This window comes from Tachysurus vachellii, chromosome 6 (assembly GCF_030014155.1).
Source record: "Tachysurus vachellii isolate PV-2020 chromosome 6, HZAU_Pvac_v1, whole genome shotgun sequence".
NCBI lineage: Eukaryota > Metazoa > Chordata > Actinopteri > Siluriformes > Bagridae > Tachysurus > Tachysurus vachellii.
Genome location: NC_083465.1, coordinates 25,592,221 through 25,664,309, shown reverse-complemented (window position 1 = coordinate 25,664,309; position 72,089 = coordinate 25,592,221). Strand labels below are relative to the sequence as shown.

Here is a 72,089-nt window from a genome sequence, read left to right as displayed (position 1 = left end):
CTTAGGGTATGATACCACATTCATTTGTTGGGTGTTCTTTCATATCATGTTTTTGAAATTCACTTTGTAATGTCATTAATAATTCCTTGGTTTCATTACATATTTGTCAGAATAGAAAAATGCATTTTTATTTTTAAAAAGATAACATTATCATCATAATTTTTAACATTTTTAAGAAAAATGATAAATTGCTTTTAAAGGTTGAATTTTTGGTTCTCTTTCAAGGGAGCTCAGTGCTGCATCATGGATTGATGTTTGATGCTATGAAAATGCCTCTTCTGTGACCTATTTTGATTAACTTTCTGCATTTGGTTTGGAGGAATTAGATGTGGGCATGTGCGGGTGCCTCAACAGAGCAGCGCCATCAGTTTGCCATATTTGAGGATCTGCTTGATGTTGTGACCAAGCTTAATTTAGATAATGGTTTTGAAGGATTATCATGCCGACCTACTAAAAGAAATTGATAAAGGCAAGGGATCAGACCCTGTGGCAAGAGAGGAAATTTGGCATCTTTCTGATTTAGAAGATTTAGCCTTCTCATGGATGCCCCAATTTTATCTACTGGCCTGTTTGTTCACGGGGGCCTTAGATAATGTTTTTCTTTATGCCTCATTTATCAAGCAAGAAAAGGCGTTACCTACTATGCCTAAGTCAATACAAGGCTCAAAAAAGTCTAGGACCGCTCAGACCACTGGTGTAAATCCTCCCACTTTTGGTGTTCACAACAGAGCTCATGTGGTTGCCAAGCAGTGCCTTTTTTATTGCTTTACAGATGCTATGGTTTTGCCTATGAGGTAAATGTAATGGCCTAGCCTTTACAATCAGGGAAACTCCACTAGGGAGTATAGCATCTGTCAGGGCTTTAGCCAGGCCTGGACCCTTAAGCAAAGTTTGTGCTGCAGCAGGCTGATTCTCTCCACAAACATTTATTAGGTTTTAAAGTTTAGCACACAGAAAGGTTTCCAAACATGTTTCAGAAACTGGTCTTACAGAGGCATTCCAATAGCATCATGCCATGATGCAGCATCTCATTCCCTTCTCACAGAACAGAGTTACGCATGTAATCTGAGATGTTTTACTACCTAGCAGCCAAAAAAAGAACATTTAAAATGTTTCATGTAACATTATTGTAACTCTTTTCAGGTTTGGGTAGGAAATGAGGAAGCTAGAGAAAGGCTTGGAAGAACTCAAAAGGAACTTTATGCTTCATCTTGTGATTTGAATTTTTAAAGGTTTTCTCTCAAGGGGTCCCTCTCTCTCCATTTTATCCTCAACAAAAATCATTAGGTTAATTCCTTGCAGGTGTGCAATTCACCTGCTCTGGCTCTACCCTCCATTCACAAACTGAAGCTCAACCATGCCCTCACTTCCACAATCACTAAGCAGAGATTGATCAATCACTCATTCATTCAGTCAGGCTAGTATTTAGTCAGTCACTCAGTCTGTAAACCAGTAATTTACCAGTAAGTCACTCAGGTAGTCAGTCACTCAGTCAGATGCTCACTTATTCAGAAAGTCACCATGTCATTCAGTCATTTAATCAATCAGTCATTCAGTTAAAACCTGTCCCCTATATAATTCCTGTTCAATTTAAATCTCAAATTAAATACAAGCATCTTTTTTATTCCAGCTTGCCCTCACTGGATCTCCACAGGGGAGTGAGATTTTTGTTTTCACCGATGCTGCTGCAAAAGATATAAATTTGAAAAGTACTGTGCAAGCACTAATTGAGACAACAAAATCTAAAGTGAGTGCATGCAAATGTTCATATACACACAAGGCAATTACTGATACTGTTTTTAATTTGTTTTAATCTAAGTTAACTAACATATACAAACCAATTAGACATATAAATACATACTAGATAAAGTTGGCAAAAACTGATAAAATCTTTTTTTCCCCATTCTGAAGGTAAACTTCATGCTAACCAATGCTTTTAGTTCTCGTCGCAGAAGGAGTGCCGCATCCATATATGGCCAACAGCAAGTCTCCACTCGGGTTTTATATCAACTTAACCAGGTCTACCATGACCTGTCTCAGGCCTCTGGGGGCCAGGCTATTGAGGTTACCAAAGGAACCTTGCCCCAGGCTACTAACATTATTGCAGTTACCTCCAGATCTACACTGGTAAAAAAAAAAGAAAAAAATATATATACAAACAAATATGGAACCAGTTACATTTTAGTTGAACTGTAATGGTCACTAGGATGCCAGTTGTACTAGCATCCCATTTATGTTATATTCCAAACTCAGAAAGTTCTGTTTCCAGTTTAATTGTAAATAGGGCATGGAATGTCTAAAGGATGGAACAGTTACATTGCTGCATTGTCAAAAAAAAAATTCTGCTTTCAGTTATTGTAATATACATTTCTTTAGTTTAAGTGTCCCAAAACAGGAACAAATCAGCCATATTAATGATCAACCAATGATACTTTAGTAAATAAGACAAAACAGCTTAAATGGTACAGCATAACTATATAGTAAGGTTAGTTATTCATTGTGTAAGCAGTGATGGTCAAAATATTTAGATGTTTTGTCAATTTAAGTCTTTTACTACTTTTACTACTTTTTCCATTACCACTGAAAGCACAAAGGCAGAAACACACTAGAAAAATCAACAGCTCAGTATGGCAGCAAAAATGGCTTGGTAGCAGGGGAGCTGTGGGTGGCAATCTTATAGACACATGCTACACTGAACAAAACTATAAATGCAACACTCGTTTTTTTGCCCCCATTTTTCATGAGCTGAACTCAAAGATCTAAGATTTTTCTATGTACACAAAAGGTCTATTTCTCTTAAATATTGTTCACAACCCCGTCTAAATCTGTGTTACTGAGCACTTCTCCTTTGCCAAGATAATCCATCCACCTCATAGGTGTGGCATATCAAAAGGCTACTATAAAATTTGCAGTTTAAAGTTTAGAGTCAATGAAAACTCTAAAAGCTCTGGTTTGTTAAGAACAAAAACCTGTATCCTCAACCTCATGTTATATGTAAAACTGGGCAACACTAAATAATAGAAATACTACAACCTATTTTGGTATTTGCCAAGTCCTGCAATGTATTATGTGAATAATGATTCACTTTTCTGCTTGTTCAGGTCACTCTACTCCAGGCTGTAAGAAACCCGGCCAAAGCTGAAAACTTCTCAGCATTTGTGGATACTTCCATGCAAAACATGACAATTTATATCACAGGCAACTCTCCACAGTACACCATCACAAGTCCCTCAGGTGTGTAAAACGTTATATTAACTACATAATAATCCTATTCTGAGATAGCACTATACCTAGAAACAAATGAGAGGTAAATATTTTTTTTTCTATTTTTAATGATGTTGTTATCTAACCCAGGAGTCTCACAGAACAGTACTGAACTAAATGGCATGTTGGGGCTTATTCAGAAAGTTGGCAACTTCTACACAGTGCAACCAAATATCTCAAACCAGACTGGACTGTGGCTCTTTAGTATTAACTCAACACAGCCATACACCATCAAAGTTGTTGGTAAGATATTTTTGCAGCTCTCTCCTATTCAGATTTGTATAAATAAATGATTAATATAAAAAGTCTATTAATGTTTATGAAATTGTTAAGTGTGTATTTACTTTTTTTCTCTCCAGGTCAAAGTGAAGTTGACTTCCTCTTTGACTTTGTAGAACTTTCCCAAGGTCTTCATCCAAGCTATGCTGTATTAAACAGCCGGCCTGCCACAAGTAAGTGGACAACCCTTCATAATCATAAACATAATAAAATGTTTTGGTCAAAAAAAATTAAATTCTTTCAGTATGTTTCTGCTATTTTGTTTTTCTTTATTTAGATAACAATGTCACCCTGTTGGTGACCATGGTCAGTGAGGACAATGTAAGGCCTACAGAGGTGTCTCTGGTCGAAGTCTCAAGTTCAAATTCTTTAGATGGGACATTAGAAGAGGTAGCTAGTGGGCAGTACTTGGTGACCTTCAACAGCATCCCAGCAGGAAAGTTCAATATCCGTGTGGTTGGACTGATCAGCAACTCTAGATCTGCAGATAACACCTTTCAGAGACAGTCAGCAACTCAGATCAAAGCATCAACTGTGACTATTACTGTAAGTAAAATAAAAACATTTTCTTAAAATACTACTACTACTGAAAATAATAATAATAATAATAATAATAATAATAATAATAATAATAATAATAATAATAATAAAGTCAGGGAACAGGATGTCTTTACATGTTAAAATTCAGACCCAAATGCTAGGATAACATAAAAAGAGATTTATTAAGAAAATAACAAAACTGTGAACACATGGAAAACTTTATGGGGCTGGGCAACTGAAATAAGGAAACAGGAACCAGGAAATATGACGTACAAAAAAACAACAAAAGATAAACACAACAAAAACACAAGAAATCAGCAAAAAACTTGAGACACAAGGAACAGGTGTGCAGAGGCATTAACGGATTAAGGGCTAACGTGATACACAAAACAAAAACAAAACCACATGGCACAAGGCAAAACAAAAAAGCCTGCTAGAACGTCCCTTCTTTTGTTTATACAGGAAACTGTCTAAGCCATACATGATGATAATAATAATAAGAAGAAGAAGAAGAAGAAGAAGAAGAAGAAGAAGAAGAATTAAATATATTAATCAACATTTGCAAAATAAAACTTTGAGATCAACACAGCAGTTTTCTCCAGTAAATAATCAAATTTAATCAAGTTTCAGAAATATTGTCTATACAAGCTTTTACATTTCTTCATTTTCAGAAATAACATTTTTTATTTCTTTATTTATATGGTTAATTTATTTGCCTTTTTACTACTGGCTCTTACATCTTCTCGTTTTAAGGAGGATAAGAAAAGTATTTTTTCCAGTCAATACATTTAAAGCATTTAGCAGACACTCTTATCCAGAGTGATTTACATTTTTATTTTGCTTTATACACCTGAGCAATTGAGGGTTAAGGGCCTTGCTCAGGGGCCCTGCTGTGGCAACATGGTGGACCTGGGGTTTGAACCAATGATCTACCGATCAGTAGTCGAACACCTTAATCTTAAATCATATGAATTAAGTACAGAATATATTGCATTGTTTTCTGTTCACATCATTTCCTGCTTATAAAAATTACTCACATACAAAGTTTGAAATAGTATTTTTTTCTGTATTTACTTACATTTATTTTTCTCGACTTGCCTTCAGACTCAACCTGTTGGTACAATGGAACCAGGAAAACAATATACTTTCCCATTTGCAGTTGCAACCAATGGTTCTGGAGGAAGCTTTAATATAATAGTCAGCAATGAACGCAATTTTGACACTCACTTTAACACATCCATAACAATTGAGAGTGGGGTCAGTGCTAATGACTCAATAACTCTGACTGTCCCTGAAAACACTCCCTCTGGAACTGATGTCACTGTGACAATTGCAGCTGAAGCAGCTGATGGAAGTGACTCCAACTACGCTGTGCTACGTATTGCTGTCATTGCTCCGGTAATTACTAATATTACAATTATATTCCTGGATGCTGTCAAAGGAATGATCAATGTCTAATAAACATTAATTTTTATGACCTTAAAATTTATGATATTGATATCATAAGCATATCACACAGACACAGGTGTACTCCAACTATACTGTGATACATATTGCTTTTGTTGCTTTGGTTATTATGTACATTACATTTAATATTCCAAGACATTGTCAAAAGAAATTATCAGTGCCTAGATTCTTTTGTTGAAAAGAATTACATTTTCAAATTATGGTTTTAATGCTGACAGGCCATTACATTATGCCTCAGCACCACTGGAATTCATTCAACAAATTAATTTCCAGAAACATTATCATGTGTTGTGGAAGTTCCGAGGTTAGAGAGATTTAAAGAATAAAGTATAACACTGGTAGACACGAGCAAGAGTAAAAAGGTTACACAATTTATTGTGCTCAGCTGCGCAGCAGGACCCAACACTCCACATGTCCACATTGTTTATGGACAACTCGTCCCCAGTCCCTTGTCATAATCTTAACAAAACCTACTGATGATGATGTCAGTCTCTGGTCGTGCGTACACAGGGTACAAGCATAGAAGGACAAAGCTTTATGAACATCTTAAGATTAATTTCCACCACACATGTTTCTTTGGTGATCTGGGAAAAGCTGCTTAATTGCCAAAAATTAAAAGAATAATAAAGAATTAAAAGAATAATAATTTTTTTCTGCCTTTACAGTTCTGCCACTTAGATTTCAAAGTACCTGCTTAAAGCTGTCTAAGCCTTGCTATATGCTATAGCAAAACGTATATGATCCCAGTCAACACTTTCAGTAATACTGGAAACTGTAATATTGGAAACAAAACATTTCTCTATTTTACTTGTGGTTGGGATTCATTCCATAGAGAATATTAATTGAAGGAAAGTCTGTAGTCTGAGCATTAATAACACAAAATGTCTAAATGTCTGAACTGAAACTAATTCTGAAATGCTGTGTCTTTCTTAAAGATAACAGATTTTACACCTCCTGTGTGCGAGGCTGTAAGTGCATATGCTAACTGCTCAGGCAACTGCAGCCTCTCCTCATGGTACCTCACTGCCAACGTGACTGATGGAAATGGATCAAGTGTTCCAACTGTGAGAATCCTTCAGGGAAACGGCAACCTCACCACCACTACTGTGCTCAGTGACACAGGAGTGAATGTCACTATGGTCATCTACAATGCCTCTTGTTGTTCCCTAGATCTGGAACTGGTTGCTGTGGATGAAGCTGGAAATGTTGCCACATGCTTTAAATCTGTAACGGCTACAGAACAAAGCACCAGCACTGCACCCCCTACAACCAACACCACCAACATCACCATAAATACTGCTACAGCATCCACAGCTCGTCCCAGCAACCAAACCAGCACTAATAGTGCTGAATGTTTGTTTTTGCCAGTCTTCCTTTGGCTAAATGTAGGAGCATCTGTTTACCAATTCATGCAGTTTTAAGAAATCAAAGAAATTTAGATAAAAGATCTAAATAATTTGCAGTTATACCTGTTTGGACATGGTTTATGTTTTTCTTTTGCTATATCTTATTATAAATCAGTATGTAACAGGGAGGAAATCTTGCTTTATTCACTCAATTTATTTATTTAGCTCATTGCTATTGCATGTATACAGGGTTATTATGTTTGGTACTGTATAGTTCTGGTATAGCTTACATCTTTCTTGCTTGCAGTTGAATAATTCTATTTTAATGCTTAATTTTAAGTGCATTTATTTTTAAGTAACCTGAATTACATTCTATAACTGCATGTACAGGTAAATAATGAGGAAGTTTTATTTAACTCCTATAAGGTGATTTGATGGAGTGCATAGAACATTCATTATTTTTATTTACTACAGCCTATGTTTTTACAGTACTGTCAACATTTTCTTTGTCTTGTATTTTTTTTTCTTCATTTGATTTGCTTTAAGCTAAATAAAAATGACTCTGAATGCAGTTTTGTTCATTTGTAATAATTAAACTTAAATTCTTTTATGTCATTCTAAATTCATTTTATCTATGTAAAGGAAGATGTAGACAGGTTCAGCTAGAAGCAGCAGCCTTTATTATAGTGCACATACATTACAGCATATGAAATACTTTGTTGGGCTAAGAGCTCAGGGGCAGATATGATACAGATATAAGGGTTGTGGGTTCCTTGCCAAAAGACTTAACAATGGCAGCTTGGTGGTGCTATAGCTTGAACCCCAACCTTCCATTCAATTTCTGATTTTCCAAACATATACTGCTGCTGTGGGGGGACACGGTGGCTTAGTGGTTAGCATGTTCGCCTCACACCTCCAGGGTTGGGGGTTCGATTCCCGCCTCCGCCTTGTGTGTGTGGAGTTTGCATGTTCTCCCCGTGCCTCGGGGGTTTCCTCTGGGTACTCCAGTTTCCTCCCCCGGTTCAAAGACATGCATGGTAGGTTGATTGGCATCTCTGGAAAAATTGTCCGTAGTGTGTGAATGTGTGAGTGAATGAGAGTGTGTGTGCCCTGCGATGGGTTGGCACTCCATTAAGGGTGTATCCTGCCTTGATGCCCAATGACGCTTGAGATAGACACAGGCTCCCCGTGGCCCGAGAAGTTCTGATAAGCGGTAGAAAATGAATGAATGAATGAATACTGTTGTGGAATTTTTTTTTTTTGTAATTTTTTGTATTAAAACTTAGAAGTAGTTTTATTCTGTAAACTGCTGACAACATTTCTTTTAAATTCCAAACAAACATATTGTCATTGTTCCCTTCTGAGGGAACTCGACACAGCTTCAAGGCTGTTGTTTTGGGAATGTCAATACCCACGCCACTACACACCGGTCGATGACTGTGATATCAATAGCCCTGTAGGGCCTGGGACCCTGGAGTTGGGTCTAGGTCCAGGTTATAGAACCTGATAAATGTGTGTGAAGAGGACAAGCCTTCTGCAGCTCAAATGTCTTCGAGAGGAACACCCCTGCTCAGGGCACTGGATTAAGTGATAACCCTAGTGAAGCTCTGAGGCTTAGACGTGAAGAAACACCGTGCACCTCATTGTACGCAGTGCGCTGCTTGGAGACCAGATTACCCATGTTCTGGCTTCTAAAGCAGACAAACAGTTTGGAAAACGTATGCCATAAGCTTGAGCAGTGGACAAGGCCATTCACGTTCTCAAGGCCATTACTGGGCAAAGCAGGTGCAGCCTCCCCTGTTCCTCGAATCAAGGACAGGAGGCCTGTAGGGATGACTGGACAAACGGTCATCCAGGGCACCTTGGTGACATATCCCACATAGACCTGGACATGCCAGGGGCAAATTTTAGGCAGATTTGGTCGACTGACAAGGCCGCAGATCCCCCACTTTTTTGAGGGAGGCCAAGGTTAAGAGCAAAGCCATCTTCAGGGTCAGAAACTTTATAGACGTTGACATCATAGGTTCAAATGAGGCTTCCAGCAGCCCCTTAAGGACCACTGAAAGGTCCTAGGAAGAAAGGTGTGGTCTGCAGAAAGATCTCAGCAGCCTGGCACAACACAGAAAATAGGAGACCAGGGGGTGCCTACCCAAGGAGTCCCCAAGGGCTGGTTCATGGTTTGCAGCAATGTCAGCCACGTACACCCTTACAGTACACCTGAAAACCCTTATGAACTTGATTGGATGTCTGCAGGGATAAAAGCCTGCACCGTTGAGCCAGAGCTGGAATGGCTTCATGTGAAGCAGACCCATCAAGATAACTTTGGCTGCTGCCAAATGAGGCCAAGCACTCTCTGAGGCTCAGTGAAATAGATGCTTTTGCCTAGCCGAATAGCTTTTACTGCTGACAATATGAAAGCCGATATAGCGGGAGACAGACGTGCCTGCATCGCGGTGGAATCTTTTGTTTATTGGTTCTGCTGTTCTCTGAGTCTGTGAAAGGCTTACAAAACAAAAGGCAATTGGCCATCAGCCCTGGCATACTCATTTTCTGCTTTACTATTGAATTTTGCTTTAATTATGGGCTTTCCATTTGATTCAATTGGCTTAAACCTTTCCAGAGGTGGGTCAAGCATCCAAATCGGCCAAGGGGATCTCGAGCAAACGATGTTTGGAAAAAAAAACAACTATAATTAAATCTCATTCAAATGTCCTGGACATGTAAATGGCACAATTATCTACAGAATTTAATTTGCATTATTGCTTTTTGAATATTCAAAACGGTTGGAAAAAGGAATGTTTTTTAAACTGACAGCTCACCCAAATAGTGAACAGGAATAACTTATATCAGCTGAAAGGTGTGTAAACATGTAAACATTTATTATGGATTAGTTTTGTTTATTTGGTCCAAAGTTATTTGAATTTATAAAATTTTATTTGAAAACATGCAGCCAGAAGTAAGCTTCCTAATTACAGAGTAACTTTGGATGTTTTTCTCTATTACATCATGTGCAACTGTAAAAGACCTTGGTGTGATTATTAATAACCAGTCTCTCATTTAAAGGTCACATAAATAATATCACAAGGGTAGCTTTCTTTCAGCTCAGAAATATTGCTAAGATAAGAAATATGATGTCATTACATGATGCAAAAACATGTTACATGTAGTTCATACATTTGTTACCTCTTGGTTGAATTGTTGTAATGCTTTACTGTCTGGATGTCCAAGTAGTAGGACAAACAAGCTCCAGTTAGTCCAGAACGCAGTGAACACATCACCACTATCCTATCTTCATTGCATTGGCTCCCAGTCAAATTTCTCATTGATTATAAAATACTATTACTAACCTATTAAGCACTAAATGGTCGCGCACCACAGTACCTGAGAGATCTTTTGTTTTTTTATGATCTGTCATGCCTACTTTGATCAAAAGGTGCAGGCCATTTGGAAGTACCCCAAGTACAAAAGGCTACAGCAGGGGGCAGAACCTTTTCTTACAGAGCCCCACCATTATGGGACAGCCTTCCAATTAGTGTATGGGACTCAGACACTGTCTCAGTGTTTATGTCCAGGCTAAAAACACATTTGTTTAGTCTATTTTTTTATGAATAGCTTTTCTTAGGTAAAGGAGCAGATCAGGAGGGTTCATGGGCATAGAGTGGTTGGTGAACCCTCGCAAGTTGATCAGGCACCTCCTCACAGTTTTTCCATCCGGCCTGTTTTAGTGGGGGAAGTCTTGAAGGAACTGACCGCCCTGGACCCCAATAAAGCAGCTGGGTCAGATGATCTTGCTGCTCTTTTTATTAAAATTGCTGCCCCCGTCATTGTGGCTCCATTAACAGCCCTCATTAACCTCTCCCTCTATACAGCCGAGATTCCACCTGCTTGGAAAGAAGCGGTTGTGCTTCTTCTGTATAAGGGCGGTGATCAGGCTGACCTGAATAATTACAGGCCAATTTCCATCTTGCCATGTGTGTCTAAAATTCTGGAAAACCTTGTCAATAAACAGCTAATCAATTATCTTAATGTGAACGGTATCATCTCTGGGGCACAATCTGGCTTCCGATCAGGGTATGGTTGTGTTACAGCTACCACTAAAGTGCTCAATGACATTACATCTGCATTAGATAATAAACAAAACTGTGCTGCTATATTCATTGATCATGCAAAAGCTTTTGACTCTGTGGACCACAAAACACTTATCCACAGACTCAGCAGCATTGGTGTCACTGATCACTCACTGGTTTGGTTCTCAAATTATCTTTCTCACCGGGTTCAACGTGTAAGATTTGAAAACCTTTACTCCCATTCTCTCTCGGTCACCAGGGGTGTCCCCCTAAGGCTCCATTCTTGGTCCCACACTTTTCTCAATTTATATTAATAACATTCCCCAGGCAGTTGGTAAATCACTCATTCATTTATATGCCAATGATACAATCCTTTATGCCATACTGTAGGTCCCTCCTCTGATGCTGTTCAAGCTACCCTGCAACATAGCTTTTGCCAACTACAGCAGTCTTTTACACAACTCAATCTCACTCTCAATACCTCCAAAACAAAAAGCATGTGGTTTTGCCGTCGGGGTACCACTCCTCCTCCTGCCCTTAACATCACCACCTGCAAGGGGGCTATTCTAGAACAAGTCACTGCTTATAATTACTTGGGCATCTGGTTGGAAACTTCACTTTCTTTCTCTATTCACATATCAAAGCTGCAATCTAAGGTCAAAGCCAAGCTTGTTTTCTTTTACAGAAACCGCTCTTCCTTCACCACTTCTGCCAAACTTATTCTTATTCAAATGACCATTCTACCCATGTTAGATTATGGAGACACTATATATAGGGTTGCATGCAAGTCCACCCTATCAAAACTTGGTGCTCTTTACCATTCTGCTATCAGGTTTGCCATAAATGCTCCTTTCATTATACACCATTGTGTTTTATATTCATCTGTAAACTGGCCCTCCCTTCACAATCGCCTTAAAATTTACTGGTTCACCTTCATTTATAAGACCCTTCTCGGCCACTCACCTCCTTACTTAGGTCACTTGCTGCAGCTAAAGCCTGTCACATATAACACCCGATCCTCACTTCATTTTCAATTAAGCATTCCTAAAACCAACTCTGCGTTTGGTCTTGCATCTTTTCAATCTGCTGCCGCTCGCGACTGGAATGCTTTGCAAAATACTCTCAAACTGGATAAATTAATTCCAATTTCATCCTTTAAAAATATTATATCATATTTGTTCACGGATATATGCAGTTGCTTCTCTATATAATTTTGTTTTAAAATGTATTTATGTAATTGTTAACCTGTATGTATTTTTAATGTTTTGTATTTATTTTAGCCCTACTTCCCTTTACCTTAAGTGGTTATTCCACTTGTCAGGCTGCCATTGTAAATAAGAACCTGTTCTTAATGAATTGTCTGTAAAAATAAAGGTTAAACAAACAAACAAAGGTTTGCAGACTGTGGAGTGGTGGGATGCTTTACATACCAGGAAGCCCTTATGTTTGTGTCACCTTCTGGCTTTTAGTTATGCCTTCATAGCTAGTCTTGCCAGAGTCCTTGTCTGCACTTTGCACATACTTTACATTGTCTGTCAACTGATTACAATCATACCTAGCAATTTTGTTTTATCTCTCTCTCTCTCTCTCTCTCTCTCTCTCTCTCTCTCTCTCTGTTGAGCTATATATGCCACTCCCAAGCTCCCAGTATCCCGAGTTCCTAGCCTGATCGTCTCTTCTTACGGAGCTACTTCATCAATCACCCTGCCAGGGATTGATCTGCATGGGACTCATGGGATTGTTGTGGATGCGACTGTCATGCCTTTGTAAACCATTGTAGAAATGACATTATTTACATTTACATTATTTTCTGTCCAGTGTCACCCAAATGAGGATGGGTTCCCTTCTGAGTGTGGTTCCTCTCAAGGTTTCTTCCTCATATCATCTCAGGGAGTTTTTCCTTGCCACCGTCACCACTGGCTTGCTCATTAGGGATAGATATATAGTATTTTTTTATTTTAAACTAATATTTTCTAAATTAATTTTAAACTTTAAATGTATGTATTAGTTCATTTATTTTTATTTACTTTTTTCTCATTATTATTATATTTATTTCTTTTTTTTCTTCTGTTTCTGTTCTGTAAAGTTGCTTTGAGACAATGTGAATTGTTAAAAGCATTATACAAATAAATTGAACTAAATTTAATTGAATTGTCAGCTTTGGCATGATGCACATTACTGTATTTATTGTATGGTTGTGGGGAGATTCCAAAAAAAAACTTAAATAGCTATATTTTGATGGAATGAACACATGTAGTAACATACTGTATAAACCAATTAAATTAAGTTTTATAATTTGGTAGCTGATAAAACTCAAATACAGTGGTGTGGCAACATTCCTCTACAAAAACCTCTCTATACTACCTCTGATACACAATAGATAAATGTAGAATTTTAGATATTCTCATTTTAATTTGATCATGTTGTTTAGAAGCAAGAGGCTCAAAAATAGGCAGAGGGTGGAAGGGGTTAAGGTATGACCTATATAACAATGTTGATCATGCTTCTTAATATATTTAGTTAAGAAATATAGATAGAAATATAAAGAACGTATGTAAACAAATGAAATGCATTACATTTAACTTAAAAACATTAAAAGGCTCAAAAATCCATATACTTATGTATGTTCCTTATCACTAACAGCATTTTGCCTGATCTTCATCCAGTGCAATTGCTGGACAATTCTTTAATGTAAACCAGACAGATAATCCAAAAACTGTAGACAAATTCATAATTAAAAACAAGTAATAATCAGAGGCAAAACACAGGTAAAGCAGAGAAAGAATTAATGGTGAAAAATAGAGCACAACAATCAAAAGGCTCGGTAATGTCACATACAACAGTAAACTGAGAAAAATACTTCACAATACATCATTTAGCCAAGAGAATAATGTATTGCTAATAACTGAGATGAAGATTATACTGAATGATTTACTGAAAAAGAACCTGGTTTAACTGGAAGTGGGTGTTGGTCTACAGGCATGTCTCTGCTGGGGTGTTTACCAGTAAATCTTGTGAGCACTACAGGTGCACTTTCAGTTTTGTTTAAGTGTGCTATTGTATATTATGTATTTGAAAAGAAGTGATTTTTACATTTTACATTGCATTTTGGTGTATGAATATAGAAATGTATAAAAAGGCTGCATTCCAGGAATCAAACTTAACAGGGTCATTAAATGGCACCAGGATGTATTCTGAACTTTGAACTGCAGTGTTTTTTTGTTACTGTACTTTTCCTGACCTCATCAATGTCATCAGACAAGTTGCTAGTGGTGTTGATAACAAAAGCACTGAAGTCTGGCTGAGACCTTACATTCTGAGTGATAAGAACAAGAAAAGTGACGCACATAACTGTCACTACTCAGCAGATAAACCAGGGTGTATCCTACCTTGATGCCCGATGACGCCTGAGATAGGAACAGGCTCCCCGTGACCCGAGAAGTTCGGATAAGCGGTAGAAAATGAATGAATGAATGAATGAATGAATGAATGAATGAATGAATGAATGAATTTACATAAACATGAGATAATAATATAAATAGGCAAATGCTGATAAAACCTCCATTCATTGCCAATCTGTGGGTGACTCATGCTAACTAATACCATTAGTTCTTTGGGCCTGGTTTAAAAGACAGGATGAAATGGAGCCGGTGAAAAACAGGGACAACCTGCTGTGCATTCAGCTTGGTAAATATGTGAAGTTCTTGTCGTCCTTAATAATGAGGAATGAATGCTTCACCCCCTCCAGTCTCCACTCCTCCAAAGCCAATTTAATGACAATATGAATATTTGCATAGGGTGTTGCACCTTTGGGATAGCACAGAATGGGCCTGTGGCAGTCTATCCTTGTGTCTGGAAAAGACCAATATCCCAGTAAATGCATGGGTTCTAGAGGGGTCTCTAGTGGTTCAGGGCAAACCAGCTTGAATAATATTGAATTGAATATTATGAATTGAATTGAATATATGGGGATTGAATTGAAAATAACTTGTAGTTTTTATGAATTAGTATTCACCCCTTGCTGTGAAACCTCTAAATTAGTTCCTTTTGAATATACATACGGGAAGTGCATGTTTAAGAGCTTGTGTTTACACCACATGTAAAATACTCCTATTGTGAATATAGTGGAATCAAAGTAAATGAAAGAGCAATACAAAGAACATGAACAAGCGTGTGCAATGAACAGATTATTGTGCAAAAACTATTTACAACACACATTGCGAAATTAATTGCTTGAAATTTTTGCATTTAATGTCAAATAAATAAATAAATAAATAAATAAATAAGACACAAATAGACATTGATTCATTACATATGCACAAGACATAAATATGCATTACAATTAAAACTATGTAAAAATGGTATTTTAAAGGGAATCATTAAATTGTAAGGGAATTTTCTCTTTAAATGCAGATACAGATAGAGTTATGAATTAGCAGAGAATTAGGAATTGTGTGGGAAAAGCAACAAATTTGTATTTTTTTATTTTTTTATATTGTATTAAATATAAGAATAAATATAATATTTTTTTATTTAAAATTGTATTTTTTATATTTTATTAGTTTATATTTCTTGTGTATTTGGGTCATAAAAACAAGAATGTATGTATTAAGGTTAATTATTGAGTTATATTATATCAAAGTCAGAGACTTTGTTTTTATCTAGTTTTTTCTTTGTTTGTTTGTTTGTTGGTTGGTTTTCTTTGTTTGTTTGTTTTTAAAAAAAAAGGGGAACTCTGCTGCTAAATGAGTGTACATGAGTAACATAGCCGTTATGTTAAGGTTCATAACAATTATGAAACCTATTGGTTGGTGTTATGACCTTCAGTCATTTGTTTTATTTCTGCCCTCTTATGTCTTCTCTTTGCACTTGACATTTGTTTTCAGGAAGGCGGTTCCTGGAGTTAATACGATGAAGGCTCCGTTTTTTTTTTTTTTGTTTTTTTTTTGTTTTTTGAGGCCTTTTTCGTGCCATTGTGATTACTTTGTTTGCGTTGAGCTTCCACATTGCTCATTCGTATAGTATCCTCTAAGTGTTAATCCATTTCGTTTATTGTTGATTGTCACATCAGAGAGAAAGATTGTAAGTTTGTGTTCAGAGTGTGTTGAGTCTGTGAGTTCTGTTTTGTTTATTATTTCAAGTGATAGATTTGTTTGTGCTTGACCCATGCATGATATTGACTATGATTCTGATTTGTTTCTGATAACTTGTAAACTGATAATTCTGATAATTTTACAATAAACTTTTATTCCACACGTAGCAACATATTTTGACAAGGTACGACGCCATTTATTTTGAATATCTTTATTATATTGTTGTTGTGGGGGCACGGTGGCTTAGTGGTTAGCACGTTCGCCTCACACCTCCAGGGTCGGGGTTCGATTCCCGCCTCCACCTTGTGTGTGTGGAGTTTGCATGTTCTCCCCGTGCCTCGGGGGTTTCCTCCGGGTGCTCCGGTTTCCTCCCCTGGTCCAAAGACATGCATGGTAGGTTGATTGGCATCTCTGGAAAATTGTCCCTAGTGTGTGATTGCGTGAGTGAATGAGTGTGTGTGTACCCTGCGATGGGTTGGCACTCCGTCCAGGGTGTATCCTGCCTTGATGCCCCATGATGCCTGAGATAGGCACAGGCTCCCCGTGACCCGAGGTAGTTCGGATAAGCGGTAGAAGATGAATGAATATTGTTGTTGTTGTTTTTTTGAGAGGGAGTTAGGTAAGTAATGATTTGTATTTTATTTTCTTTCATTTTGGTCTAAGCAAGAGAGAGGTATTTTGAGGAAGATTGTTTTGTTTATTATTTTGTGCTTGTCCTCCTCTGAAACCTAAATCCTTGTCTACTAGTGAATAAAAGATTGTGAATTGTAATCTCTCTGAATCAAGACCCTCATTCGCCCATTCTGTTGACTGACCCCTAGATGGTCGTAACAGTTGGTAAATACTGATCAAATAATGTGATTTTCCTGTGACATCATGTAGGTTGTTTATAGGATGGAGCAGTCCAATCCAAGACATTGTGTAAACCATACATTGAGCTCAATTTCAGTCTATTATTACCCCCAAAATCCAAACTAATCAAACAATACCATCAACTTACTTGTTGTCATATAATTTTGATGTCTTAATATTTTAGCTTTGGATAATTGTTAGTAAATGAAAAGTACTTGGACTTGTATTTAATTACTTTATTTAATATAGTTTTTTGATTGGTATTATTTTTGCTAATTCTTTTGTTAACTTATTGGTTTATTTTGTTGTTTAATTGGTAAATTTATCTTTGGCATAATAAGTTTCCTGCAGTTTGACCGTTTGCTCCATCATGCATGGCTGCAAGGTGTGATCAGCCAGTAGAGGGCGCAGGAGCACAAAGGACAGTGCCAGCAGAAGGGCAGGATGGGGAGGTGAAGAAGAGGGCAAATGGTGAAAATAATTACAGGGAAATCTATCCCCAGGGAAAGACTATCATTTGTCATTCACAAACATTTGCAAATAAATTTAAAAACATAATGCATTCTTTCATAAATTTTACATCAAATTTTAAATAAATTATATAGCTTTTATGCTGAAAGGGTAAGATTTTTGGCCTGTCCCTAAATATTACTGTTCATTCAGCAAGGTTTTGAATTTTTTTAAATTTAAGGCAAAATAATACAATCACTCCCGCCTCCGCCTTGTGTGTGTGGAGTTTGCATGTTCTTCCCGTACCTCGGGGGTTTCCTCCGGGTACTCCGGGTTCCTCCCCGGTACAAAGACATGCATGGTAGGTTGATTGGCATCTCTGGAAAATTGTCCGTAGTGTGTGATTGCGTGAGTGAATGAGAGTGTGTGTGTGCCCTGCGATGGGTTGGCACTCTGTCCAGGGTGTATTCTGCCTTGATGCCCAATGACGCCTGAGATGAGGCTCCCTGTGACCCGAGGTAGTTCGGATAAGCGGTAGAAAATGAATGAATGAATGAATAATACATTGTTAAGTAATGTTTTTGGCATAAGTATACAGTATGGTTTCATTCATTCATTCATTCATTTTCTACCGCTTACCCGAACTACATCGGGTCACGGGGAGCCTGTGTCTACAGTATCTCAGGGCATCAAGGCAGGATACACCCTGGACAGAGTGCCAACCCATCACAGGGCACACACACACTCTCATTCACTGCCTGAGAGGACTCGGGAGTTCCCCGTGAGCCACCTCAATGCCAGAATCATGAGCAATTGGAGGTATGGAAGGTGAGGTCATGTTATTCGTAATAAGTTATTTGTTTTGTTCAGATAGAGACTAAGACAAAACAGGCTTTCTGACACAGAGACTGTCAACATTAAACTAAGATAGTCATGGGCAACAGAAAATCTAAAAGCAAATTCAGTAAAAACACAGAGCGTGTCACTGGACCTAATGTGAATTTTATGAGAAATAATTATGGTCCTGATTCTGTATCACAACTAATGTGGTGAGTGATGGAATGTGTCTTCCCTTCCCTGAAAAGTTTGCTGTGAAGTTAAAGAGATTCGGCAAAGAGTTTCGCCCCACCTCACTGAACTGTGGCGACTACTCCACTAAATTAGGGGCTGATATCGCACAAATCAAGTGCAACTGGCCGGATGCACTGACTGCAAAAATAAATATGATTAAAATCGCATTGATTTACAAATTCAGAATAAGCCTAATTAGCACCCCATACATATTAAAATTATGTACAAGTCAAACAGTTGAATGTCCCGGCATTAAGTGGGACCCCAGACCTCTTCTGTAGATGTATGAGTGGAAACTCAGCACCTCTTCTGTGAATTCAGTGAATCAAGCTCTCATAGATAAGGCCAGCATTGTTACTAACCCTACATGTACACGATACATTGGCTCACATACACACTGGACCAGATGAACATTATGAACAACAGTGGTTTAAGAAACATGTGTTGCTGTTAAAGAATTTGTATTTGAATGTTCACAGATGTACTGTAGAAGTGAGTCTCTCTAGAATACATGTAAGGCCAGGGAAGGCCCACCCATTCACTATAGAGAATTCACACCCCCATGTGTCTCTATCAAAAGGTGAAAAAGAGAAGTGGGTAGATTTAGGAGAGTGGACCAGTTCAGAACCCATGGTATTGTACAGTGAATAAACTAAAGCCTATTGTAATGTCTTTGTGCTGTATAGCCTTGGCTGACAGAACATTTGAAATAACACCACAAGCAAACCCAGATGTGCTAAAAGCAATGTGGCAGTTTCAGGGCTCTCAAGTGTCACGCATTGAGCGTGACAGTCACTCATTTCGGTCTTTTGTCACGCACTCCTGCCACACATTGTATTTCTCACGCAGAAAACTTACTATTTATCATATATTTATTATGCCACAGCGTCAAAAATGTATCTGTCCGCACCGCTCCCTCTATGGAACTGGACAGGAATCAAGGTCGTCTCCCCTGGAGTTCTTAGTTGAGCCTGCCACTTATCGGCCAATCAAAAAAAGAGGCTACACAATAGCCAATCAGAAAATAGCACTATTGTATCTGGTTAAGATTTAACGCAACAACCAATGAAAAAAAAACTTATCCTGGAATTGTTCAGCGTCACAGAGAAAACTCGTTCACCCACAGAGCTGCGAGGATCTCTTTGAGCAAAGAGTCACACTTACACTCTTGCACCGGTACAAGTAACCCCCAAATTTGATTACAGGCCTTGTAAATTGCTGTATCCTTAATTTCAGTTTGTGTTTTATATTAATGGAAATTCACATTGTGAATCTACAACCATTTATAATGAAGCATGGAAATTGCAAATTGTAAAATAGCAGGGGAAATTCCTGAGACAGCTGATATTAGAACAAGGCAAAAGCATAGAAGAAAACAGAGTTGCAGATATACAAAACAATCCAAAGTTTAACACAAAGAAACAATTGATGTCATTTTTTGACATGTGTTCCTATTGTAGGACCTTTATACTTAATTATGCAATCCTCAACGCTCCTTTGAGTGCAATGGCTCATGGGAAGGATCTACAGGCCCCCAGTGCACTTAGTAGGACATCTGAAGCAGAATCTAAAGCCTTTGAAACATTTGAAACTAGCCTTACAATCCACACCCAGATTAGATATACCAGGTCCAAACAAGATTATTCACACAGATAGTAGATGAAAAAAAATGGAGTGTATGACATCAGTATTATGGCAAGATCACTGAAGGAAAATTAAGACCAGTAGACTATTTTTAAACTAAACTGGATCCAGTCGCAGTGGGACTGCCTATTTAAGATCTGTAGGAACAGCTGAAAAAGCAATCAATGCTTCAACATACATCAATGACATTGTAGAATACAGTGAAATTACCTACAGTGCCATTTCATCTTCTTGAACATAAAACAGCACATATGTCTGCAACACAATGGCTTAGATATCACACTATTTTACTTGAAATGCCAAAAGGGAAACACTGTACTGTACTAAATCCCTGCAACTCTTCTTTCACAGAAGTTGATGGATAACAGAACAATTGTGTTGCGGTTGTAAATTAAATTTGAAGGTCTGATTTGCAGGAGACACCATCATAGAATCCAGACCTTGAACTGTTTGTAAATGGATCAGCCTTCAGAAACTAGAAAACAGGCTGTAGATGCATAAGATATACATCAGTCACAGAATATGAAATAGTGAAAGCTGAATCATTACCAGGACATCTCTCTGCACAAGCAGCAGAGTTAAAGGTACGGTCTCCGTTGTTTGAGAAATGCTTCAGAAAACTGAGTCGGGACGACAAACAAAACAAAAAGCAAAACAAATGAGCCAATGAGCAGAAAGGGGCATGTCTTGTCAATATGGGCGAAGAGAGTGTTCAGTGTGCATGTGTGACATTATCAGAAAGCGGTTATAACATTGACATGGAGGATAAAATCAAAGAAAGAAAGTGAAGAAAGGCTTATGATAAGGCAAGAAGTAGGACCTGTGTTAATATAGGATCAGCTTTCCAGCACTGGAGAGAACTGGAGCAGGAAGTTGGCCTTATATTCACAGATTCGAGTTTCCCAAGTCAATAACTCCTGAGCTAAATGCCATTACTACACAAATAACACCTCTTTTCTATTGTAGTAATGTAGAGAGGCAGCTACAACCGCATTTTGCTAGTAACAGCGTTTAGCTCAGGAGTTATTGACTCGGGAAACTCGAATCTGTGAATATAAGGCCAACTTTACTTAAGACGCCGAGGCGTTTTTTTCCTTCTCGATAGGTGAGTAACGTTGGTTTTGTTTTGTTACACAGAACTAATATATGCCTTTGTCCTTTACATGATTATGCTTGTGTCATTTTTGCTTGTTTGTTTATCTGCAATCGTATTGTTCTTCCCTTCAGCTATGATAAAGACACATTTATTTCCATTAGTTGCCTGGGTTACGTATGTATGTGTGGGCGGAGCTATCAATACAGGGGTGGGACACATTTGGGTTAGGTGCATGTTTGTTTTGGTGATTTCAAATGTCAACATTGGCTTTCAAACAACGGAGACCCCACCTTTAATTGCTCTAACAGGAATATGTAAATTAGCACAAAGCAAAAGTGTTTTTTCTGTTTTTTTCTATTTATTCTGCACTCAAAAAAATGAAACGCGGCTGTTGTTGGCTCAGAGAATATAAATAAATTTGAATTATATAATTATCTTAAGTTTGTGCATTAAAATTAAAATATCCATTCTGACAAAATTTATAAAAAGTAATTTTCAAATTTACACAATTCACTTTGAATGAATGAAACAAAGTTGTGTTGCTTCTGCAGTACCACACGTTGATCAGCAGATGGCGCTATATCTTCACATGCGCGGATAGAACGCACATGGTTAAATTTTCTCTTCAGATTTACGCCATTTTGTGCAGTTCGTTTTGTGTTCATGCGGAGACACAAGTAAGATACTTTACTTACTTGCATTTATATTGAAATTTTCAAAGATTAGAATTGTGAATTACAGATTACATAATTTCCAGATGTATTTCACATGTGTTTTTTACTTTGTTTTTACATTATTATTAGTTACTCTGCATTCCGTTTTTGTTCCTATGTAATATTTTGCACTTTTTGCACTTTGATATAATATAAATTATCCCATAAATAGTAGCAGTTTCCCCATTTATGTGTAAACAGATGGCCAGGGTTAGCATGAAGTGGTCGAAGATTTGCCTTTCATTGGTGAATTAAAGAACAGATGTCCAGCCCTCTTTAATAAGCCAGAGGTAAGTCTCTGTAACGTCAGCTATAATTAATTATATGGTTGTTTATTATTGGATTATTATTTGGTTGGTTCATTTGTGGTAATGTTGTATGTGATCTGTAAGTGTTGGTGAAGACATACTGTTAGTATATTATAACACTGTAAGGACTGTCGCAAATGTAACACTAACTATAGCGATTTGTTGTTTTAAAACTGTATTAGGTGTCTGTGGAATTCAGTAGGATTACAACAATCTTTTTGGTGTCCAAATTCATGAGTCAGCTTGATCATTTCTCAACTCAGCTAATCAGTGTTTTCAGAAAGAAAAGAGGAGCAGCAGCACAGAGGATCAACAACATCCTGTCAGTTATGGATCAGGTATGTTATCTAAACTCATCATTTTATATCTATCAATATTTCCCTCTCTTTCAGTTATTATGCACTCAGCCTCATGTTATGAAACCATGTTTTTTTTCTCTCAATTAAAATGCTAAAGGTAATAATGGTTAAGGTAAGATAAATAATGGCTGAATTATATATTTTTTTTTCATCTGTGAAATGCATCTAAAGTCTGGCATATATCTGAGTTCAAATGCAAAACCCACTATAAGCCACCTTAGTAAAAAAAAAGTTAATTTAGAGAGTATTGCATCTGAACTCTTAAAAAAATTGTAAACTGTTTTAAGTTCAAGGCTTGTGTATAGCTTTACCATATTTTTCAGCAGCATCAGAGTTGGGATTTATGCATCTACAATTAGAACAACATTAAGACAAAATAAAAAAGAAATTGCAATTGTGAATAAGCAAACTGCTAATAATGGCTTTTTTGTCACACTTTTAAGGATGTCTCCATCGAAAAAAGACGTGAATGCATCCTAAAAGCCCTCGTTGTTTATGTGAATGAAGACCCCTCAAACCTTGTGAAGGGGTACATGGTAATTGAATCCTGTTAAAAATATCTCTAATACCAATTCCCCGTTTTACCTGGATTTTATGTAATTACATATTTTTGTATTTGTTTAGACCAGGCTCTACAACATATCTGAATTTGGTGCATGTGGCTTGAAAGCCCTAGGAGGAGTTACTCTTGATAAACTTATTATTAATAATAATAATAATAATAATAATAATAATAATAATAATAATAATAATAATAATAATAATAAACTTATAACTTCTACAAAGCCAACATAACTAGATTTGTAAAGTTCGTCGCGACAAACTTTGATGTTGGCTTTGACGAGGCAAGTATTCGCAAAGGCCAGTGCTTTTTGGAGGCGAGTGGACAGAAAGCTAGGGTGCAAAACATTTGGAGGCAAGTGGAGACAAGCATGTGATGTCATCTGAATACTCTTAAGGGAGTTCCCCTCATTGGGCTGAGCATTTTGATATGTCACATGTCAATGTTGTGCAATTTTTTTTATTTTCACGTGACATCACGTAACGTGACCAGAATATACGTGAGCAGAGCTGATCGGCCCTATACGCTCACTACGCAAGTTGCGTAGGGCCCCGCAAATTACGCAAGACCCCGCCTCCAGAATCAGAGGTCCATTCAAACCAGTAATGGATTTTTCTTACCCTAAAGACAAGTCTAGAAGAGGGTTCCATTCAGGCTTATTACAGAGACATCTGTCAAATGGGGAAAAAATTCCCAGGAGCTGGCTTTCATACTCTATCAAAAACAATGCTGTGTATTGTTTTTGCTGTAAGCTCTTTTCTGCAAAAGACTACAAAATAATAAAGGAAGGTGTAAATGACTGGTCAAACATCAACGCCATTCTGAAACATTATGAGGGTAGTTATGGACACACAAACAACATAATTAAGTGGAGAGAACTTGACAGACTCTTGACCATATACAAATGACAATTTTTGAGGCAGAAAGAAAGAGATGGCGGGTTGTTCTTACAAATTTAATAAGTATCACACAGTCTCTGGCTGAAAGAAACCTAGCATTCAGGGGTTCATCGGACAAACTCTTCCAACCAGATAATGGAAACTTCTTAAAAGAGGTTGAATTAATAGAAAGTGGAAGAAATCACAACTTGATGCAGATCTTGATTCTTACCGAACACTTCTTGCCAAGTTCTCCTCAGATGTGACTTCTGCCAAGACTTCCTTCTACAAGGAAAAGCTTGAAGCTTCCTCACATGACCCTCGGAAATTCCACAACATCATCTCTTCTCTGCTCAACCCCCCGGCACCACCTTCTTCATCCTCCCTGACTGCAGAAGACTTTGCTTCTTTCTACCAGGAGAAGATTGAGGAAATCTGCCGGACCTTCACTTCAGCCCCAACTGCACTTACATCTCAGAGTATGGATTCCCCTACACCTTTGTTGTCGCATTTCTCAACTGTAGCAGCAGAAGAGATTTTACAACTCATCCAGTCTTGCAATCCTACCAGCTGCCCATTGGATCCACTCCCTCCCACTATGCTCCAGACCATCTCGCAAGACCTTCTGCCCTTCATTTCCACTATCATCAATAGATCCATAGCATCTGGTCAGGTACCAACTACTTTCAAGGGAGCAAGGGTTATTCCCATCCTAAAGAAACCTGCTCTGGATCCATCAGACATCAGTAACTACAGAACGGTATCACTTCTCTCATTTCTTTCAAAAATTCTTGAATGCATTGTCTATAATCAACTGTCTGTCTATCTCTCACAGAACAACCTCCAAGATTCCAACCAGTCTGGCTTTAAAGCAGCTCATTCCACTAAACTACATGCTGCTAGATCAGCCAAACTGTCATCCGTCCTTATCCTCCTTGACCTTTCAGCAGTGTTTGATACGGTCAACCACAAGACTCTCTTATCCACCCTCAGGAGACTTGGGATTTGCGGATCAGCTTGAGAATGGTTTGCTTCCTACCTGAAAGGAAGCTCATATCAGGTAACATGGAGGGGAGTGACATCTGTTCCACGCAGACTGGCGTCCCAGAGGGCTCAGTACTTGGTCCTCTTCTTTTCTCCCTGTATACTCACTCTCTTGGTGAAGTTATTTCCTCACATGGGTTCTCTTACCACTGCTATGCTGATGATACACAACTTATCTTCTCTTTCCCACCCTCAGATGCCACAGCTTCTGACCGGATTTCAGCATGTCTGGCAGAAATTTCATCATGGATGACTGCTCATCAGTTAAAGCTCAATCCTAGCAAAACTGAACTGCTGTTCATACCAGGTGATTCATCCCCAGGTCATGATCTTGCTATATCCTTGCACAATGATCTGATCTCCCCTTCAGCCACAGCTCGCAACCTTGGGGTAACCATGGACAATCAGCTGTCCTTTTCCTCTCATGTTGCTAATGTGACTCGCTCATGTTGGTTTCTTCTCTACAACATTAGAAAGATTCGGCCATTTTTGTCCACACAGGCTGCTCAGGTACTTGTTCAGTTTCTTGTCATTTCTAGACTGGATTACTGCAATGCACTACTGGCAGGTCTACCTATGAATGCAATCCGTCCTCTGCAAATGATCCAAAATGCAGCTGCCCGGCTTGTTTTCAACCTGTCAAAGTTCTCGCATACCACCCCGCTGCTGCGATCCCTCCACTGGTCTCCGGTAGCTGCACGCATCAGATTCAAAACACTGATGCTGGCCTACAAAGCCAAAAATGGACCATACTACAAGAGTATACTACAAGACTATTCTCTGTTCTGGCACCAATGTGGTGGAATGAACTTCCCCTAGAGGTCCGTACAGCTGAGTCACTGGCTATTTTCAAGCGGTGGTTGAAGACCTACCTATTCAGGAAACTGGATTCTCTGAGGCCCAGACAAAAACCAAAAGCATTTGTGAAGAAATGAATGTTGAGGCTGTTCTGAAAGAGAAGAGACTGAGAAAAAGCAAGAGGCATTTTAGCTACGAGGCTCCTTATAAATCAGTGACTGATGCACTGAAAAACCTTGAAGTCATCTTCTTCAACATTGTGGTCGACTCTGCTGTGACGTCCATGGATGAGAGATTTCAAACACTCAACCAGGTGAAAACCAAATATGGAGTGCTGCTGAACTTCAGCACTGACTCGGGTGTCCAGTGAATCTTTAAAGGCTCATTGCATGGAAGTTCAAAACACTCTAACCTTCAGAGATGACCGTGACATCAGTGGAATGGATCTGGCACACAAGATTCAGAATTTACATGATCTGCCATCAGATAAAATGACTGCCATGGAGCTGCTTTCCTTTCTCTGTGAGAAACACCTGGAGGAACTCTATCGTAACCTTTGGATAGTCCTAAGATTTGCAGTCACACTACCAGTAACAGTAGCATCAACAGAGAGGAGCTTTTCAAAACTAAAGCTCATCAAAAGCTACCTGAGGTCTTCCATGTCACAGGAACGTTTAAGTGGACTGGCCATCATGAGCATATATCATGACTGGCCATCATGAGCATAAATCAGGATGCCATCATTGATGATTTTGCCTCAAGAAAGTGCAGAATAGGAATATTTTGATAGTAAGATTTTTGATTCAAACATTTAAATGTTTACACACTTACATACTACACTTACAAGCATAGTAACATGTAGTAAGATTGTATGACCAAAGTGCATTTGTTTTAATGACTGCATAACTAACTATGTGAAATACTTTTTCAGTTTCTTCCAGACAGTCCAAATAGACTGGTGTCCACAATGCTGAAAATGCCCAAACTGTAGAGGGAACCAAAGTTAATCCCAAAATCCAAAGCTGTGTTCAATTTCTTTTTATATTATTTTCTTATTTTGTTATATTTTAGTATTTATTGCTTATTTAAGATGTTAATATTCACTTAAAATTATTCTTATACTAATATAATAAATTATATTATACTAATATTCAATTCAAAATTCTATTTAAAATATTCAATTCAATAAAGATTTGTTTATACCTGATTCAATTCTGTATTGTTTTAGTCTTTGACCAAGAGATGGCGCAAACATTTTTAAAAGAAGGGAGGTTTGTAGTGGGAGCAGTGGGGTGTCAAGTGTGGCAAATTTTTGGCGAATGTGTGGCAAATGGTTTACATGGCTCATGGGTCAGGTAGGAGGGCCCCTTAGCAGAATTTTGCTTAGGGCCCCAGGGAGGTCAGGATCAGCTCTGCACGTGAGGCAGTTCCCCTCATCGTGGGGAAGTAGTGTTTTGATATGTCACATGTCCATGTTGTGCCAATTTTCGTTTTTCATGTGACTTCATGTGACATCAAATGACGTGACCAGAATACATGTGAGGCAGTTCCCCTAATCGTGCTGTGTTTTGATATGACACATTTCCATTTTGTGCTAATTATTGATTTTCACGTGACATCACGTGACGTCAAGTGACGTGACCAGAATACACGTGAGGCAGTTCCCCTCACTATATTGAATTTGATATATGATATGCTGTGCTAACTTTTTGATTTTGCTTATTTTGAAGGCGGGGCTACACGTGACGTCACGTGGTGTCGAGTGTCGTCATCAGAATACCTGGTGGGGTGCCAATACTTTTGGACAAAAGTGGCTAAAGTGGGTTTGGACATTTCATGTCCATACTGCATTCATTATGGGATTCTACTTATTATTATACTGCATAGAACAGTACGTGCAATTCTTAATGTTGAATGAACAATAGATAGATAGATAGATAGATAGATAGATAGATAGATAGATAGATAGATAGATAGATAGATAGATAGAGGTGTAGTAAATATATTGACTGGGGGCCAATACTTTTGGAATCATTGTATTGAAAGTGTGGAGTTGATAGTCACATGTATTGAGAGTCTCCTTTACATCTACAGTGACTAGAACACAGAAGAGAAGCCGTGCTTGAGCTCTGCGCAGGCTGTGTAGACTGGCCGGCCATATATATGATGACACCTAAAACCCTGGACCTCAAAGGTGTCCTTGAAAAACACAGTGAAGTTTTCAAACAGGGGTTAGGCAGCATGGAAGAAATCACAGTGAAATTGACAATGGAACAGGGAAGCCATCCAAAGTTTTTAAAGTCCCAGCCCCTGCCATATGCACTCAAACCTAAAGTAGAGGCGAGCTTGGATGAACTTGTGAAGGATGGAGTGCTGGAAAGAGTCAATGTGAGTTAGTGGGCAATGCCTATTGTTCCAGTTATAAAGAAGGATGGAGGCATAAGGATCTGTGGGGATTGTAAAGTTACTGAAAATCCAGTGTTGTCAGCAGAACAATACCCTTTGCCTCACATTAATGACCTCTTTGCTGGGTTGACAGGAGGACAAAGATTCAGCAAAATCGACCTCAACCAAGCATACCTACAGTTGCATGTTGAGGAACAGTCCAGAAAACTTCTCACCATTAATACACACAAAGGGCTAATTTTGTACAAACATTTGCCATTCTAGTGGGGATTCCAGGAGTTGTGTGTTATCTAGTTGACATTCTAGTGACTGGCACAGATGAAGAGTCGCACTTACAACACCTGGATGCTACCCCTGTGAGGCTGAAAGAATACGGATTAAGAGTGCGCAAGGATAAATGTGAATTTTTCCAGTTTGCAGTCGAATACTTAGGCCAAGTCATTGATGCCTCTGGTCTGCATATGTCCCCATCCAAAGTTAAGGTTGTGGATGCTCCAGTACCCATAAATGTCAGCCAGTTACGTTTTTTCTCGGCTTACTTAACTATTATGGCCGTTTCATTCCAAATATTGCTACGCTGTTGAAACCTCTGCACAAACTGTTATGTCATGAAAATAATTGGAAGTGGACCTCTGAATGCCAGGATTCATTCAGTAAAGCAAAGGAGTCACTTTTAATGTCAAATGCACTCACTCATTTTGACCCTGCTCTTCCTATCCAGCTGGCCTGCGATGCTTCCCCATATGGTGTGGGAGCTGTCTTGTCCCACATCATGCCCAATGGTCAAGAGAGGCCAATCGCGTTTGCTTCCAGGAGTCTGAGCAAAGCAGAAGCAAACTATGCTCAGATTGAGCGAGAAGCATTGAGCATTGTGTTTGGAGTGAGTATGTTTTATCAGTATATTTTTGGAAGGAAATACACGCTGCTGACCGATCATCGCCCACTCACTGCAATATTTGGTCCACACCATGGCATTCCCGCTCTTGCTGCCAGTAGGATGCAAAGTTGGGCCTTGTTGTTATCAGCTCACACCTATAACATCAAGTACCGAAAGTCGGAATTGCCCGTGAAACATCTTTCGCATTCTGCTGTGCTGACAGGAAAGGTCTGCATACAGTTCTTAAGGGCTTTCAAATTGTGAGATTCAGTTTGGGGAGATTCAATTAAGTCTCTCATTCCCCTAATGGCCTGGTCAGGGCACGAATTAAAGCATCCACAGAGCCTAAAAATCTCTGCTTTACCATAACGAATGCCAGGCTCCGATGGCCACCTGTTTGTGTCCAGGAATGCTGAGATCGTTGAGAATTTCTTCTTCAAAAGGAAGACGTTTCTGTAGACTTTTGATTAGTCTTTGCAAGAATTCTTCAGTGTTGATGGACTTCAAGTGCACATCTTTGAATGTGCCACGATCTTTTGCCTTCAGGGCATCTCAAAGTTTCTCCCCTGGTTGAGTTTTAAATTATGCTAAAACCCTGATTGCTCATTTCACGAGAAGATCTGCTCTGAGTAGAGTCATATTTTGAGCTTGCAGTTCCTCAGAGACAATGGACAGTTCATGTAAGGCATTATACATCAAACCAAGATCACAAAGAAATTCTGGACTTTTAAGTCTGTCACATCAGCCTCTGTATGTCTGTCTCTCGGTGCATTTCCTCTGGTCATCACTGGAGGCTTTTTCAAAGTGTCTGACAAGGGCAGTAAAAGATGTCCAGACCCGAACAGTCGGAAAACTGCTGGCAACCCATCTAACATCTAAGATTCGTCCAATTTTGACAACCCGAGTTCCAACCTCAGTCACTGATTTTAAAAGCTCTCTCTGGTTTTTGTTTGACTTGCTATAGATGTTGTGCAATTTTTCAACGAAGATTTTAAAGTGATTGATAGCAATAACTTTAGCTACAGTATCAGAAACCGCCAGTTCTAGCCTATGATTCATGCAGTGCCAAGTGAGCAGTTTTGGAAATCTCATTTTCAATTTGGTTGACACTCCAGAATGCTTGCCCACCATAACACTCGCACCATTTGAGACAAAGGACACCCAGTTTTGTTTTAGCCACTCTTCTGTGAATCCTGCTTTTATTAGGCAACTCAATAAAGCATTAATTATTCCTTCTGATGTCTGGTCTTGAAGTTCCACTAGATCAAGAAATATAAACTCTGGTGGTTCACCTAGCACAGAGGCTTTGATGTTGACAATCATGGTGGCTTTTCTACTCAAGGTGGATGACTCATCTATGAGCACAACTAATTTGCTAGAGGAGATAACAATGTTGTTCACAACTGAACACAGCATTTCTTTTGCAATGTGTTCAATAATGTTGGTAGCACTGAAATGGGAGTGCAGCATTTGTCCCATTTTGACTCCATTCAGCTGCTGGAGTTCTAACAGTGCTTCATGATCTGTGAAGGGACAATTATTTTTGGCAAGGTAGTATGCGGTTCTAAACACTAAGTCTCTTTAAGTAATGACATGTTCATTGCATCCACATTTTTTCCCAGCACATCATTTTTCTTCAAGTTGTCTCTCTTTTCAGCAAGAGCATGTGCTTTTGAGCAAAAATGTATTTTGATTTTGTTCCTTAATAAAATAATGTCTCTGTTTTCATTGTTGGAACCTTGAATTTGAAATATAGCCCACTCTATGGAAACTTGTACACCTTGTTCTTTGAAGACCCCTCTTGATCCTGCATTAGAGCAGACCAGGCATCCTGTAATGGATAAAATACCCACTAAATTAGTTTCATGCTGTTTAATTGATTACTTTGTTGATTTTCATGGTGGTGCCGAAAATTAATTCTTAAAAAGAAGAATAAAAAAGCAAACAAGTGTTCTAAACCTTAAATATAACCTGTTATGCTGTAGTACTTAAAGATATTTAATATTAATTTATTTAGCTGGAAGCCAACAGTGTCTGCTATCATTTTACCAATGGTGAAAAAATGAATTAAAAGATCATGTGAATTCATGACGAATAAAACAATGACATACCAAGCTTGTTGTTCTTGCACCCCAAACAAGGGTTCTTTGTTATAAAAGCCTCCCATTGGCTTTTACTCCAAACATTTGGCCAATCATCAGTACATGGTATGCCAGGGCCTAAACAAAAACATGACCTCAGCACCCACAATTTCAAGATAAAGCATACTTTATGCACTATTATAAACTGCATAATAATGAATACAACCAGCTCAATGTTAACAACTGCAATTCTGATTAATTTACAAAAATAATAGATAAGCTTTATGTTTTAGTCATGTCAAATTAACTCAAGATTACGGTTTGAGCTAAACATTAACTACAAAAGTACAAGTTTTTGCATGTGTTTAATAATCAGATGGTTCTCTGTGAAAAACACATGCTAATCTCTCTGCACTACAGGGGCCAGTTGTATAAACATAGCCACTATGTTTAGTCTTAAGAACTAGTCTAACCAACTAGTAATTAGCCTTACTTAACTTTTTTTTTAAATCAGCCTTACTTTTTGGATTCAAATTAGACCAATCTATCTTTATGTAACCAGCTTAAAGTTATGAAGTTATGACGAGTCAAACATGTAATGATTAACTTGTAGGACTAGTCTAAGCAGTTTATGCAACTGCTATATAATACTTAGGATGGTTCATAAATCCTACAACAGTAGTGGGTAAGTACTCACTGTCTTCCTGACATACAGCAGGGTTAACCACAGAGGTGTTTTTAGGTAGTATTATTATATAATAAACTATACAATGCTTTTCTACTCTTTCAGTTATTAAAGAGGTCATGAACTGAATTTAGTTTTTTTCTTTAGAGAGACCTGTGCGGGAGGTCTGGGCTATGCTGGTCTGGCTTTGGCCTGTGCTGGAGGTCTGGGCTGTGCTGCTCTGACTTTGGCCTGTGCTGGAGGTCTGTGCTGTGCTGCTCTGATAATGGCCTGTGCTGGACTCTGCTTCTGACTGTTCTAATAAATTGGAGCAGAAGTGGCCTACACTGCTTCTTTTACTCTGGACACTATATCAAAACATGTAATGATTAGAAATCAGAATTCAAATCTTCTTAACACAGTAATTGAAGACACACAGGTTATGAAAATAAACAGTTTTCTGATGGCTGACAGATCAACACCCAACATGTAAGGTACTATGTGCTATGTGGTATAGTTTAGTTCATTTAGTTACCTTCCAAAATAGTCAGTTAGACTGACCTTCCTCTAATCCCTGTAAACGCTCTGTGAAGTTGGTACACAACAGCTGTGGCAGAATTCAAATAAAAATGAACCAATTACAACAAAGTTTTGCAAGTTAAAAAATGTGATGCAGTTAAAGGGGAAGAAAAGACAAGGGTAAATTATGGACGTTTTAAGCAGCAAAACCAGTGGGTAGACCGAGGGTATACGCTAATATTAAGCCATAGAAGTTGTTATACACAAACAGCCCTGGGGAAAAGTAAGCATACTGCGTATGTGTTCCGGTGTTCTCTCTGGCACGTGTGAGTAAAAGAGCAGTCAGGTTAAGTCCGTATGTGTGTCATCCTTAACTGAATGCCTCATTATATTCTCCCAAAGACATAACAGAAGGCATCAAAATACTTGAAAACCTAATCAATGTTGCCAATGCATGTTTTTTGATGCTTGGTCTAATTTATGGATTAAACCTGGCCTACCTGCAAGACTTGAAATACACATTTGAAACATTTCAAAAGCTTTTTATGGAGCTAGATGCCAACAAGCTGTCAAACAAGGTCCATGTCCTGAAAAATAAACTTCTTTTGTAAGTATTAACTTGAGGTAAGGTTCAATAGGTGATACTTATGTTTCCTCAATGATGTTACACTGTTGGCTTGTTACAGTACATTTGTTCCAGGACTGACCATGTTAAACTTTTTTTCATTATTGATCTTTTAAATAAATGCTTTTTTTCCCAATTTAAAGGAGGCACTGACTGCACAAGATTTTTCACATATTATTCTTGTTAAAAATGTGTAGAATTAAACCTTACAGTATTTTTAAGTTGCAATAGGAGTAAAGAGTGAGACAGTGTTCACAGTGTACAGATGTTGTACAAATCTGTTAAAAATGTGTAAATTTTAAAAATGCACTGAGTAAATAAAGTAATGCAAAGCAAAAAACTGTATTTTATTTTGGTTGAATGTAAAAATATAATTCAGTTGAACTAATTTGAGTTAATAGTTTAAAATAAAAACAAGATTATTAATCTGATTCAACTAAACAAGATTGCATTAACTTTATATACAAAACTTAAGCTTACTGAAATAGATAATGTTACTTAAAATCAACAGCACACAGTTACATGGGACCAGTTGACATAAAAAAGTTAAATAAATCCTACATATCATTTTTTTTAGTGTGATAGCAGGTTTGCTTTCAGAGTAGTACATGATTTTGGCATGTTGTCGAAACATATAGGTTTCCTTACTTTGTACAATGGCCTGATTTGTGATCTTCTGGATGCAGTCCTATGAACAAAATGTATTGCTATATGTGAATTTGAACCACATACAAGGAAGGATGACTCCATTTCACAGGGTAATGCCAAAGCAGATGCAGCAGCAAAGGCAGCCACAAAAAAATCCTCTATAAATAAAGAAACTGTGTTTTTTCAAAATATGAACCTCAGCTGCACAGCCGAAGAAAAACAGCATGGAGAAAAACAGGATATGTGGTAAGACATGGGGTTTGGTACAGCCCCAATAACAAACCATGTTATTGTCAACCACAAATTCTTTCCTTACTATAATAAATTATCACATGAGTAAGACCATGAGTCAAAAGGAGGGCGTTACAACAGTATCTCAAGATATTGGTACACCAAGTACTCCCAAATATTTTGTGAGCGATGCTGTGTTAGATAGATAGATAGATAGATAGATAGATAGATAGATAGATAGATAGATAGATAGATAGATAGAATTACTTAGTAAATTAAATCAATAATTATCAAATAAGCTTATAGAAGCTTCTTACTGCTAGATTAAATACTAGAACTACTGTTTAGAATTATCTCAAAGCTGAAGAATGCCTTAAAGTTTGAAATATATAATATAATATTATTATATAAAGTGTCTTAAAACATAAAGAATTAATCATAAAAAAGTATGTTACAATTATTAAAGATGTAAAATAATTACAATAAAGTTATTATTTAATTAACAGTCATATAGACAGCGCTAGAAGGGCCTGAGGACCTGAAGGAGTGGCTGGTGAAGTGGGGGAGATGGGACGCATGAAGGAATGGGTAGATGCAGAAGAGGCAGGAGATTGACCCCTCATCCATTACATCCCTTTTACTGTGCTTAGATGAAGTTAAAGCTTGGCTAGCCCAAAACTTTCTGTTTTTAAATGAAGATAAAACTGAGGTGATAGTGTTCGGCCCCACAGAAAGTGTAAAGGTCACCAAAACTGACCTAGGATGTCTTTCCGTCTTTAGGTCTCCGCAGGTACGGAATCTGGGAATTCTCTGGGAATCAGAATTCTCTTAGACGAGTCCTTAAAATTTGATAAACAAGTTTCCGCTGTCATTGGATCGAGTTTTTATCAGCTACACATTTTATCAAAAATCAGGCACTTTTTAACTGATAAAACCATAGAGATGGCAGTACATGCTCTAATCACATCTCGTTTAGACTACTGTAACTCTCTATACTGTGGTGTTGCCAAAAAACAAATTAACCGTTTACAATTGGTTCAAAATGCTGCTGCCAGATTTCTCCTAAAAAAGCACAAAAGCGAACACTTTACCCCTCTTCTGAGGACTCTTCACTGGTTGCCTATTGATTACAGAATTCGTTTTAAAATACTTTTATTTGTTTTTAAGGCCCTGCATAATCAAGCTCCTATTTATCTATCTGAGTTATTACATCCGTACTCCCCTTCCAGAAGGCTAAGATCAGGCAACCAGAACCTCCTCTCTGTTCCCGTTTCTAGACTCAAGCGTAGAGGGGATCGAGCTTTCTCAGTAATTGGGCCACAGCTTTGGCATGATTTGCCAATAGAATTAAGATTAGCACCCTCTCTGTCCCTTTTTAAGTCCCTTTTAAAAACGTATCTCTTTTCCTCGGCATTTCTATAGTTTTCCTTTTCATTCTCTTCTTACTGTTTCTAATTGTTATATTATTGCTTGTTTTAGTGCTTCAGTGTGCATTTTTGCATTGTTCAATTCTATTTCGCTTTTTATTATTTCTCCTGTCTTAATATCATTTTTTTTCTTATTTTTCTATGTATTTTTTTTATTATTTATTAACACCTGTTATTGTACAGCACTTTGGTCAGTCCTGTGGCTGTTTTAAATGTGCTTTATAAATAAAGTGAACTGAACTGAACTGAACATAGAGGGGTTTGGGTGGATTCTGTAACGCGCTCAGTCAGGGTCAAGGGATAGCTCGCGTAACTCCAGTTGCAACAGAAATCAGCCAAAACACAGACACGGCGCGTTCCACAACTCATGCTTTATTCTCCTGGCAATGCTGTTAATCAGAAGATAACTTAAAAACGAGCAACAGAAATAATAAAGAAATAATAATCTGTCTTGCACACATGCAATAATGCGGCGGTAGACTGTTCCCAAAATGCCGCTCTGCTCTTAAAGGAGCCACAACATATTTCACCCGTTACAGATTTCCCCCGTCCAAATAAAGAGGCTGCCGTACACAGCAAAAGAAACACCTCCACTTAACAACACTTCACACATGACTGAGTCAAAAAGTTAAATGGCAGAGAAATAGATGATGCACAACCAGTACAAACATACACGTTAATTATGTGTACAGTAGTTTAAAACAAACAAAAGTGTTACGCACAAAATTGACAGATGTAAACAAAGAACACAGAACAAGAACAAGCACGCAGAACAGCTAACAGCCTAAGAACACTGAAATGACATACATTAACCCTAACGCAAGACAAGCCTTAACGTGTGATAGGGGTTAGTCTACCTATGTACTGTCCAGTCAGATGTAATCCTAGGGACTCTTTTGTGCCTTATTGTAATGAAATCAAGTTTAAATCAAAACAGTATGAAGCTGGAAACAGACTGTTCCAATGCGGCGGCACAGACTGTTGGAAACAGACTGTTCCCAAAAATGCCTCTCTGCTCTTAAAGGAGCCACAACACATTTCACCCGTTACAATTCATTGGAAGTAAAGGGTTTCCTCACGATATGTGAAAGCATGAAAAAGACACTCAGGCACTTCAGTGTCACTGAGATGTTCATAAAACTTGGCGAGCTTGACTGCCATATAAGAGAGCTGTCAGTAATGGTATGATGATAGAAGTCCAGCTGACTGCTTGGAAGAGGTGGGACGAGCAGGCTGCATTCTTTGGAAAGCCCTGCTGAGATTGAGGCAGTGAAACTAAGAGGAAAAGGAGAAATTAGTAACTTTTAGTGGGAATAATGGAACTAATTCTTAAAAAAGCACGGTATGAGAAATAATAGACTGAGATCATGAAAAAAAACAATTAAATTAGCAAGCTAGCAAATAAGCATAAGCAAAACTAGCAATAACATGGCATGAATCAAAACAATAAGGGGGATTTTGAGAAACTATGTAAATGAGTATGAGGGGCTTCAGGTACAACTTGAGAAATAATGGGAAATTTCCTGAAATTTTCCTTGAGCTCAATGATTTAGTTGGCTGATTGACTGCAATAAAGAAGCTTGCTCCTTCTCACTGAGGTCTGAAAAGTCTATTCATTGTTTTATTCCTAATCTATTACAGTGTTCAGTAAAGTGTTTGACAGTTTAGTGGATATTTGGCTGAAGACAAAAGACCCTGGCTCACCCTGTGTCCACTTGGAGGAGGGCTCCCAACATGGGAGTGTCTTCCATTCCCTCTTTTGTAATGCTTTTAATGACTAGTATAGACACAAGTTTGTTCATTACTAGAGAGTGTAGATCCACTGCAGACATCTGAATCTTCAAGCTTTAAGGTATGATTTACACTACACTGTCAAAGGGATGTAATTAATTAAGAATTGCTGAAAGAAATATTGAGATGGCAGATTATTTCTACTCTTTTTCTCTTCACAGACTTAAAGATGATAATCACCAATGTACAATTTCAAACACTGGTTTGTCTGTATCTAATAATGATCCTCATAAGTCAGACAATGGCTTTTATGCCGTTGTTGTCAAAATCTAAAAAGCATCAGGACATAACTCGTGATGCAATTCTACAGATAACAGCTGATGTCTGCATACAGCAAGCACTCAACAAGGGACGAAATTTTGTTCTGGTGAATAAAACTATTTTTATATATTGTATAAATAATCATTTTAATGACTGTTTAACGATTACAGGTTTTTTTTTTCTTTTTATCTTTCTAAACCCAGAAATGGCCAATGAATGTAAACTCAGTGGCAGAAGCTTGTTCCTTGTCTCAGTCAGCCAAACGTTTTCAAAGGAGCATCAATGTGATAAATCATTACAATGCCTGGGTTGACTTCTGGAAATTTTTTTCACCAAGTTACCATTTTTGCGATGAGAAGTTTTTGGCTGGAAGGGATATTATTACTGCAGGAGTTTTTGCTGTCAAATACAGTGTCAAAAGGCAGAGATATGAAGCTGCCAGAGAGAGGCTTGGTAAAATCTTACACCCTTTGCAGGTATGACACCACATTACTGAAGAATAGCAGAATTGCTAAAAATTGAGGTGTGTGTGTGTATATATATATATATATATATATATATATATATATATATATATATATATATATATATATATATTTGATATAAGTTAGACATTGAACAGCATTTGTGTAATGCTTTATTGGGACATTACTGTAGTTGCTCAGCATTAACAGAATGTGAGGCTTATTGTTTATTTCTTGAAAAAGAAATAACAGCTACATTGAATTTGTAGTAATTGTGTTGTAATTCAGACCCAGCTTCATGTCTTTCATGTAGGATTTCTACAGTCATAGTAACTGGATTGAGATGGGAAAGCGAAAACCTTACTCCAACCTGATTAAACCAAACAACCCAATTAACAACATAGCAGGTAAATAAACACAGTGTACTGTAGATATACGGGTGTCTAAATTTGTTGTTTACCTGTATTTCCTGTTCCCTTAAAAGTAAATGTACTTAGTGTTAGGATCTAGCATAGACTTTTTGACATGTGTTTTGTTTACGTTTTGTGTTCACGTGTCTGCCCCTCCCCTGTCTAATTCCATCCCACCTCAGCATACCTGTCCCTTATGTGTCTAATTGTCTTTGTTATTATTTTGGGTTTGTAGAAGCCAACATTCTCTTTTCCTATTATAAAATAAGATTATAATAGATTAATAGAATAAGATTATTATTATTATTATTATTATTATTATTATTATTATTATTATTATTATTATTCTTCATTCATTCATTCATTTCTACCGCTTGTCCGAACTTCTCGGGTCACGGGGAGCCTGTGCCTATCTCGGGCATCATCAGGCATCAAGGCAGGATACACCCTGGACGGAGTGACAACCCATCGCAGGGCACACACACTCTCATTCACTCACGCAATCACACACTACGGACAATTTTCCAGAGATGCCAATCAACCTACCATGCATGTCTTTGGACCGGGGGCGGAAACCGGAGTACCCGGAGGAAACCCCCGAGGCACGGGGAGAACATGCAAACTCCACCCACACAAGGCAGAGGCGGGAATCGAACCCCCAACCCTGTAGGCGAGCGTGCTAACCACTAAGCCACCGTGCCCCCCTTATTATTATTATTATTATTATTATTATTATTATTAGTAGTAGTAGTAGTAGTAGTAGTAATAGTATATTAATTTTATACAGATGCAGCGGCTCAAAATTGTTCTTTTTCAACGTGTGACTGACGTTAGTCAGGCATTCATCACACGTTTATCACACGGTTATCAGGTGGTTGTCATGAGCCCCCCTCTCTACAGGCAATCAAGGATGTGTGAATATTCTATGTAGCCACCCCCATTTTTAGCTGTTGTAATGCAATTCCAGGGCACAACCAGAAGATGGGGCTTTGCTCACAAACACTTTCTGACCCTGACTTTACAGGTCAGAGACAACATTTTTTTAAGAGCATAGGATCAGTTTTCTCTTTCACCTTTTACCTGTACAGCAGGAAGATAGTAGGAAGGACCTGAAACTTGAATATGGACCTGAATATGTCATTATCACACACTGAAGAGAGACAGACAGACAGATGGATGTTGTATTTGGTGACACTGTGGGTTTTGAACTTATATATATATATTAAACCATGCATCACCAAGCGTAACAACACTGCACTATTAGAGACATCAGTTTTAATAGGAATCCTCAGATTTGCAGGAGGTGAATACCAGAGTTTGCAGATTGACCTACGGTATCTGTCTGTGAGACGTGAGGGTGAGAACACCCCTTTGTTATGCTTACAAGGGGAGCAGAGCTGGGTGTTATCAGCAATGTTCTCACCATCCTCCTTCTACTGTTCTGTCTTCTGGGAGAATGATGTGCCTTGAGAACAACTTTCAGAAAACTTCACCTGGGTGACTGAGAATCTTCACAGACATATTATGCTTAAATTAAAAAAGAATGATGTTGGATCATTTATTACCATCAAGCATTCTTAAAAATTTGATGCGTTTTTACTTACCAAAATGAAAACTAAGACAAATATACTGTATGCCAAGAGCGTGATTTGAACCGAGGACAAGATATTTTCAGGACATGCATCTAGGACCTGTTTAGACTTTAACCCTCTTATTACAGTATGTTGCAGGTCAAATTGACCTACAAGTTTTTAGAAAATTAAACAAATAATGCCTTTTTTCTGCTTAAAACTTCCTCAACATGTAAAATAAAATTGGTGAACATCACATATTTGCAACCCTCCCTACAGTCGTAGGGTTAGAATACTGTAGGGTTAAATGTCATATACTGTAGGACTTTTTTGTTTGCAGCTGTGAGACATATTTAAGTCTCACACTCTCCTATATTGTCTTGACATCATCTATAAGGTGCAAAAATGCAGTTTTGTTATGACTTTTGATTGGAACAACATAACCTGTAACAATTTGTTCACAAACTACAACCTGGGCCAGGAGCTTCTAAAGAGAAAGTCCATGTTTGTCTTCACATACTGTTCAGAACAGCCAGTAACAACAATAATGTCTTACTGCCCCAACAAGGGAAAAACTTTATTCTCATGAGCACTTTGCACAAAAATGCTGAAAGCAGCACATGCGAGAACCAGTCAATATTATATTGCGGTTGGCTGTTGTGTTCATTTTTGGTTTAAAAACAATTCTTAAATAAAAGTTACTTTCATTTGTCTTGATTTTAAGTCACCGGGTCAATTTGACAGACTCGTTTCCCAGCACTGTGACTTTCTACATGTATTGTAGAAAGATGTGGCTCAGCACAATGAATAGTTCCCATCACTACATTGTAGATGTTAAGATCGTTACATCTACATGTTAATGGCCTGGCATTGATACAATAGACAAGCTTGGAATTGCCCCTTGGAATTTGTGTATTGGCTCACAGTGGCTGCACGATGTGTCTCTGTGCCCTGTGAAAGCTAGAATGCTGAATGATTTCTTCAAGAATTGCCGATAATAGTAGAGCATTTCTGAAAGTAGCTGAAACAGTAAGAATAGCTGGAAGTGTCTGATACATTAAAACTATAGCTGAAAACACCTGAGATGAAATACAAGTAGAAATAGTTGTATTTCAAAATAAAGAGTAATTAAATAAGTATTGAAAATGCAGTCACATTGTTTACATTTTTTACATGTTTACATTTTTACATTTAATTTAGAGACATTTCATTGCTTAATGCCAGCAGCTGTTACACTGATCACTGCGCCACTTGGTGGATCAATGCGTCATTGCATCAGACGCGCGTAGGGGGCGTGAATAAGGCAGCTACTTATTAAATACGTCAGAGCGGGGGAACAAGACCATTGTAGCACTCCTGGTGGATGTCTGGCAGAATTACAGTATCAAACAATCGCAGTAGTCAAACAGCAATTCTGAGCTGCTGCATCTATAAATATATATATATATATATATTTATCATTCTGATTTCCTATATAAGCTTATTAAACACTCAGCCCAATGAGGGGAAGTGCCTCACGTGTATTCTGCTCACGTCACGTCACGTGATGTCTCGTGAAAATCAAAAATTAGCACAACCAGGGTTCCCACGCGTTCTGGAAAACCTGGAAATACTGGAAAATTAATGACCAATGTTCCAGTCCTGGAAAACACATGGAAAATGAGAGAAAACATAAATTGTCCTGGAAAAAATCTTGTTGTCCTGGAAAATTATTATTTTTAAATGTTCTTGATCATTTAAAGAACAGTTTACAACTGGTCGAAACAATTAACGTTAGTAACAGAAAGCGATCTGTTCAGGGACGCTATGTTTTGACGTTTTTTTTGTTATGCTGTTTAATCTCGCTGTGACGGATGACGCTGTCTTGTGTTGGCGGTTTCAGGTGCTAGGAATGGTTTAAGTGCTCGAATGTTTTCAGCAAATGGTGACGGGTAAGCAGGTTATATTAACCTTGTTAATCTGAATATCATGTGCAAGCACAGCAAACTAAAGCATGCATGACGGCATTGGCCTGAGAAAGGAGAGGGTATTAATATGTGCGGTCTTTTTATTTTATAAAGGTTGATATTTCATTCACATGACAAATTGTCTTTAAAAGTATAGTTAAGTAATAGCCATAAAGTGTATGTTGTTTTTAAGACTTCTGGAGAGAAGAACATATTACTTTAGGCCGTGAATCTGTGATCCTTGTCTTTTTTTGCTAAATTTGAAATGTCCTGGAAAAGTCCTGGAAAATGATCTCTGAAAAAGAGTGGGAACCCTGACAACATGGACATGTGACAGATCAAAACACACAGCACACTGAAGGGAACTGCCTCACGTGTATTCTGGTCACACTATCAATCCAATGATTCCAAAAGTATTGGCCCCCAGTATTACCATACCTCTATCTATCTGTCTGTCTGTCTGTCTATCTATCTATCTATCTATCATTCAACATTAAGAATTGCATGTACTGTTCTATGCACTATAATAATAAGCAGAATCCCATAATGACTGCAGTATTGACATGAAATGTCCAAACCCTCAGAAGCCACTTTTGTCTAAAAGTATTGGCACCCCACCGGGTATTCTGGTGACGACACTCGACACCACGTGCAGCCCCGCCCCCAAAAAAGCAAAGTCACAAATTTTGCACAACATGGACAAGTCATATATCAAAACACTCAGCCCAATGAGAGGAAGTGCCTCACATGTATTCTGCTCACTTCATGTGACGTCACGTGATTTCACATGAAAATCATAAAATTGCACAACATAGACATGTCATACTGTTTATCAAAACACTCAGCCCAATGAGGGGAACTGTCTCACGTGTATTCTGGTCACGTCACGTGAAGTCACGTGATGTCACATGAAAATCAAAAATTTGCACAACATGGACATCTGACATATCAAAACACTCAGCACAATAAGGGGAACTGCCTCACGAGTATTCTGGTCACAACACGTGATGTCACGTGAAAATCAAAATTTAGCTCAACATGGACATGTCACATATCAAAACGCTCAGCCCAATGAGGGGAAGTACCTCATGTGACGTCACGTGATGTCACTTGAAAATCAAAGATTTGCACAACATGGACATGTGACATCTCAAAACACTCAGCCCAATGTGGGGAACTTCTTCAAGAGTATTCAGATGATGTCACATGCACCACTTGCCTCCAAATGTTTTGGCACCCTAGATTTCTATCAACTTGCCTCCAAAAGTAACAGTGACCCTTATGTCCACTCGCCTCCAAAAAGTACCAGCTTTTGCGAATATTTGCTTTGTCAAAGCCAACATCAAAGTTTGTCGCGACGAACTTTACAAATCTAGTTATGTTGGCTTTTTAGAAGCCAACATTCTGTTTTCTTATTTAATCTTATGTTGGCTTTGTAGAAGCCAATATTCTGTTTTCCTATTTAATTATTATTATTATTATTATTATTATTATTATATTGAAGATGGCGCCGATGTGTGTGGCCTGCCGTCTGCCGCTCCATGTGCTGTTTGTTTGTTTGTTTATTTTAATCTGTTTTATCTGTCAGCCGTTGCGTGCCTTACTGGTTCTGACATATGATAAGGCATTCCTTTTAAATCTGCAAGTTTCTGCAAACACGCTGAAATCAATTACGGAATGGCTCTTATTATACTCCTCCTCCACTACTATCGTCCATGCCTTGATATCTATGCCGCTGGCCATGTTCCTTGCCGGCCTGGAGGCAGAGGTGACGCCGGGGAAAATGGGGTGGCACAGCTGATAAGCTCAGGCTTGCGCTGCTGAGACACAGAGAGCATATCTGCTCAGATGGAGCTTCTGGAGGTCGTGTTGTTCGCCGGCGCTCCCTGGATCCATTAAGGGAGTGGATAATTCCCTTGTTCCGACTGTGATGGTCCCACTCACCGGTATATATTCTCCTGTTTTTTTCTCCACGTTTTTATCGTGGAGGAGTGTGTTTGAAACATCTTCGTCCTCTACCCCGGGCAAAGCAACACGAGGTATCTACCTTAAATTCTCTGTTTTTAAGGATTGCTATCGGTGATTAACAAGACTTTCATTTTAAGTGACTTGTTCTCTACCCGGAACTTGGATTTTTTGTTTCTTTCTGTTCTGTGTTTTAGAACTTGGTGATCCGCTTTTCATAGCGGTAATTTATGGACCACCAAAATCTAATACGAACTTTTTACCGGAGTTTGCTGAGTTCCTGGGTGATGTGACTGAAATATGACAAGCTTCTTATACTCGGAGATTTTATTATATATTTGCTGCATGAATGATCACTTAGCTAAGGGATTAGCCCATTTACTGAACACCTTTGACTTTTCTATCGGGGTTAATGCTCCCACTCATAAGGATGGGCATACACTTGACCTAGTGCTTTTGCATGGACTTAGTATTTCTGATTTAGAAGTCTGTGAAAGTGGGTTTTCCGACCATAAGTCTGTTATGTTTACTGTATCATGTTCTGCTGCTGCACCTATAGTCTCATCTCATGGCCGCCTTTCTCGGCGTATTACTCATACTACCAAAGACTCTTTTTCATAAATTTTTCATGAAGTGATGCCATCTATTGAGAATTTTTCCTGTGATGCTAGCATCGAGGAACTTCTCTCCAGGTTTAATTCCACCTGTTCTAATGTTTTAAATGCTGTGGCTCCTTTAAGGACTTTTCAGTCTAAAACCCGTTCTGAACCCTGGATTGATGACTCTATTCATTCTCTCAGACGTTGTTGTAGAAGAGCAGAACAAAAGTGGAAAAAGGATAGGCTTCATGTTTCTTTTGAGATTTTAAAGGATTCTCTTTTTAAATATCAGAAAACAGTTAAAAAAGCAAAATGTCGACATTTGTCAGATATTATTAACAAGAACATTTCTAGACCTTAGACTCTCTTTAATATTATTAATGCCACTCTCAACCCATCGGCCTGTCTTTTTTCTGGGGATTTTTCTCCATCATGTGAAGAATTTTTAGTATTTCTTGATAGTAAAATTAGGGATCTCCGGCTGGGGATAACCCCCTCATTTGTTAATCCGTCTAATCCCTCCATCGCCTATTTTTTTAGTCAGTTTAAACTAGTCTCACTTCCAGACTTGCTGGAAATAGTTGAACATATTCTTCCTCCTTTTTTATTTAAGCAAGTTTTTATTTATGCTGTATCTTTTGTTCATCATTAATCACAGTTTAGAATCTGGCATTATGCCTGACTGTTTAAAGCATGCAGTGGTTTACCTACTGCTTAGAAAACAGAATCTGGACTCATGTCACGGACGCGGGATAAAAACGGACCCAAACGCAGGACAGCCAAAACAGGATTTATTAACTTAAAAAACCCATGAAACAGGACAAAGAACAAAACCAGACATGAAGACAACAGGGGATTGCGCGCTGCACAAGGCAACGCGGCTCAACTAAATAGTACAAATAATTAATCAGACATGAGGGACAGGTGTGCAGAGGCGGGGAGGAAAAGACAAGGGCGGGGCAGACACGAGCAAGGCACACAGCGGTGCAGCCAGAGGGGCCAAGCAATGTCCACAGCCGAACGGGGGGCCGAGCAATGTCCACAGCCGAACAGGGGGCCGAGCGACGTCCACAGCCGAACAGGGGGGCCGAGCGACGTCCACAGCCGAACAGGGGGGCCGAGCGACGTCCACAGCCGAACAGGGGGGCCGAGCGACGTCCACAGCCGAACAGGAGGGCAGAGCGACGTCCACAGCTGAACAGGAGGGCCGAGCGACGTCCACAGCCGAGTAAGGAGGCCGAGTGCAACCCCCGACGCGCCGCGGCCCGACCCACCTCTCAGAAACCAGGAAGGGGACGGAGGGCGGGGAAAAAAAAAATCCTCCTCCACAGAACAGATAAGTCAACAGAAAATTCCAAAACACGGGCCTGCAACACCCCCCGCAGACAGGAAGTGGGGTGGCGTCCTCCACGGAAACCAGATGTGAAGCGACGCCCCCCACCGGACAGGTGCGGGGCGAGGTCACAGGACACCGAAAAAACAAAACAAAACTCGGGCTGGTGACAGGGCCCACAACCAGGAAGTGAGGCGGCGCCCCCCGCGGAGAAACCGGAAGCGGAGCGTCGTCCCTCACCAGAAAAATGTGGACCGATGTCACCAAAACCGCGAGATCCAGGGAAAAAAAAAATCCAATAAGAAAAAAAAAAATACACCCAATATCGGCCGGTCCAGGCTGTCGCTATCCTGCTGGGTCCTGGTCTTGCGGAATCCTTCTGTCACGGGGTCCGGGACAAAAACGGACCCAAACGCAGGACAGCTAAACGAAAACAGGATTTATTAACTTAAAAAACCCACGAAACAGGACAAAGAACAAAACCAGACATGAAGACAACAGGGGATTCCGCGCTGCACAAGGCAACGTGGCTCAACTAAATAGTACAAATAATTAATCAAAAACAAAAAGGCACATGGCCAAAGTCCGGGCAGAGTCCTGACAACTCATCGGTTTTAACAAACTTTAGGCCCATTTCTAATCTGCCTTTTATCTCAAAGATTCTGGAAAAAAATGTGTTTTCACAGTTACAAAGTTGTTTAGCTGATTATTCGATGTTTGAAACATTTGTCAGGTTTTCGTAAATCCCATTCAACCGAGACTGCCCTTTTGAAGGTTCTTAATGATGTTTTAAAATCATGTGATTCGGGTGATTTTGCAGTCCTTGTGCTGACCTTGTGACAGCTGCTTTTGATACAGTCGATCATGCTGTTCTCATTGAGCGTTTAGAACATTGTGTTGGTTTAAAAGGTATCGCTCTAGATTGGTTTAAATCATATTTTGGTTTATTAACCCAGGTTTATTTGCCTGTCAAACGAAATTCTGTGGGTATTGAGTCTCTTATGGCATGTTTGGCAGATGTAAAGGCTTGGCTTTCCTTAAATTTTTTAATCTTAAATGAAAGGAAAACTGAAATTATAGTTTTTAGTCCATCTGAATTTTCAAATTCCCTGAAACTAGATTTGGGAGGGATGTCTGTGTTCATGGGTAAAAAATCTTGGTTACATTTGTGATGGTGGTTTAAAGTTTGACTGACAAATAAATACAGTCATCAAATCTTGCTTTTTTCAGCTGCGTCTGCTTTCTAAAGCTAAGCCTTTTCTTTTCTTTTATAGATTTTGAAAAAGTAATTCACGTTTTTATTCAATCTAGGCTGGACTACTGTAACACGCTTTATTTTGGGATCAGCCAGTCAGCTTTATCCCACTTGCAGCTTGTCCAAAATGCTGCGGCTCGACTCTTGTGTGGGGTAAAAAAGAGGGAGCATATTACTCCTATTTTACACTCACTACATTGTTTTTTTTAAGAGTGGATTTTAAAAGTTTGCTCCTTGTTTATAAATCTCTGAATGGTTTGGCCCCCCCTTATCTCAGTGAGTTACTGACTGATCAACTCACTAGATCCCTTCGGTCTTCCAACCAGGATCTATTGTTTGCCCCAAAGTCGAAGGCTTAAGTGCAGGGGAGATTGTGCTTTTTGTGTTGCTGCCCCCAAGCTCTGGAACGCCTTGCCACTGTCCATTAGACAAGCCTCTTCTCTTTATATTTTTAAGTCCAGGCTAAAGACATTTTTATTTTCAAAAGCGTATGGCTGATGGGATATTTCATTCATTCATTCATTTTCTACCACTTATTCGAACTTCTTGGGTCACTGTGCCTATCTCAGGCGTCATCAGGCATCAAGGCAGGATACACCCTGGATGAAGTGCCAACTCATCGCAGGGCACATACACACTCGCATTCACTCACACAATCACACACTACGGACAATTTTCCAGAGATGCCAATCAACCTACCATGCATATCTTTGGACCAGGGAAGGAAACCGGAGTACCCGGAGGAAACCCCCGAGGCACGGGGAGAACATACAAACTCCATACACGGAGGCGGAGGCGGGAATCGAACCCCCAACCCTGGAGGTGTGAAGCAAACGTAGGTCGACGGAAGTCTAATTAATTGTGCTATATAAATAAATAGTCATTGTTATTATTATTATTATTATTATTATTATTATTATTATTATGTTGGCTTTGTAGACGCCAACATTCTGTTTTCCTATTTAAGCTTATTATGTTGGCTTTGTATGTGTTATTATTATTATGTTGGCTTTATAAAAGCCAATATAAGCCAACATTCTGTTTTCCTATTTAAGCTTATTATTATGTTGGCTTTGTAGAAGCAAACATTGTTTTCCTATTTAAGCTTATTATTATTATTATTATTTGTATGTATTATTATTACATGACATCACGTCACATGATGTCACGTGAAAATCAAAAATTAGCACAACATGGACATGTGACATATCAAAACACTCAGCACTATGAGGGGAACTGCCTCACGTGTATTCTGGTCACGTCCCATGACGTCACGTATTGTCAAGTGAAAATCAAAAATTAGCACAACATGGTCATGTGACATATCAAAACACAGCACAATGAGGGGAACTTCCTCAAGAGTATTTGGATGACGTCACATGCTCATCTCCACTTACCTCCAAATGTTTTGGCACCCTAGCTTTCTGTCCACTTGCCTCCAAAAGTAACACTGTCCCTTATGTCCACACGCCTTCAAAAAGCCTTTGTGAATACTTGCCTTGTCAAAGCCAGCATCAAAGTTTGTCACTACGAACTTTACAAATCTAGTTATTATTATTTTTCTTAGCAGACTTTTTATAAATTGCTACTCCTAGTAGAGCTTTCGAGCCACATGCACCAAATTCGGATATGTCGTATATGAACGGATATGAACCTTTGTTTGTTGCTAAGAATTCCATGTACTGTTCTATGCAGTATAATAAGTAGAATCCCGTAATGACTGCAGTATGGACATGAAATGTCCAAACCCTCAGTAGCCACTTTTCTCCAAATGTATTGGCACCCCACCGGGTATTCTGGTGATTGCACTCAACCTCACGTGCAGCCCCACCCCCAAAATAAGCAAAATAAAATATTAGCGCAACAAGGAGATGTCATATATCAAAACACTCAGCCCATTGAAGAGATGCCTCACATGTTTTCTGCTCACATCACGTGACGTCACGTATTGTAAATTTTATGTATTATAGAAGTAAAATATTATAAATTCTTTGAACACATGAGATATACCAGAGCATCACCTAAAACAAAGACAAACATAAGAGAGGTAGTTTATGGCAAATCTTCTCTGCCCTCTGAAACAGGATTTGTTCCAAATGTTTGAGATATTGCCTGGCTGGTAGTAGCAGTAGTAGCAGGAATTACATTTTAATACAATTTCCTGATACCAAGTTTTCAAATCAATATTTGGTGTAACTACCCTTTGGCCTCAAACCAGCGTCTTGCATATGCACACATCTTGTGTCTGATTTTGCAGGATCAGAGTGAGGTGTATGATTTACCAATTATATCAAGCAGGTGCTAATGATCATTAATTTCATATCTAGGTTGAAACCTAGTCATTTAAAAAGAAAGCTTTGTTGAAGTCTTAGATCTGGGTGATGAACAGTAAAACACAAGACTGGGGAAGTTATACTGCATCAGCAAGGTCTCTTCCGGGCAAAGATTTCAAAGCAGATGGGTTTCAAGATGTGCTGTTCAAGCTCTTTTGAATAAGTGCAAAAAACAGGCAATACTGAGGACTGAAGAACCAGTGATTAACCAAGGAAACTTAACTTCCATTTGACACAGAAGAAAGAACTGGTGGAAACAAGTGAAACACATGTACGACCATCTACTATCTTCATTAAAAAATTACAGCCAAAAACCCATACCTCCAATATGGAAACAGGCTAAGAGACTCATATATGCATAAAAACATAAAAACTTGGGTGCAGAAAAATGGCAACAAGTGCTCTGGACTGATGACTGTGGTTAAATCTTCAAGATGTTTGGAACAAACTACCTGCCAAATTTCTTCTAAAACTGTGTGCAAGTGTATCTATAAAGTGCAGGCAAAGGGTTCTCATACCAAATATTGACTTGCATTGAACTTCTCTTCTATATACTGTATACTGAAAATTGTGTTCAGTGTATCCATGACAAAACGTGTATCTTGTATACTGACACCATATGTGGAAATAAATTGTGCACCATGGACGATGCAATCACAAAAAGAATACATAGCAGCACATGTTTTAGAGGAAATGACACAGATAAATTTGAAGTCATGCAACCTAAGTTTCTAGGTTTCTTATCTTTTTGCCAGATTCAGAAACATGCAGAAAATGTAGAAGCAGAGTCTGCAGAGGCAACATCCTGGAAGATGTCATCAAAAAGCAGAAACTAACATCATCATACTTTGGCTGGTCCAAACCAAGAGGTAATGCCTCGAAGACTTTAAGCATAAAAATAAAGTCAGAAGTATTTAGTAGGAGATGAACATAAAAAAAAAAATATCTGATAAATATTTTTTTATATTTTCCAGTTTTACTTATTTAATTGAATCTGTTAAATTTTGAACTGCAATATTAATAAAGCAATTTAGATTTTGTTTACTCTGACATACAAGTTAAATATGTTGTTATCTTCAAATTTCTGTTTTACCTCAAGGAAAATGCAGTCATGGGGGATTTTTTGATAGATCAAGTTGGTATCAAGGTGGCATAAATAAGGATAGTGAAAGCTCCAGCCATGGTTATCTGCATTATGAGGCAGCATCGGTAGCTACTGCTGCTACCAGAGAACTACTGCAGGATATAAGAGCAGCAATTGGGGATTCTGACTTTTTTAGGTATAAAAACAAGTTTATAACTGTATAAATATGTTGAGTAATAATAGAAATAAAAGCACAGACAAATGCATGCTACTATGTACTTTATCAGCAAATGCAGGAATATCTGCTCAGTAGTACATTTGTGTGTGACACTGCTCTTAAATGTCACCCCACAGACTGATGGGATTCAGCCAGACTTCAGTACTGTGTTTTGTTATTGATACCACTGGCAGCATGTCTCGTGACATTGATGAGATCAAGAGATATACTTCAGCTCTCATTGACAGTAAAGTAGGCACAGCTGTTCAACCTTCAGAATACATCCTCGTGCCATTTAATGACCCTGGTAAGTCTGATTTCTAGATTGTTTTTAAAATATGAATTTTAAAAAGAAACTATTTTACTACTTTATGATGTATGTGATTACATGCATAATAAACACAAATGGATTCAATGCTATATGTGTACTATGAAACTATTCAATTCATTTCCATTTCATTTGTATAAAACTTTTAACAAAGGATACTGTGTCAAAGCAGCTTTACAGATTATACGAAACAAACAAAAAGTTAAGATTTAATATTAGACTAATATTTAAATTTATTTGTATTCATCACTAATGAGCAACCCTGAGGAAAACATGGCAATGAAAAAGAGATAGTATGAGGACGAATCCTTGAGAGGAATCAGACACAAAAGGGAGCCCATCTTCATTTGACACTGGAGGGCATGATTATAAACCATTATAAACACTAGAAAGGGTGAATTATCAAAAACAACAGTTTATCTTTTTAGCATGATTATAAATAAAAATGTCCTTTCTACAATTATATAAAGTCATTTGGAGTTGTATAACCAGGAGCTTCTGAGCAACTCGTAAATTATCTTAACATCTGAGTTCATTGTAGATTTAACACTAACTCCTCCATGTCAGAGCCTTAAAATGTATGATGGGTTGTTATATGTTAGGTTGCTATATGTTCATTGTTGTCAGATCAAATGTTCTGGAGCACAAAGTAATTGGATGTACTATGCTTATGCCTGGCTAAAGAGCTATATCTTTAATCAGCATTTAAACTTAAATTTAGAGTGTGTCTGGACAGGGATTTATTTCTAAGCAAGCCTGAGATCATGGTAAAAAAAGGAATCCTCCCAGATATGATAGAATTCACATAAGGCAGAGAGAACAGGGATCATTAGTTGTTTTTTTTAATACCAAATTAAGGGGGAGTATATTATGTGCAAAGAGCAAGCAGGCATTCTATCAAGACTAGCTATGGACATGCACAAATGTCTGTGTGGGTACTTTTTTATTTTTATTTTATTTTGAGGATGACTGAACTCTCCATGCCCATAAACCCTCCAAATTTGCACCATTATTTAAAAGAAAAGCTATTGACAAATTTTTTGATGAAAGAAATAGGATTTTATCCTTGACTTAAAGACTGAGACTGGGCCTGTGTCTAGAACAAAAAATGGAAGATTGTTCCATAACAAAGATATGATAACTTAACTGAAAGATAGAAAAGAAGATCAAGTGGTGGAATTTGAAAAAATTAGAATGTTGTGAGGAATTCAGACAGAAGCTGAGACAGGCTTTGGGTAGTCAGGAAGAGGCTAGCTGAAACGAACTGAGACATAGATAGGTCTGAAGAAAATAGACTACTATGGATTACAAGAAATTGCAGTGCCTAGTGAAAAGGGATGTGGCCAAAGCCATACAGAATGCATACGATGAGTTGTATGTCAGGTTAGACAAGAGGGACTTAGTACACATTAGCGAGACAGAGATAGAGATTGGAAGGATGTGCAACAGATAAGTTTGATTAACACTAGAAATGGAAAGATATTAACAGGTGAAGAGATTGTGCTGAGAAGATTGAAGGAGTATTTAGAGCTGATGAATGAGGAAAATGAGAGGTAAAGAAGGAGGGAAGAGGTGAACATTGTAGAGTAGGAAATAGCAAAGATTAGAAAGGATGAGGTGAGGAAGGCTCTGAGGTGAATCATGAGTGGAAAGGCTGTTGGTCCTGAAGACATACCTGTGGAAGTGTCTAGTAGAGACAGCTGTGTAGTTTCTATCAAGATTGTTCAACAGAAATTTAGAAAGTGAGAAGATGCCTGAGGAATGGAGGAGAAGTGTTTTAGTGCCGATCTTTAAGAACAAGGGTGATGTGCAGAGTTGTAGCAATGACAGAGGTATAAAGTTGATGAGTCACACAGTAAAGCTATGGGAAAGAGTAGTGGGAGCTAGGCTAAGTACAGAAGCTGTATGGTCTAGTCTTTATCAGCAATCAGGTCTGTGTGAACTCAGAGTTTACGATGACCCATTAGATCCTCAGGAGCTCTCAGCTGCACTATTATAAACTGTTGTAGAAAGGACATTATTTACATTTACACTATTTACTGTAGAGTGTCACCCAAATCAGTATGACATTCCCTTCTGAGTCTGTTTCCTCTCAAGGTTTCTTCCTCTTATCATCTGAGGGAGTTTTTCCTTTGCCACCGTCGCCTTTGGCATGCTCATTAGGGGTAGATATATAGTATCCCAAATTTTAAGATAATCTTTAAATTAATTTTAAACTTTAATTGTATATATTCAATTATTTATTTTTATCCTTTCTTCTTCTTCTTCTTCTTCTTCTTCTTCTTCTTCTTCTATATTTTTTTCATTTTCAATTCCATACATCTGTAAAGCTGCTTTGAGACAATGGGAAATTGTTAAAAGCGCTATACAATAAATTGAAGTGAATTGAATTGAATTGAAAATGACTATAATCTGTGCTTATATAAAACAGAATCTATAATCTGTTATCTGTGCTTCATAGATGCTGCTTTTTATCTAAGCAGGGCCAAAATCATTAAGCATAACGTTATAAAATGGATTGATTGAACAAAAAAATTGTTGCCCATTCTTTCAGATTATGGCCCACTAACAAGAACAACTGATCCTAATGTGTTTAAAAGAGAACTTAATGCACTTAAAGCTCATGATGGAGGAGATAACCCTGAAATGTGTCTTTCAGGTCTCAAGGTATTTTCCTAAAGTATTGCTTTTTGAATATCCTGAAATATAAACCAACTTATTAATCTCATTAATGATTTCTTGATTTCATGTACAAAGTCATATATTTGTGTGAAAAAAATGTATTTCTGTTTCTAAAAAATGTATTCAAAAAGATGTCAAGGGGGCTAAATAGCATTAAGTGCTTCCTTAAATTCATTTGTCATGATTTTTTTTTTTATATTTTATATAAATGACTATATAATTATATATTTTTAAAAATGTCTCTGTCATTTGGAAATTCCTGACAGAAATTACAAGCATGCATATTACTATCAGTGTTTCCTTTCCATTCTAGCTTGCCCTCACTGGATCTCCACCACAGACTCAGATTTTTGTTTTCACTGATGCTGATGCAAAAGATAAATGGTTGACAAGCAACGTGAAAGCACTGATTGATAACACAAAGTCTGTTGTGAGTAAATGCAAATCTTATTTTTTCTGTTCTGTTTTTTCTAAGTTTGCTTTGGCCCATTTCCTAAAATAGACTTAAAGTTCTCAAAACAGTAAATGCAAGTATCCCAGGCATTTATACTGTGAGTAAATCTTTGTTTTACCTACAGAAGAAAGAAACTGTTTAAACCATTAACTCATTTTTCTTAAAAAAAATTAAATTAATCATAGTTAATCAAAACAAAAAGACACTTGAAGGATGAGAACAGGTTGTGGTCAGGAAAAAGAACAAATGGGAATGCTGAAGAAATCTTGCAGGTAAACATATGGAATGTATGCATCGCAACAAAGAAAACACAAACATGGGTTTAATAATGTGAACTGGGAATACTAATTAGTTTGCAGTACTTCACAGTGTTAAGAGACTATAATATATACAGACACACGACAATTATTGATACGGTTAATTAAAACATTTCAAATTTTTGAAATTATGCTGATCATTAATTCTGTCTTAATTTAATTCTAATTAATGATGAGATCATCCTGGAAAAGCACTTAACAATTATGTTTTCTTTCTTTCCCAATCTGAAGGTGAACTTTATTCTAACACCACTGCCTAGACGTCGCCGCAAGCGAGAATCCACTCAGTTGAACCAGGTCTACTATGACCTGGCTCAGGTTTCTGGAGGTCAGGCTATAGAAGTAACCAAAGAAACACTAAGCCAGGCCACTAGCATTATTGCAGATATCTCCAGCTCTACGCTGGTAATTACAGATTAACTTTAAACGGTATACAGTAGCTTGCTGCTGCAGTAAAAATATTGTAAAGCAACTTTAGTGCTGGAGTTAAAACGATATAATACTTTAAAAAAATTGTAGAAAACATCATATTTCATAGCTCATACTAGCACTGAGTAATATTAGCAATGAGTAACAATCACATTTCTGCTTCTTCAGGTCACACTATTCCAGGCTGTTAGAAACACAGTAGATACTGAAAACTTTTCAGTCTTTGTGGATTCCTCTGTGCAAAACTTGACAATTTACATCACAGGCAACTCTCCAGATTACACCATCACTAGTCCCTCAGGTGTGTAGATTGTAAAAGAAAAAAAAATTCCAATAACCCTTATTTTGAGAAACGGCAAAATAACATCAAGTTAATGCAATGCTAAGCTAAATATTCATAACGTGCTATTATCTAACCCAGGAGTCTCACAGAGCAGCACTGAACTAAGTGGGATGTTGGGGCTTATTCAGAGAGTCGGTAACTTCCATACAGTGCGACCAAATATTGCAGAGCAGGTTGGATTGTGGCTCTTCAGTATTAAATCCACACAGATGTACACCATCAAAGTTGTTGGTAAAATCTTTGTAACTCTCTTCTGATTAGCTGTGAATTAATAAATGACAGAAATGAAAGATGTGGTTCAGTGAGTAAATAGATCTGTCTGTCTGTCTGTCTGTCTTTCTCTCTGTCTGTTTTTAATATTCAGGTCAAAGTGCTGTTGACTTCATGTTTGACTTTGTAGAACTTTCCCAAGGGCTTCATCCAAGCTATTCTGTATTAAACAGCCGGCCTGCAAGTAAGTCAATAACTCTGCATGACAGATAATTAGTTTGTAGTAAACTCTTTATATTTTAGCTTAAAATTTCTACTCTATTTTACACTTAAATTTAGATGGCTATGTCACCCTGTTGGTGTCCATGGTCGGCGGGGATAGTGTGAGTCTTACAGAGGTGTCTCTGGTCAAAGCCTCAAGTTCAATCTCTATAAATGGGTCACTAGAAGAGGTAGCTAGTGGCCAGTACTTAGTGACCTTCAACAGCATCCCGGCACGAGAGTTTACTGTCCGTGTGTTTGGACAGATCAGTGTCTCTAGGTATTCAGCTAACACCTTTCAGAGACAGTCACCAACTCAGTTCCAAGCATCAACTGTGACCATTACAGTAAGTCTGAATACTTTAATCCTACTTTATATAATCCAGTTGAAGCAAATACAATTTTTTTTAGAATGGATAATCTTTTTCTTGATACCCTAATAAAAGGGACTATTATATTATATTATATTGTTTGATTGCACTCATTACTATTGTATGAAGTATTTACATATTTTAAATACTTATTGCACTTTTCATAAGAAATGAATTTCATGGTTCAGAATATTTATTGCTCATGAAAAGATGATTGTAATGGCATTAAAAGCATTCAATTTTGAGTTACAGTTTGCTTTCTTTCATTATTACTCTCAGACGCAACCTGTTGGAACAATGGAACCAGGAAAACAATTCACTCTCCCTTTCACTCTTGCAACCAATGGCAATGTTGGAAGCTTTAATATTAGAGTTAGCAATGATCACAATTTTGAAACTCAGTTTAACACATCCATAACTCTTGAGAGTGGAGTCAGAGTGCATGACTCAGTAACTCTGACAGTACCTGAAAATACTCCCTCTGGAAGTGATGTCACTGTGACAATTGAAGCTGAAGCAGTTGATGGAAGTGACTCCAACTACGCTGTGCTACGTATCGCTATCATTGCACCGGTAATTACTAAAAATACATTAAATATTCCAGGACATTGTCAAAGGAGTTATTATATTCTATATTCTGTTGTTGAAGAGAAGCACATTTAGGTTGAGTTTAGGTTAAGTTGGCAGGTCATACCATTATACCTCAATACAACCACTACTATGATATTTATTTCATGTCTTTGTGGACATCTATTAAAACCTGCTGAACAGCTAAAAAAAAAAAAGGAAATTTAATAGATTAAAAGCTTGTTTCACCTGAATTTGTGTTTGGGATACATGCCACAGGGAAATGTATCCCAAATAAAAATATTCTATTTGGATGAAATATTTTAATTTTCTAAGTATAAACAAGAAAAAAATGGCAAAATGTCTAAACTGAAACTAATGCTGAACTGTTTTCTCCTCCTTAAAGATAACAGATTTTACTCCGCCCTTGTGTGAGGCAGTCAGTGTAAATGCTAACTGCTCAGGCAACTGCAGCCTCTCCTCATGGTACCTCACTGCTAATGTGACTGATGGAAATGGGTCACAAATTCAGAGTGTGAGAATCCTTAAGGGAAACGGCAACCTCACCACTACCACTGTGTTCAGTGACACAGGCGTGAACGTCACTATGGTCATCTACAATGCCTCTTGCTGTTCACAGGACCTGGAACTGGTTGCTGTGGATGAAGCAGGAAATGTTGCTTCCTGTTTTAATTTTGTAAGAGCTACAGAACTAAGCACCAGCACTGCACCCCCTGTAACAGCAACATCCATGTCTCGTCTCATCCACCAACCGATACTAATAGTGCTGAATGTTGTTTGATTTTGCCAGTCCTTCTTTTTCTCAATGTTGGAGTATCAGTTTATCAATTCATGCAGCTCTAAGTAAACAAAGAAAAAAAAATGCCCAACAGATTTAAACTGAGTCTATACTCTGAATGTATTACTCTTTGATTTGACAGCCTATTATCTTTAAATTTCAGTGCACAAACCATTTGTGCTAATCCTATTATTACATCTGAAATCTGTGATATTGAATTTTTATAGCATCAGTTACTATTTTTCACTTTCTTTTTGTTCTTAAGTATTTGGTATTGTTATTCACATCCAAAGAAAAACCTGTTTCCTGAGTCTTTTGTGAGTACAGAGAAAATACAGGATTATTGCTATAACATGCAAACATGGTTATAATGTTTATAAAGTTCTGGTATAGCTCTGGTATTTCTTGCATGCATTGAATAATTCTATTTTATTGCCAAAATGTAAATGCATTTATCTTTTAATAAGATGAATTATAAAGGGATGTACAGATAATGACATGGGGATGTGACATAGTGAAACTATGTGCTTCCAGGAGAAACACAAACATATCCCATACATTATCATATCAGTAATAAATACATCCAAACCTATGTATAAGCAGAGTTTTATTTTCTGCATAATTTTATTGGTATAGAGAAATTCTGCATAAATCTAGCTTTAAGAATTTCTATGTGGATTAAAAATCCTTACATTTACTGTAACAAATTAATGATGTAGTATAATTTACTGCTTCAAACCAATTGACAAACTAGCTAATACAAACTTACAAAAAATGTTACAACCAGACATTCAGATATCCATTTCTTCAGGAAAAACAACCAAGTGCTAGAACCGAAGTGTGATGTTTGAAATGTTTATATCTATTTGTACTGGCAGTTAAAGATGTCAAGATGTATCACACACATTTTAAATTGACAGTCATTTGATTTGTTTCCAGGTTTATCTGCTCAGTAATGACAGTTATGTGCCTCACTGTTCTTGTTCTTATCTCTCAGAATGTTGGGTCTCAGCCAGACTTCAGTGCTTTGTTTTGTTATCAACACCACTAGCATACATACATACATACATACATACATACATACATACATACATACATACATACATACATCATTGACAGTGACAAAGTAAACTATTTTAAAGTTGGTCTATTTATTTTCTATGAGATGAACAAGGTGTATTCGTCATTTTCCTGCCAAAGAATGTTCACTCACTCACTTTGTCAATAAGTCAACCAGTAACTTAGTTATTGAGACAGGCAGATTCTCAGTCAGCCTGTTAGCCAGTCACTTAGTCAGTTTGTAAGTCAGCCGCTCACTCAGTTAGTCAGTCAGTATGTCATACAACAGGTTGGTTAGTCAAGGACCCAAATTAAGGACCCAAATGCAGAGCCCTGTACGAGTTCACAATAAAAGTCTTAATTAAAAACCAAGGTGGGGGGATGGCAATATTATCCAGACAAGCAGTTAAAGTCCAGAGAACAAATGAAAAATGGATTATCAACTGGAACAATGCAGGAAAAACAGGATGATATAAGGCGAAAACAGTCCATAAAACAGTCCACAATCTGATACTGGGCTAACTGGACAATGTGGGGCAGGCAGAAGTCGTGCTGAATAAACAGTCCAGCATAGAGCATAAAATGGTGGCTGCCTTGGAAGTGATATGGACAAGATGGCCGCCAAACCAAAAGTGGAAGCTATTATCGCGAACCCAGAAGCAGGGCTGTCAAGTGTCATGAGTGTGACAGTCACGCAGTTCGGTCTCACGCGCTCCCGCCACATATTGTATTTCTCATGCAGAAAAACGTACTATTTTAATATATTTAATATGCCGCAGCGCCCAAAATGTATCACTCCGCACCGCTGTCTCTATGGAACCGGGCAGGAAACAAGCACGTCTCCCCTAGAGTTCTTAGTGAAGCCTGACATCAGCCAATCAAAAAAAAGAGGCTACACAATAGCCAATCAGAAAATAGCACTATCTGGGTAAGATTTAACACAACAACCAATGAAAAAAAGAACATTAATTAGAGAGGGTATTTTCGATGGTCGGTTTGAACAAAACCTCAACACGAAACAGCTTGTCTCTGGACAGGACATTGCCCGCAATCATGACCCTAAAAATGGCTGCGCTTGAGCTGAACTGTTTTAAATGGGAGCAACATTAGAAATGATAAAAGTGTCCAAAAAGGCAACAAACACTTACAATAAACAACACCAGTCATAATCTCTCTCTCTCTCTCTCACACACACACACACACACACACACACACACACACACAGAGCCAGCAATACCACGACTACCCCCCACCCCTGAATTAAATGTAATCAATCAGTCAGTTAGTCAGTTACTCAGTTTTCAGTCAGTCATTGCATAGCTCAGTTCATCAGTAAGTCAGTCACTCAGCCAATTTGTCAGTCATTCATCTATTCATTTAGTCAGTAACTCATTTACTTATTCATTTACTTAGTTATTTATTTAGTCTGTCAGTCATTTACTTAGTTATTTAATCATTGTTTTCAGTCCCTCGATCATTCAAATCAGTCACAATTACATACTCAGTCAGCCAGTTATTCAGTCATTCCATCAGTTACTCAGTCAATTGTTCGGTCAAAATTCCTGTTTCAAGTTGGCCTTCTAACTAATACCTTTTTAGTAACACTAAAATAGAAAGTACACTAATTTCATACTTTTTGTTTCAGCTCACCCTCACTGGATCTCCACCACAGACACAGATTTGTATTTTCTCTGATGCAAAAGATAAAGTGTTGAAAAACAAACAAACACTATGCAAGCACTGATTGTGAGAACAAAGTCTGTAGTGAGTACATGCAAACCTTGTATGTTTTTCAGAATTTTATAAAATTATATGTACTAAATTTATTCTTAATTTTGTATTCCTTGTGACACATTTACATAAACATGGGATAATAAAACAAAACAAAATAGGCGAATGCTGATAAAATCTCCATTCACTGCCAATCTGTGGGTGACTTTCATGCTAACTAATACCATTAGTTCTTTGAGCCTGGTTTAAAAGACAGGATGAAATGGAACCGGTGAAAAACAGGGACAACCTGCTGTGGATTCAGCGTGGTAAATATGTGAAGTTCTTGTCGTCCTTAAAAATGAGGAATGGATACTTTGCCCCCTCCAGTCTCCACTCCTCCAAAGCCAATTTAATGACAATATGAATATACAGTATGCATAGGGTTTTGCACTTTTGGGATAGCACAGAATGGGCCTGTGGCAGTCTGGCGTTGTGTCTGGAAAAGACCAATATCTCAGTAAATGCATGAGTTCTAGAGGGGTCTCTAGTGGTTCAGGGCAAACCAGCTTGAATAATATTGAATAGGAGATTGAATTGAAAATAATTTCTAGATTTTATGCATTAGTATTCATCCCCATTGCTGTGAAACCTCTAAATTAGTTCATTTTGAATATACACATGGGAAGTGCATGTTTAAGAGCTTGTGCTTACACCACATGTAAAATACTATTGTGAGTATAGTGGAATCAAAGGAAATGAACGAGCAATACAAAGACCACACAAATATTTAGAACACACATTGTGAAATTAATTGCTTGAAATTCTTGCATTTAATGTCAAATAAATAAACAAACAAACAAATAAAACACAAATAGGCATTAATTCATTACATATGCACAAGACATAAATATGCATTACAATTAAAACTACATAAAATGGTAATTTAAAGGGAATAGTTAAATTGTAAGAGAATTTCCTCTTTAAATGCAGATCCAGATAGAGCTATGAATTAGCAGAGAATTAGGAATTGTGTGGGAAAAGCAACAAATTATTTTTTTAATTGTATTAATTATAAGAATAAATAAGATTTTTTTTATTTAAAATTTTATTTTTTTATATTTTATTAGTTTATATTGTGTATTTGGGCCATAAAAACAAGAATGTATGTATTAATGTTAATTGAGTTATATTATATCAAAGTCAAACACTTTGTTTTTATCTAGTTTTTTATTTGTTTGTTTGTTGGTCGGTTTTCTTTGTTTGTTTAAAAAAAATGGCCACTCTGCTGAGTCTACATGAGTAACATAGCAGTTACAGTATGTTAAGGTTCATAACAATTCTGAAACCTATTGGTTGGTGTTATGACCTTTAGTCATTTGTTTTATTTCTGTGCTGCCCTCTTGTGTCTCCTTTTTGTACTTGACATTTGTTTTCAGGAAGGCGGTTCCTGGAGTTAATACGATAAAGGCTCCGATTTTTAATTATTTTTTATTATTATTATTATTTTTTTTTTTTTTTGAGGCTTTTTTCGTTCCATCGTGATTACTTTGTTTGCGTTGAGCTTTCACGTTTATTTCACGTTATTGTTGATTGTCACATCAGAGAGAAAGATTGACCTATGTCTGATATTGACTCTGATTTTGACTTGTTAGGCAGATAGTTTTATAATACACTTTTATTCCACACGTACCAACATATTGTGACAAAGTATGTTGTCACAATATCGACGCCATTTATTTTGAATATCTTTATTATATTGTTGTTTTTTTTTTTTGGATAGGGAGTTAGGTAAGTAATGATTTGTATTTTATTTTCTTTCATTTTGGTCTAAGCAAGAGAGAGGTATTTTGAGGAAGATCGTTTTGTTTATTATTTTGTGCTTGTCCTCCTCTGAAACCTAAATCCTTGTCTACTAGTGAATAAAAGACTGTGAATTGTAATCTCTCTGAATCTCAGAAGGTTGTTTATAGGGTGGAGCAGTCCAATCCAAGACATTGTGTAAATCAGACAATGAACTCAACTTCTGTCTATTGTTACCCCCAAAATCCAAACCCATCAAACAATACCATCAACTTACATGTTGTCATATAACGTTGTTGTCTTAATATTTTAGCTTTGGATACTGTAATTGTTTGTAAATGAAAAGTACTTGGACTTGTATTTAATTGGTTACTTTATTTAATATAGTTTTTTTATTTGTGCCATTTGCTAATTCGTTTGCTAACATTGGTTTATTTTGTTTAATTCGTAACTTTCTTTGGCATAATACGTTTCCTGCAGTTTGACTGTTTGCTCCATCATGCATTGTTGCAGCGGTGTGATCAGCCAGAAGAGGGTGCAGCAGCACAAAGGACAGTGCCAGCAGAAGGGCAGAATGGGGAGGTGGAGATAAGGGGAAAATGGTGAAAATAATTACAGGGAAATAATGACAAGGGTCATTCACAAATATTTGCAAATAAATTTGTTATTTAAAAACATAATCTGCATTCTTTCATAAATTTTACATCAAATTTTAAATAGATTATATAGCTTTTATGCTGAAATGGTAAGATTAGGGCCTGTCCCTAATATTACTGTTCATTTAGCAAGGCAAAAAAATTTAAGCATAGTCTCATTGTTAAGTAATGTTTTTGGCATAAGTATACAGTTTTTTTTTCTAAAATATAAATATAATTTAATGTCAGCTATATTACTATCAAAAACCTTTGTAAAATAATGGTACATTATACTTTCAGGAACTTACATCCTCTCTCATCCAGGATTCCAATAATCTGTTTTGATAATTTATGAGGTTTGACTGAAAGGAGGTGGGGCATCATGCAGTGATCCAATGCTATTACCATTTTAAAGTAGAAATAAAAGTTATATAATTTATATAAGTTATATAATTTCATACTGAATAAAGTGTGCTTTTGTGACCTTGACATATGAGCTAGAATGTAGCATATTAGCTTGAAATAGTTAAACTTGTTTCTGTCAGCACTTTAAGGTTTGGACAAATAGGTGACAGGGATGACATAGATTGGGTGTTACATTAGCCACACTGTTGTTTATCTGTGTTGTGATGGAAATCTTTACTCAGAAGTTCTGACCTTCTGTGTGCAGGACTAGAAGTTGGTTTTGACCATAAATTATTACCAAAGTTTCTTTGTATAAAATATTATAGACCTTGGTAAGGGTAAGATTATCCTGATCAGGAGATGTTCAGGCATTGTCCGTCTAGCCAATGGTAGATAATGTTTTCCTTATTTCAGATTCTGTGTTTAAATCATGTTTATAAAAACTCAGTGTAACAAATTATTGGGCCCCGACCTCACTCATGCTAAACAAGGAGCAGTATAAATAAATCATGAATCTTTTGACGCTTGCCCATGCCTACCAGTGTGATACTTTATTTTCTCAGAAAATTGCACAAGAAGTAGGCGTAGATTCTGCGCTTGAGAACCGGCTATTGAAACTTCCAAGGAGGCGAATTGCAGGCGCCTTGGAGACCACCTCCAAGGCGCCTTGAACTGTATCACAACTAATGCGGTGAGTGATGGAATGTGTCCTCCCTTCCCTGAAAAGTTCACATTATGTTAAAGAGATTTGGCAAAGTGTTTCGCCTCACTTAACTGAACTGTGGCGACTACTCCACTAAATTAGTGGCTGATATCGCACAAACCATGTGCGACTGGCCGGATGAAAACAGGGAACTTAAAACATAACAATGGAAGAAAGGCCCCTTACAGTAATCTCCTAACTCAACTGCGAGATGCATGTTAAAGCACTGACTGTGAAAATAAATATGATTAAAATCGCGTTGATTTACGATTTCTGAATAAGCCTAATTAGCACCCCAAACACATTAAAATAGTGTACAAGTCAAACAGTTGAATTTCAAGGCGTTAAGTGGGACCCCAGACCTCTTCTGTAGGTGTATGAGTGGAAACTCAGAACCTCTTCTGTGAATTCAATGAATCAAGCTAGGCCAGCACTGTTACTAACCCTACATGCACACAATACATTGGCTCACATACACACTGGACCAGATGAACATTATGAACAAGAGTGGTTTGAGAAACACAAAGAAGCTGATGTGTTGCTGTTAAAGAATTTTAATTTCTGTAGTAGTGAGTGTCTCTAGAATACATGTAAGGCCAGGGAAGGCCCACCCAGTCACTATAGAGAATTCACACCCCCATGTATCTCTATCAAAAGGAGAAAAGTGGGTAGATTTAGGAAGCGTGGACCAGTTCAGAACCCATGGTGTTGTACAATGAATAAACTAAAGCCTATTGTAATGTCTTTGTGCTGGATAGCCTTGGCTGACAGAACATTTGAAATAACACCACAAGCAAACCCAGATGTGCTAAAAGCAATGTGGCAGTTACAGGGCTCTCAAGTGACTCATTTTGGTCTTTTGTCACGTACTCCTGCCACACATCGTATTACGTAAAACTTACTTTTCTGCGTGAAAAATGCGATGTGTGGCAGGAGTACGTGACAAAAAGACCAAAATGGATCTTTCCACAAGCTTTCTACAATAGTTTGCTGGAATTTTGGCCCACTCCTCTTGACAGAACTGGTGTAACTGGGTCAGGTTTGTAGGCCTTCTTGCTCGCACTCGCCTTTTCAGTGCCGCCCACACATTTTCTATGGGATTGAGATCAGGGCTTTGTGATGGCCACTCCAATAACCTTGACTTTGTTGTCCTTAAGCCACTTTGTAACTAGTTTGGAGATATGCTTGGGGTCATTGCCCATTTGGAAGACACAGCTTTAACTTCCTGGCTGATGTCCTCAGATGTTGCTTTTATATATATATATATATATATATATATATATATATATATATATATATATATATATATATATATATATATATATAAATAAAAATCTCTCTATCTATCCATCTATCTATCTATCTATCTATCTACATAATTCTTTTCTCAGGATGCCATCTATTTTGTAAAGTGCACCAGTCCCTTCTGCAGCAAAGCAGCCCCACAACATTATACTACCACCCCCATACATCACAGTTGGGATGGTGTTCTGAGGCTTCAAAGCTTCGCCCTTTTTCCTTGAAATATACTGTTTATCATTATGGCCGAACAGTTCAATTTTTGTTTCGTCAGACCTGAGGACATGTCTCCAGAAATTAAGATTTTTTTCCCCATGTGCAGTTGCAAACTGTAGTCTGGCTTTATGGTGGTTTTGAAGTAATGGCTTTCTCCTCCCAGAGTAAGCCTTCAGCTCATGGCAGTACAGTATTCGTTTTACTGTGGATAATGACACTGTCTTAGCAGTTTCAGCCAGCATCTTCACAAGATCTTTTGCTGTTGTCCTGGGGTTGATTCGCACATTTCGCACCAAGAACGTTCCTCTCTGGGACTCAGAATCCGTCTCCTTCCTGAACGGTATGATGGTTGTGTTGGGATGGTGGTTGTTGCAGCACGGACTGTATTAAGGGTGACACCAGTCGTTTCATGTTGTTTGCATGTGAGAGTACAGACCGGGTTTTGTTGTGTTCAATAAAGCTAAGTGTACGCAACTATATTGGCGTTAACCGTCCATTCTATTTATAATAAAGGATAGAATGAAACATGGTGGCAGTGGTGCTTTGTGAAAAGGACAAGCACAGAGATTAACAGACACAACGAAAGACACTGGCTGAGTATGGTAGAGCGAGCGGAGTCACGGGCAGCGCGGATGGAGAATACACTGGGACTGAGACCGCCACAAGCCCTTAGCCTAGACTCAACTAATCTGGTGAAATAATGGAAATTGTGGAAAGAAGAATTCACGCTGTATATGGATCTCACTTTGGCGGACGCTGGCGAAGCCGTCAAATTGAAGGTGTTCAGTTATCTCATCGGGGAGGCGGGAAGAGAGCTGTGCGAGACCCTGATCCCCTCCTCGTCACCAGATCGGACAGTAAGAAGATTAATAAATGCACTGGATGACCACTGCAGTCCAAAAGTGAACGAGACAGTGGAGAGGTACTGTTTTTTTGTCAGAAATCAGGGCTCTGACGAGAACATTGACAAATATGTAACGGATTTAAGAATGCTTGCCAGCACGTGCAATTTCGGCCAGATTAAAGATTCTTTGATCCGCGATAGAATTGTTTACGGCATATCCAGCTCTGTTTTGAGAGAAAGGGAGCAGGATTTGACTTTAGGAAAATGTGTGCAAATCTGCAGGGCAACAGAGCTGTCGCGGGAGAAAAATAGAACAATTGAAGGTCGGGAAACAGGAAGTACACGCTGTACAACAGGACGTGAGGAAAGAGAAAAGTAAGAGCACTATAAACTGCAAGTTTTGTGGGAAAATGCATGAGAGAAATAAACACAAATGTCCTGCATATGGGAAAAAGTACAAAAAAATGTGGGAAAGACAATCATTTTGCCTCGATGTGCAGAACGGAAAAATAGTACACACTATACACATTAGAGTCAGAGGATGACCGTTACGAGGACATCTTGTGTGTGACGGCAGAAACAGTAAACACTGACGAAGGAGAAACAGAGGCCGCATTCAAAGCTTTTTGCTGCCATGCTCCTGGGAACAGAACAGGTAAAGTTTCAGTTAGATTGTGGAGCCAGCTGTAACATCATACCTGTCAACTGGTTAAACCCAGACACACACATTGAAAAGACTGAGCAAGTGCTGGTGATGTACAATAAAAGCACACTGCACCCATTGGGAAAATGTAAAGTTAAACTAAGAAATCCTAGAAACAAGAAACTGTACCAATTAGAATTCATGGTTGTAGATGAGGGGTCCTCAGTGCCACTACTGGGCAGCAGGGCAGTACAAGCCATGAATCTAGTGAAAGTACAGTATGAAAACATCATGGCTGTGGATAGCATTGTCACCAAAGAGTATGAGAAAAATGGAATATGGAGCAGGAATGATATCAGAAAAGACTATGCAGATGTGTTCCAGGGAGATGGATGTCTGGAGGGTGCTTATAAGAGAAGCAGACCCCACAGTAACCCCAGTGAAACTGCCAAAGAGGAGTTCCTGTGGCGATGATGGCACCACTTAAAGCAGAGCTAAGGGATCTTCAAAGAAGAGAGATCATAACATCAGTTGACTGTAGTACAGAGTGGATCAGCAGTCGTTATTGTTAAGAAGGCATCAGGACACCAAAGGATATGCATAGATCCAAGACCACTCAATAGAGCTCTGAGAAGATGCCATTTTCCTCTGCCGACAATAGACGACATATTACCAGACTTGTCGAGGGCAAAAGTTTTCACTGTGTGTGACGTAAAAAATGGATTTTGGCATGTGAACTTGGATGAGGAATCGAGCTACATGACCACAATTGCCACACCATACGGCAGATACAGATGGCTGAGGATGCCAATGGGCATCAGTCCGGCACCGGAGGTGTTTCAACGAAAACTCAGCCAAGCTTTGGAAGGGTTGAGAGGCATATACGTCATAGCAGATGACATCCTCACAGGAGAGGGTGAGACAATAGAAGCAGTAAACCAGGACCATGATGACAAACAGAGCACTTCTAAATAGATGTAGAGAAAAGAACATCAAATTGAACGCAGAGAAGTTGCAACTGCAGAAAAGTGAGGTTCCGTACATTGGACATTTACTTACCGCAGATGGGCTCAGAGTGGATCCCGAAAAGGCAAGAGCAGTCAGACAGAGGTGTCCAGAGGCTCCTGGGCATGGTTAACTATCTCTCGAAATTCTGTGACCACCTGTCAGATGGCTGTGAGACACTACGGCAATTAACCCATAAAGACAGTATTTGGGAATGGTCAGATGCTCATGAGCAGGCATTCGCATGGCTCAAAGACATCACCAAAGCTCCAGTTCTCAAATATTACAACCCAGATGAGCCACTGACCCTTCAGAGTGATGCGTCAGAGACTGGGTTAGGGGCCGCTTTACTTCAAGAGGGGGCACCAGTTGCTTATGGAAGCCGGGCATTGACACAGACAGAGAGAGGTTATGCCCAGATAGAGAAAGAATGTCTGGCCATTGTCTTTGGTATGGAAAAATTCCATCAGTATACGTATGGGCGCAAAGTAACGGTACACTCTGACCATAAGCCGCTGGAAAACATAGTAAGAAAACCCCTGCTGAACACCCCAAAACGCCTGCAAAGAATGTTACTTAGGCTACAGAGTAGGAAGGACATGTTGCTAGCCGACACGCTGAGCCGCTCATACTTACCAGAACACGCATCAGAAAGTTCGGTGGAAATGGAGATCGAAAGTATAAACATGGTCCAGCATGTAAATATAGCAGAAGAGAGACTCCAGGCCATTAGAGTGGAAACTAGTAAAGACGGAAAATTGCAGTCACTGATCAGATACATTCAAGAAGGTTGGCCAATGAGCAAAAATGACCTACCAAAGGACATTGCACACTTCCATTCATTTCAGGAGGAACTTAGTGCGCAGAGTGGAATTGTCTTCAGGGGGGAGAGAGTTGTGATTCCTGACGCACTCAGAGGTGACATTGTTCAGCGCATTCACTCCTCACATCTGGGCATAGAGGGATGCCTAAGAAGGGCAAGAGAATGTGTTTATTGGTTGGGGATGAATGATCAGATAAAGACATTTATAGGAAAATGTGACATCTGCAGATCTATGGATGTGAAACAGCAGAAGGAGACCCTGTGGTCTCATGAACTACCAAGTAGCCCATGGTCTAAGGTGGGAACAGATATTCACTTTAGACAACAGAAACTACCTGATCACTGTTGATTACCCATCTAATTTCTGGGAGTTGGACTACTTACATGACACACGATCCACCACTGTCATCCATAAGCTGAAATCACATTTCGCAAGACACGGCATCCCAGATGTTGTTATATCGGACAACGGCCCACAATATGCATCAGAAGATTTCAAAAAGTTCAGTAGACAGTGGGAATTTAAACACAAAACATCCTCCCCGGCCTACCCACAAAGCAATGGGATGGCAGAATCAGCAGTAAAGACAGCAAAACGGCTGTTGAGGAAAGCAAAAGCGGATGGGAAGGATCCATACCTATGCTATGCTTGATCAGAGAAACACACCATCACAAGGGATCAAAGCAAGCCCAGCACAGCGATTGTTCAGTAGGAGAACTAGAAGTCTTATGCCAATGCATGAAAACCTGTTACAACCAAAGGTAATTAACACTCAACAAGGACAGATTGAAAACAGGAACCGTCAGGCCGCATATTATAACAGACATGCAAAGGATCTCGGTCCTCTGAAACAGGGGGACAAAGTCCATATCCAGCCTGAGGTGCACAACGAAACATGGAGGAAAGCGACAGTAGTGAAACCTGTGGACTACAGGTCTTATGACGTTCAGCTCGACTCAGGGAACATTCTGAGGAGAAATCGCCGACACCTCAGGAGGGACAAAATCAAAGTAGAGGAAACAGTGGCTTACCAGCCTGCAGAGGTTAACAGAGACAGGGTGACAGGCTCGCAATTGAGCACAATCAATCCTGTTTTTTCTATCACAAGGTCTTGGAGTTGAGTGATTAGACCTCAATACCTTAAAGATTATATTAAGTGACCACCTAGTACTTACCGGTATGCTCCGGGGTTCCAGGGGATTTTGTTTGTATACGTGTTCGCCCCGCAGTTAAAGTTTGTATTCATATGTGCCTCTTAAAAAGGAAAAGGAAAAGACAGTAAAGAACAGTGGGTTTAAACAGTAAAGACAACGCTCCATGTTGCTTACTTAAAGGGAATAGGTGTTGGGAAAGATTGAAGCTTCAGTAAAACAATGCAAAGACAGTAATAGTCAATCAATCAGTCAGTCAATACGAAGCATATGTAAATGTACGCATGGTGTTCTGATTTACATTCTTGTACGTTCGTGAATCAAATTGTGTTTTCAGGTTGTATGTTACTTGAAGAGGGAGAAAAAAAAAAAAAAAAAAAGAGAAAGGATGTTGGGATGGTTGTTGTTGCAGCACGGACTGTATTAAGGGTGACACCAGTCGTTTCATGTTGTTTGCATGCGAGAGTACAGACCGGGTTTTGTTGTGTTCAATAAAGCCAAGTGTATGCAACTATATTGGCGTTAACCGTCCATTCTATTTATAATAAAGGATAGAATGAAACCGTTTGTACATTCCCATGTTTTTTATTATTGTCTGAACGGATGAACGTGGGACCAGAGGTGGGTAGAGTAGCCAAAAAAATTGTACTCAAGTAAAAGTACTGTTACTTCAGAATAATATGACTCCAGTAAAAGTAAAAAGTAGACAATTTTTTTTTTTTTTCCAAATAATTACTTGAATAAGAGTAAAAAGTACTTGGTGAAAAAACTACTCAAGTACTGAGTAACTGTTGAGTAACGTCTGATTTATTTTTTAACACGACAACAATCAGACAGACAAAAATACAAAATAATCTTTAGGCAAATTATGGATCATCCAATCAATAAAATAAATTAAAATTAATTACAAAATAGCTTAAATGAAAATAATTCAGGTAAATTCAAGTACTTAATAAATAAAATAATAAATAAAAATGCACCTTCTCATAAACTGTGTGTGTGTCTCCAGTGACAGAACAACAGAAGGAAACACACACACACACATTTCATTTCTTTTGTGTTGTGATTGTTGCACATTTGATGCCTTGATGAAAGGGCAATAATAATGAAATACATCTCTACTCCTTTAATTAATTTCAGGAAGCCTCTAGTACTTTCCTTAGTTTCAGGTAAGCTAAAGCTTCTGGTTGCAAAGCTGTTTTTGTTTCTCAAAATATCTTCCTTCATGTTCATCAGAACAAAGAAATTTATACAGGTTTGTAACATGAGAGTGAGTAAATGATGACAGAATTTTCATTTTGAATGAACTATCCCTTTAAATATGTGTGTTCGGCGCTGCAAGAAACGACACGTCTGATGTCATCTATTTGTCGGCTCTTGCGGCGCTGAGTAAAGTTGAGCACATAAAAAAAAAAAAAACTCGAAACAGCTGAACTCGACAAAACTGCTCTGTTGCTAACTAACCCGTCCCGCCGCTGAGATTGAGTATGGTAACGTGACGAGACTGCACAACTACGTTTGATTGGTGAAACACAGTCACGTGGTAGAGCCTTAGCAGAAGTTTTTCTATCTGTCAAAATAAAACATTAAAATTGATGCGTAGAATACCAAAGAGGTAAAAAGAAAAGTAATGAGCTCATTGTAGCCGAATGTAGCTGAGTAAGAGTACAGTTTCCTCTTCACAAATCTACTCAAGTAAAAAGTATAGTGATTTAAAACTACTCCTAGAAGTATCATTTTTTCAAAAACTTACTCAAGTAAATGTAACGGAGTAAATGTAACTCGTTACTACCCACCTCTGCGTGGGACCTTCAGGCATCTGGAAATTGCACCTAAGGATGAGCCACATTGTGGAGGTCAACAATTCTTTTTCTGATGTCTTGGTGGATTTCTCTTGATTTTCCCATGATGTCAAAGAAAGAGGATCTGTGTTTGAGGTGTGCCTTTATATGCATCCACAGGTGTGCCACCAATTAACTCAAATGGAATCAATTAACCTATCAGAAGCTTCTTAAGCTCAGAATGGATCATCTGGAGTTTTTTTGTTTGTTTGTTTAAAGGCACGATAAACTAGTGTATGTATACTTCTGACTTTGATGAAAGTGATAATAAAAATACATAAAAAATTCTCCCTCGCTCGATTCTGACATTTAACAAATGCAAAAAATATGTTAATATTTATTGATTTAAAACAGAAAGAGTCTTCTCTGATTTAATGTATGACAGTAAAGAAATAAAAGTTTTTGTGTCTTTTTTCTGAAGTGTATGTAAATATCTGGTTTCAACTGTAAATTAGCACAAAGCAAAAGTGTTACTATTTATACTGATAGCAGGTTTGCTTTCAGGGTAGTACATGATTTTGGCACGTTGTGGAAACATAGAGGTTTCCTTACTTCGTAGGTAAATGAATCATGTACAATGGCCGGATTTCTGATCTTCTGGATGCAGTCCTATGAAAGCACATTTGATAAGACTTTATTTCACAGGGTAATA

General features: G+C 38.2%; 1 protein-coding gene, 2 long non-coding RNA genes and 1 pseudogene across 4 annotated transcripts; 3 read left to right on the top strand and 1 right to left on the bottom strand.

Annotated features, from left to right (window-relative positions):
- LOC132847636 (von Willebrand factor A domain-containing protein 7-like) overlaps window positions 1-7,319 on the top strand; it is a 13,843-nt pseudogene extending 6,524 nt beyond the window's left edge.
- A 14,498-nt stretch (window positions 7,320-21,817) lies between these two features.
- On the top strand, window positions 21,818-27,359 carry LOC132847631 (uncharacterized). Of its 2 annotated transcripts, XR_009648649.1 has the most exons (5): window positions 21,818-21,846; window positions 22,084-22,172; window positions 22,373-22,528; window positions 22,993-23,085; window positions 26,763-27,359. It is a non-coding gene; the product is annotated as an uncharacterized LOC132847631 (long non-coding RNA). The 2 variants fall into 2 exon arrangements; XR_009648648.1 differs by lacking the exon at window positions 26,763-27,359 and having other exon boundaries at window positions 22,993-23,201.
- A 3,451-nt stretch (window positions 27,360-30,810) lies between these two features.
- Window positions 30,811-36,286, bottom strand: LOC132847633 (uncharacterized). Its single transcript, XR_009648650.1, has 4 exons — window positions 36,167-36,286; window positions 32,395-32,466; window positions 31,226-31,333; window positions 30,811-30,945 (listed from the first exon to the last, which is right to left on the bottom strand). It is a non-coding gene; the product is annotated as an uncharacterized LOC132847633 (long non-coding RNA).
- A 754-nt stretch (window positions 36,287-37,040) lies between these two features.
- On the top strand, window positions 37,041-57,887 carry LOC132847638 (von Willebrand factor A domain-containing protein 7-like). Its single transcript, XM_060873114.1, has 16 exons — window positions 37,041-37,161; window positions 37,262-37,467; window positions 37,565-37,837; window positions 38,139-38,232; window positions 49,993-50,106; window positions 50,337-50,517; window positions 50,676-50,845; window positions 53,421-53,533; window positions 53,862-53,978; window positions 54,551-54,724; window positions 54,917-55,049; window positions 55,170-55,322; window positions 55,456-55,545; window positions 55,641-55,909; window positions 56,213-56,506; window positions 56,907-57,887. The coding sequence occupies exons 2-16, from the start codon at window positions 37,270-37,272 to the stop codon at window positions 57,300-57,302; spliced, it is 2,769 nt and encodes a 922-aa protein (XP_060729097.1). The 5' UTR covers window positions 37,041-37,161; window positions 37,262-37,269; the 3' UTR covers window positions 57,303-57,887.
- Window positions 57,888-72,089: the final 14,202 nt, after the last annotated feature.

What these genes read in the sequence shown, in the direction of transcription:
- LOC132847638 (XM_060873114.1), top strand. Translation starts at nt 37,270, where the DNA reads ATGATAATCACCAATGTACAATTTCAAACACTGGTTTGTCTGTATCTA. An exon ending in AGGGACGAAATTTTGTTCTG is followed by an intron (nt 37,468 to 37,564) that starts GTGAATAAAACT and finishes TTCTAAACCCAG; the next exon opens with AAATGGCCAATGAATGTAAA. An exon ending in CGTGCCATTTAATGACCCTG is followed by an intron (nt 50,846 to 53,420) that starts GTAAGTCTGATT and finishes CCATTCTTTCAG; the next exon opens with ATTATGGCCCACTAACAAGA.